General features: G+C 38.1%; 1 protein-coding gene across 1 annotated transcript; it reads right to left on the reverse strand.

Annotated features, from left to right (window-relative positions):
- Positions 1–34,085: 34,085 nt before the first annotated feature.
- Positions 34,086–47,163, reverse strand: rhbg (Rh family B glycoprotein). Its single transcript, XM_030749847.1, has 10 exons — positions 46,772–47,163; positions 43,313–43,499; positions 42,287–42,437; positions 41,941–42,088; positions 41,566–41,732; positions 38,782–38,919; positions 38,246–38,379; positions 36,001–36,128; positions 35,259–35,332; positions 34,086–34,659 (listed from the first exon to the last, which is right to left on the reverse strand). Exons 1-10 carry the CDS (start codon positions 46,983–46,985, stop codon positions 34,564–34,566), a joined length of 1,437 nt encoding a protein of 478 aa, XP_030605707.1. The 5' UTR covers positions 46,986–47,163; the 3' UTR covers positions 34,086–34,563.
- Between the last annotated feature and the right edge of the window lie 15,195 nt (positions 47,164–62,358).

The following is a 62,358-nucleotide window of genomic DNA, read 5'->3' on the forward strand; positions in this document are numbered from 1 at the left end:
TTATGCATTAAAGATTTCTTTGTTCCTCTGAATATGTGAAGTCTCTCATCTTGCCTTAATGAGCTCCAAGCTGGAAAAGACAGAATTTCCTGTGATACTTTTTAAAAGAAAGAGTCAAACTCTGGGGGGATATTTAAAGATACTGGGGGTAAAACATCATTTAAATCACAGCTACTGTGACCGGTTCAGCAGCAGATTCAGAATTACTGCATAACCGAGCACACATATATGCCATTTTCAAAATAACTTCCATTATAGTAGAAGACTTTTACTACATTAAACATGATTACTTGGTTACATAAAGTATTTTGAAGAAAATGTGAGTTACATCTAGTCATTTCTTCTGGCATTTTATACCCAGAATGTGTGAGCACTTAAAATACGATTCTGGCAAATATGCAGAACAATGGTATAATGAGATTTTTAAAGTCAATTATATCGATTATTTCTGCTTCTCTCACATGTCAAAGGCTACATTAGGATGCCAAAACAATTCAGCATGGAAGAAGGAGATGTAATCTGCTACAACCTTGAAATATGTTATTTGTCGCCACGTAATGTTTGAGTTAAGGCAAGTAGGAAAGCACCGGTCTGACTGGTGACACAGAGTGAAAAGGAAACGGCAACATCGTTTCTCAAAGCAAAAAGAAAGATAGAAAAAGGACAAAGATGGTTAGAAAAAGAAAAGATTCGCCGATGCCAACACTCAACACCCTGCGCACCATGTTGTAGATTCAACTGGTGGTTGGCATCTTGTTGGCAGTGATTTGATGACTGACAAGTAAAAACAAAAAAGGTAGAAGGAAAGCACATTGTGCAAATGATTCACATCCTCTTTTCAAACTAATTTATTACAGTTTTAAACTAGCCAACATTTCCTGCTACAGAATAAAGCTTTGTTTCAGGTGCAGACGATCTTAAACAGGTGGTTTTTGTGATCTGGCAGCTCAAAGATCAGGTAAGCTTGAGCCAAAGTTTGAGTTGAGAGAGGGTGGAAGTTCTTGTCAGTATGTTTTAGTCGCCTAAAGGCTGATATAGACAAAACAAGCAAAAACAAAAACATCAACAACAAAAAGTCCCTTCCTCATTTCAGACTAAATTGAAAAAGCGTGGAAATGTTCATTTCAAAAACAGGTAGAGGACTTTGCCTGGGAGGGTGAGGTGAGGTTCATAGTGTTTCTTTCTGTGCTTGAGCTGGTAGTTGTTTGGTTGGAAGAGTTTATAACAGGATGATGGGCTGTCTATTTTCAAATTCAGTTTTTTTTGTCTGTGGGGAAACGGGGTTTTACTTGCCCAAAGCTGTGGTCTGGAAAGGGTGTGACATTACATCAGCTCTGACTAATCTTGACCGCAGTGCAAGTCCAAATCTATTTAATGAACTGGAACCCCACAAGTTGTCCCTTGTGATTTAGAGTCAATTTAAAAAGAGCATATGTTTGTTTTCTATTCTGTGATCAGGCAGAGGTCAGAGGTCAGGCAGACCATCACCAACCCGTAAAACACAGCATCGCCACTGACCTCCTCGTCACCTCTCAAACCTCTGCACAATGGAAGGTCAATGGGGTGGAAATATGTGTCACTGCATGTTTTTGTTACCCTCCAATGGACTAGACAAACCACAACATGTCCACAAGCCGACCTCTGACCAATCAGCCTGATGGCCACGCTCCTCAAGCTCTGTGCAGCGTCTCAGTGACGAGATTAATATCTGAACGTGCAGCTTCGGCCTCTCTGAATCATCAGTGTCAGCCATGGATACTAGCGGGAAACATTTCTCCAATGATTTGTTTGCCCATTTAAAAACACGTTCATAATTGGTCTGTTTTTTCTTAAGTAAATCTTAAGTTCAATTTTTTTTTTTTAATAACCCTTTTGATGAATTTTAGCAGGAGCAAAAGATCATTAGATCTGACTCACTGGTGTTCTCTGGATTACATACATACATTTTTATTCCTGACATTTGAACATAAATATCTCTACTTTCTACTCCTTACATTTTCCAGATGGGCTTGTTAGGTTTGACGCACTTATTATTTTTTTCCTGTCGCCTTCAGACATCAAACCTATTTGAATCTAAATGGAAGGAACAATAACAAAGACAATCTTAGTGGTGTATCCATCATCAGTGCTTACTGCACATAAAGAGATGAAATAAGTAAAAATATGTAATCTATGCATCATTTATAGCATTATATCCAAAGGGTTAAAGTGGACCAGAATGATCTGGGGCAGTGTTTTTCGGTACAGATGTCCATAAGCTGTGGTCGGGTTAGTGCTACAGTAGTGGCAGGTAATTTCAAATTTAAAGCTTCTAACATCTCAACAAATATCAGCAAATAAACAAACTGTTTCAGGATTTCCCAGGGAGAGAAAAGAATGAGATTACTTCACTTAGAGCTGAAGAAAGAACTGCTTTTTACTTTTATACTTCAAGTACATTTAAGACCCTGTATTTTTTCACTTTTTGAGTACAGAAATTGAACCGATATTTCAACTTTTAACAGAGTATTTTTAGGTATCTGTACTTCTACTTCACTGGCAAAAGTGCATTTTTGCCACCTCTGATGACTGGAAGTTTATTTCAGGAAACAGAGCCTGAAGAAAAGGAGCAGAAACTGACATTTCACTGCTAAAAATTGTATATTGATTTGCAGAGGCTAATAAATTCTGTGTGAAAATGCATTTCTTATCATTTGGATTTGGGCTTTATTTATGTAGCTAGAGCATCTATACCCAAGTGCTTTATAATGTGCTTCCCATTAACCTCTGCTGATGAGACAGAGCTGCCATGAAAGGTGCTCCGAAGCAGTTGCAGGTTCAGTCTGTTGCTCAAGGACATTGTTGACGCATGGCTTCAGGGTCACGAGGGTGGAACCGAAAACCTGAAGATAGACAACCTGATTCATCTTCTGAGACTCTCTGATTTGATTCATATGAGGGATCCATACAGCCAATTCAGTGGTCTACAATTTTTGATGTTAGGCTTGAGGATATCATTTATCTATCATCTATCATTTCTGTTGAGGTAAAGCGGCTGTACCTATGTACACTGATGTTCGTAAACAAATAGTAAAATCATTAACATTAAGATCCTCATGGGTGCTTATGATGTTTAAACCAGAGCTAAAGGCAGCATCAGCAAAAATAGGCTTCACTCAGCTTTAAAAAATATTATGTAAAAGCACAATGAACATTTGATACCAATATAGACAAATAGAGGTTTGCTGAGGTTTGAATTTCACCTGGCTTCACCGCTTCATCGTTTCCTCGCCCTTTGCCCTTTGACATCACTGCTGTCACGATTCACTCTCAGGACGCGCTTTAAATTTAATGAGATTTGATGCAACAAATTAAATATCTCAACAGAAGTACACTAAAGGTTTTAGAGTCTTCGAAGCTTTACTGAAATTATCAACATAAACTTGAAAGCATAACTTGCATGTGACAGCCGTAACAATAAAGCCTTTGTTAAATACACTTTTAACTGGTTACTCTATAAGCTTCATGTAAACTCACAAGGGGGAGAAAATGTTTTTCCAGCCATAAAGTGACATCTAATTATTGAATTTAAACAGCGAAGTGTAACTGGAAAGCAGACGATGGTTAATGGACACAGCATCTTTTGTTATTTACTCTTTCAGGCTGTTAATGTCGCCATCCCCCTCCTCCCTTGTCTCATTATGGGTCAACACAGGAATATGCACAAAAACACACATTACTGCATCACCTTCACACACACACACACACACACACACACACACACACACACACACACACACACACACACACACACACACACACACACACACACACAGTGGCAGTTGCTTGTCAGGCTGGTGCCATGCTCCACCTCTCCTCACAGCTTTCATGCTAGCTCCTGGTTGCCTTGGCAACTGGCTGTGTGTGTGTGTGTGTGTGTGTGTGTGTGTGTGTGTGTGTGTGTGTGTGTGTGTGTGTGTGTGTGTGTGTGAATGTTGGCACTGTTTTGAGAACGTGAAGAGAGAAGGAGAGTGTGGAGAGCAGCGAATGCAGCTACATGCGAAAACACACACAAAATGTTTGAGGGAAACACACACACACACACACACAGACACACACATACAAATTAATTTATGGAGATGTGAGAAGTGCAGGATTAGCATTATGCCTGGTGTTACTACACAGCCACTTTAGTGGCCTGATGGCGAAGCAGACCGCAAAACCACATCGCCAAGCCAAGACATGTTGGATACTTCTTTCTCTTTCTCAGAATAAACGAACGTGTTGAAGAAAAAATAAAATAAAAACAGCAAATTCCTGAATGACAGGAAACGTACAATCAGTGGTTATTTAAAGGTGGCAATAGAGTGTAATTGATTGCTGCTTTCTATTAAGTGCTTTCTGTAATTTATGGAGACTGATTCTGTTGTGCTATATGTGGGTATTGTTATGCACATCATACATATGCAAACATTACATGCGCTGAATGCATTCTATCTATACTGCAGGTGTGTGGCTCTAAATGTGTGGATGACTTTAAGTCTGCAACCACAAAAGGTGACAAAATTATTAATCTGCCGTCATTTATGTAGCAGTTTCGTGCATATTTTAAAACCAGAGTGTATGTTGCTGGTGGTGATCTATTTTGCATTCATGCATCCATTTACCTTCTTGTTATTTTTCTGAATTAAGGTAATTAGAAGGATATACTACAAACAAGGTGGCATCACACCTACATGTTAAGTGGGTGTCCAGATAAAACACCCGTGATCCTGTTTAGCATTTTATTTTTAAAGGCATTTCCATTAATGTGTTTCTGTAACAGCTTTAAATTTCCTGGTTTCTGAAAGGTCACAGGTAGGATGACAAATTGTGTTTATTTTATATTACTTTTTATGACATCAGTGGGTCATTAATACTTCTCTAAAGGAAAAATTCCCCATCAGTCTTGCTGATAAGGAATAAGACACATGCAAACCGAGGCATGATGTCACAAGTAGACATTCAGTCATTTTCAGCATACCAAGTAAATAAAAAAGTTTGAAATCATGAGACTCAACATCAGAAACAAATAAAGCAGAAAATGAAATCAATCACATTTGTGACAGCAGTTTTCTGAGGAATATTATTATAGTTTTCTAACCATTTATATATAAAGAACATGTTGTCCTACATTTAATAAAGAGGAGGCATTTGCATTCTGATTGTTCCGTTGCTGTTATTAATGTAAGAACAAAATGCACCTTGTGCGTACAGCCGAGTTTTCTCTAATCTGTCAGCTGTAAATGTCAAGAATGTGACGTCACTCCCTCACAATCAAACAGAAGTTGTTTCAAGAGCCACCCTTTCCTACTGAGGTTCATGCAAACACAATGAAACGTACTGCAAAGAGACATTTCTACACGCACAATCCAAACATCAGAAATTAATGCAATGCAATGCAATAAAGCCACAGCTTGCATTGTTTCAGTCGTGTTAACACTGGAATATGACGTCTATAGAACTGTCCCTTATTGTCTTCATTGTTATTGCTATCAGTGTCATTCTGTCCTCAGACGCCAGGAACTCTGCAGCCACAGTACCGCTGTTTTCTGTCTCACCAGCTAATTGCAGTTAATTGCATTCACCTGCTGGCCCTGGTGTGAACCAGTCCCTAATTAGAGGGTTGGAATGAAAAGCCACAGGACTCTGCAGCGTTACGCCTATGACAGAGGACCGCTGACCTATGTGTTGAGGCCGTTTTCACATTTAGTCCCACAGGGATGATATCATAAATCAACTTGCTTTCCATATATATCTATCTATACAGTACCAGTCAAAAGTGTGGATATGAAATAGGGAAATGCTTCCAACTAACATTTAGCAAGTTGATGGAATGTATCATTAAAATGTTCACTGGTGACACATTAAACTTTTGTCTCTAGATATTAAAGAAATTTTACTCTGCTTTAATATGTTTAAAAGAATTAAATAATACTCTTTTCTTTTCTTTTCTTTTCTTTTCTTTTCTTTTCTTTTCTTACTACAGGATGTAAACCTTGAGCTTTGTTGCCACATCTGCACAATTTAACCTATAAAATGCAGATAATGTTGAGAAAGGATTGCGTTTTATCAAACTATTAAAAAAAACCCAAATTAGTATATAAACATGATTTTGCATAGGTATTGTCTACATCACAGACAATAACAGCTGACTTGAAATGTATTCAAGGAAACTGAAGTACAACATCAAAAAGGACAATCACACAAAAATTTTGTTTTTTATTTAATACGATTTGGGTCTAATAACTAAAATAAACACAAACTGGTAATATACTGTATATTTAAGAGAGCTATTTTTGGAATAGGGTGAAACTACATTAGGAGCAGATTGAGATCCTGTTTCTCAGAGTGACAGTGTCAGTTTATTTGATCCCATAAAGATTGTTGTTGTACACCTTAATCCACATGCACGCCTCCTCCCTCTTTCATTGAGGAGCTCTGATTGGATTACACCACAGCTCAGCCCATGTATGTGTGTGTGTGTGTGTGTGACAGAGAGAGAGAGAGAGAGTGAGTGAGTGAATGGGGAACAGAGAGAGTGTAAAGAAGAGCATATGAGAAGAAAAGAGGGCAAATGATATGTGTTGGTGAGCTGAATTTAGCTCCTATCACAAACACCCTCTGTTTCCACCACTTGTCTCCAGCTATAATGTTTCTAAGCTTAGCAGAAAGAATATATGGATCTGCATCAGTTTTAAGCAAAACCTTCAAATCTGTCATTCTCATATAGTACCATTTCACCAACACTGTGTGGAATCCAAAATTACACTAGATCTCCAGATATCTACAAAATGTTACCATATCTTGAAACATACACACATATACTGTGCTTTATGTTAAAGAAGCATTTTGTAATCATTACAAAAATCCATGCTTGAACATCCACAGCTGCACTGCAGCATACATGTGTGTGTGTGTGTGTGTGTGTGTGTGTGTGTGTGTGTGTGTGTGTGTGTGTGTGTGTGTGTGTGTGTGTGTGTGTGTGTGTGTGCGCCCATTATGTTTTTGGATTCTAATTAAGATTCCTTTGAGTACACAGACAAAAGCTGTCCTATTTCCATACATACTTATTCTAAATAGGTTTGAATGTAGTGAAAATAAAATCAGTATGCATGCTAAAAATGCTTAATTTTCAATTTGGCTGTTGAAGGATGGCGATGTCCCACAATGGAGTTGCTCATATAATAAATAAGTAAATAAATAAAAACACTTTTTGTACAGGAACATGCTGAACCTACACAACATGTCCTTCAAACTACATGTCATGCAGGCTTTGCAAGACAAAAAGACAAATTGATGTATATTGGCATAAATATTGTATCAGTTATTTTTAATATAGAGTGCTAAGTAAACTGACTTGAACACCAACTGAATACTCAGGGTATACCACTGTATCATGAGTAGCACGGTGGAGTAGCAATAAGGTTCCTGGTTTGAACCCTGTGGCCTGTCAATGTGGAGTTTGCAAGTTCTCCTTGTGCCAGCGTGGGTTTCTCCCATGGACATGTTTGTTTAGCCATGGATGTGAGGTAGAGAAAGTGTATAGAATAAAGCGCTGTATGAATCTATGATTAAAACTTTAAAATGATAAAACAATTTGAGACCAGAAAAGTGGTAAATAAATGCCATTCCGTTTTCATAGCAGAAAACTGTACACCGTTTGCACAGAGCATGGAATTAAGACTTGGCTATTATTTTTTGTTTCTGACTTTGGCAATTCCAAAATGACCTCAAAACACATTTTACCTTGAGTGTAAACGGCAGAAATTGCACAAAAAACACAACAGTGAAGCAAAGGTCAGAGGGATTTTTGGTCTGCCAAATTAAAGGGTAGAAAATGCAACTATAATATCAATTGTAATCCTACTACTAAACCCTTTTCTCTGCTTTAGCTTTTACACCAGCACAGAGGGTTATGTATTATTTTACTAGCTAACCATTGCCTCCTCTTAGCAGTGTAAACTATGAGTGTGGACTTTAGATTGAAATGCACAGAAGGCAAGCTGAAATTTGAATAATGGCATTTTAAAATCCTCTTTGAATATGGCAGTGAAACATTTTCTAAAAAGTATTGCTAACTATCAAACAGGTCTATCCTAATGCTGCGCTCTTGTGCACATTATCCTTTTTTTCCCCGTTAAACTATGTCAGCTTTAAACAAAAAGCTTTGGTTTCTGGTTCAACTTTGCAAGACCTTTAAAAACTTATATTAGGGTGGGTGAATGTCAGAAACACACACAAAAAAGATCCAACAGATACTGCGTCCCAAAAGTGTTCACAGACTATACCAGAACATTCAGATAGGAAATAATGGCTGAAAAGAGACATTTTTATGCAATTTAAACTCATCCACTTCTTTAAATGCAGCTCATTGCTGACAGCCGGAGCAGTTTTGTTCTCAGAGTCATGCTGTTTATGCAGTTTGGAAGTGTACACAAAGTAAGCACTCACACAGCTCATTCAGCTGAAATCGTTGCATGTGGTTGCCTAGTGATAAGATAAAACTGAAGAAAAAAGAATGACTGTGAGCCCATAGTGCAGCTTTCCTCTATCAAAACATAAGTGAATAGGATGTCAAATGCATTGTTCTATACAAAGCAATAAAGTACAAAGTGCTCTACAGTCTGTGATTTTCATTTTAATGAAATGGTAGAAGTTTTGGCTGTTTATACAAAACTGCTGCCTCCTGGCATCATGTGAGTTTGATGTGTTAAAAATACATGGCTCTGACCTCTGATCTCCTACAATGTGTCTCTGTGTTATGACGTGCCACTGTATGCATGTTTTATGTAGTTCTGAACTAGCACTGAACTCTTCCTTTTTAAAAAATAATTTCTTTATGTTCTTACATGTTCTTCAGAAATGCACACAAAAGCATTTTTATCTTCCACTACAGCTGCTTGAGGTCTTTTTCACAGGAACCTGAGAAATTATGCCTCCCATAACAAACAACTCAATAAAATTATGGCAATTATGTAAAATCACAGTTTCCTGTGATCTGTAACAGCAGCCACTAGTGGCCATTGTAATTATTAGTAGGAGAAGGAAGTCATATTTTTTAACCCACTAGGTCACATTCACTCATTAACAAAGAAGTTTTTGATTTACATACAGTAAATAATCCTATCACACATAAACTCACACAACAATCATTGCACCAAGAGAAGATTCAGCCCATCAACATCAACAGGGTCTGTACCCTGACTCACCAGGTTATGGCATTTTCACTGTGCACTGTTGTAGAGGAGTGTGTTTCAGCCCAACCCAGTTATCTAAATCAAGCCAAGGTGTTTATAGTCCATAAACCTGACCATATAGTTTTCAGTGCCTAAACCTACGGCATAGTTTATAGTGCTTAAATCTAAACAGTGAGTAAAAGCAGAAGTAAAAAGCAAGTGAAAAAAAAAATTGGGGGGGAGGAGCAAGGGTCAGCAAGTGGGAAAAGAAACACAAAAGAGAGGAAAAACATGAAGCTCATGAGAAATAGACCAATAACATAACATAAAATTAACTGTACTTTAATGGTTAGGAAATGACTGCTGCATTACAGCAGCTGCAATATGAAAAGACAACCTTGATCAAGGAAATAAGTGCAATAACACCAAAACTAGCAAACATTAAAAAAAAAATGAGAAGAAATTGTGAAGAGCTCAATATGTCAAATCTAAGGATAATTTAAGTATAATAGAACAAGTAGCTTAGTAAGTAAAAGCAAGTAGTGCAGAGGTGGGCTATTTATTGTCCACTATAGCCACAATCATTTGGATGAGGTCTGCATCAGCTGATGGAGGAATCCAGATGGTGCACTGATTTGAACTAGATTCAAACTGAATTCAAACAGAAACAGTAATGACATCCATTTTTGTCAATTTCCTTGACAAAAATGGATGTAGTCTACCTAAAACGTTCTGAAGCCAAGCACAGTCACACTATGGTGTGGCTCCATGAATTGCTGTGTTCCCGCGAGTCTTCATCAGCTCACCTTGCTCAGGAATATGTTGGCAGTTTGGGGGGTTTAGTGTCCTGTCCAAAGGCACTTCAGCCTTCAAACTGGGGAAGCTACTGGAATGACCCTCTCTCCTTTATGAACAACATTAATCTCAAATGTATATATGTATGCATTATTGTATCATGACAGCAGTGAGAAATCTTGGCTTTAGCCAAGAAACAAAACCTTGGAATTCAGTTATGTAGTGTCGTCTCGAGCATTGTGAGCTGCTCTGCATGAAGGGATGCGCTAAAAGCTCAAAACACAAGACCATCACCAAAAACATGAGGTCAAGCCTTCAAGGTTACTTGAACTATTTTAAGCCATTACTGTGCTTCTCTCTCTCCTTCATTTGGCACACACATAAAGGTCTTAAGTGACATTTCACTCTGGGAGTCATGGCAACCATTTTACACTAAACCCCACCATTACCACCTGAACATATCAGGGACGAGATACAGAAAAGAAAAGGCACCTCAGAGTGTGTACTGTGTCTATTGTTCTTCCATGACATATCACTAAAATCACAGGAACAGGTCAAGGCTGTCACAAATTTGGCTCCTGTGAATCTAACCCCCACCCCAGATTAGAGCTTTGGGGGCAGGAAGAGGAAAGAAGGAAAGTTGCAGCTCGTCACTTGACCTCTACATGTGTGTCTGACTGTCCCCCTGGGAAAAGAAGACGGCAGAGGACAGAGGCTTTTGATGGCCTCCTACAGCCAGCTCTAGCCTTGCTGAGGACAATGAGCAATCAGGGCTAAGTGTTGATGATTAGGGAGATACTCAGAGCACACCTGGCCTCCAATGAATCTACTGAACTTCCAAACAACAGCAACCCTCAAAGAATTATGTCATCCTGTGCTTGATAAATCTGAAAAGAAAACCCTTTTCTTCTTGTTTTTTAATTCTAGTTGCTTGTTTTAAACCCGTAAAAAGAACTTTGAATGTTTCTTAGGAGTGGATACATCTAAAACTTGTTGTGCTTGCATTATAATGTGTGAGGCAAAGCATTTAGAGAGCAATTACGTAAACTCGATCCAGTGAGTGGATATATTCGCTATCGACCTCAAAGAAAGGATTTTCTTTCTTTATCCTAATTTGTTTTGTCAGAAGGGTCTTCAGCTTTAAAGCAGGGATTTGACAAATATCTTAAAGCAGTAGTGCTGAAATCACTGTTCACTTTGCTTAAAAGCATAACCAATAGGTGAAGAAGAAGCAACAGAATTATTCAATTTAACCAGATGGAATAAACCATTCTATCTAAACTATGTCTGTAGTATTCTTGTGAAATGGTCGCTGTAATACAAATTGAATTTAGAAAAAAGAAAGAAGAAAATTAAATTTATTCATTCAAGTCAAGTTTAACCAGAGATGGGTGCTTCATGGATGGGTGTGTAAAAGAGTCTCACTGGTAAAAGTAAGATTGAACAGATTCTAAAACGCGTACTTATATACTGAAGCTTGTTCAGGACCTCTCGCATGGTGTTCTATAGAACCTGGCGTCCTTTCAACATCACTTTTCAATGTAAAGGGTAGCTTTACCAGATGACCAGAGGGGGCTGTATACAAACCAACAAAATTCCACATTAGTGGGTAAATGGGACTGCAGTGGCATAAACCACAGAATCCCAAAGATAGGAATTTGCATGACATCCAGGACTGATGATTATGGATTTCTATTGAATTCTTTTGCTGACTTTTCATTTCTTGCTACCAAATTTGCTTGATGAGGTTTAGAAAAAGATCATGTTTGTTTGGTTTGTTTTACAAATTTGATTGATTGATTGATTGATTGATTGATTGATTGATTGATTGATTGATTGATTGATTGCAACCATGTACTATAAATTAAATAAAACAAAACACTGACAATTGCTTTGACCGCATATTCAGTGGCAAATGCTTCCCACTGGCAACAAGCTTCTTCATTTTCTTTGTTACCGATATAACACATTCTACAATAGCAACAGCACGAGCAGAGCGCCTCCAAAGGATTAGTGCAATCAAATAGGTTTTTGACCAGGTGTCACTGAATAACAAGCTGAGAATGCAACCTCCATCCTTAAACTGCACTTGACCAGGTAATATTTTGCTTTTAGAGCTTTCTCACTTTTTGAATTTAGGGCTTCACACTCTTCAGTCTGCTGGTGCGAATACATGTTATTGTTTTAAAAGCAATTTAAGATTCAGTTATTAGCTAAGTTTCAGTGTACACGTGTCCGTCAATTCTTAATGGTCAGCCCTCGTGTGAGCTCACTAACTTAAGATATTTGATTGGAATAGTGCTCTTTGATGTAAGTTGGTGGTGACATTTTGGGGCTGAAGTAGCTGATTTATCCTATAAATCTGTTCCTTTCTTTTCTTTCTCTATTTTTTTTAAATAATCAGCATCTTTTTAAAATGTATTCTCACCGGTGTGAAAGACTCTGAAACAACATCGAGACCATTATGGAATATTAACATTTTCCATTGAAATGCAGACTAATGAAATTCTTTCATGGTTAGCAGCTCTTTAAAGCTACATGACCCTATGACACTCATATGTATTCAATAGCTGGGAAATGGATGTCTAGAATAAATTACTGCATTTAAATGAAGAAATAATGTCAAAAGACTGTTGTAAAAGGACAGTTAAGATGTGTTCTAAAATCTGCCATAAAGATGTAGCTTTGACAGTTCAGTGAAGGATGTCTGATTGTGGAGTTAGGATAAGTTAAATAAGTAATATACAATACTAATTGTTGTAGTGTGACAAAAAAAAATAAAAATAAGGAACCTATGCAACATAGGCCGAGCTGAGCTTCTGTGTCCTACAAAAATCCATAGCTGATGAAATATTAGTCTTTACTGCTGTAAAACATACTCACCACTTTGTCTGGATGATAATTAGGTCTTGAATTAAAAAAAGCCATATTTCAGTACTGCGACAAAAATGTTAAAACAACATCATTGCAATCAAAACGGCTTTGGTGTTGAAAGCAGCCGTGGAGATTACCATATGGTAACAGTAGCATGTACAAAGACATTCCTGGGCTTTGATGCTAAAACAGAGGACACCATTGATGCTGCTGTGAATGTGATGCACTCATAATATGCTGCATATGTTTCTCATCCCAGGATAAAGCCTACAAAACTAGACACACACACACACACACACATGCAACAGCCTTGCAACTCAGGGTTTCCCTAATCATGTTCCTGCCATGGGTCCCCCACTCTTCATTAAAACTCAGACAAAAAAAGGGGGTGCAGACAGGAGCAGGGTGGCAAAGAAAGGCTGCTGAGACGGAGTCCTCCAGTCTGTCTGGTTAAGAGTGTGGGAGCGTGTGTGACGGTGTGTTTTTGGAGTGAGGGGGGTGTATGGGAATTGACTTTGGCATTAAACAACTTGATTGAAAGACACCCTCCCACTCTTCGTTCCCGGCGCGAGGACCGGAGGGGCTGTCAAGCACCGAGGGACCCGCCACTACCACGGCAGCAATTTGCTGTCTGGGAGGCACAAAGGCGAGGTCAGAGGTCAAATAAGTGCAGTGAGACGGAGGTGCTTTCTCATGATAATGCACTCACAAACAACTCCGCATCATTCCAGGGCTGTTAGAGAAGAACGACAGTGCACTGGATGGTGGGATTCTCGAATATTATGCTGGCCTGATTATAAATAAGACCTCAGAGGAATCCATGAAACATAACAATGTGACAGTTCTACATCTAATTAATCGAATGGTAAATTCTTATATAACACTTTTCTATTCTACATGAGCTTTACATAGCATCTTATTCACACAGACACATATTCTTATTAGTCAAGTTATTCTCTTAAATTTGGTTTATATTTAATTTGTTCAGGTGAGAAGAACCATACCAGCAGAGTCATATCTAATAATCAGCGCTTTCAAATGAGCCACACAGAATGACCCCAAATAGAAATGCTTTATGGGGTAGATGTAGATTTACTGACATGTTGATTGTATGGTAAAAGAGGAAAAATGTGCATTAATGTGGACCACAATCAAAGTTATAAGGACTGAAAGTCAGCACAACTGGATCTGAGACTGAAGCAGTTTGAACAACTGGAAACTTTTCCTCAAACCTTTGTAGGAATTTTACCTACATTTCCCCTACAGGCTTCTGGTTCAGCTTTCTTCTTCCTATATGTTCCCTCAAGCTTGACTTTGCAGTGGCCATGGAACTACTATTAAATTAAATCTATAATTGTAATCTATTTTTTTCGATTAAGTCTACTCATACAAAAGTCTTAAGTGGTATTAGTGGCTTAATTTTTAATGAGTCTCAAAATTGAGTAGACTGATATTTGTAACCCAAACTGAAAAACAGTGTTTTGAAAACTATGTTTTCACTGAACAGAATGTCATAATAATCAAGGCAGAATATGTTGTCCTTTCATAAATGAAGAACACAACTGGAGACATTCTTTTTCGGATGCTGCCAAGTTAGAGCATGTGAGGTAGAGCACACAACGCCTATTGTACTCGCTTGGTGTTAATTCACTGGACAATTACTATTCTCACGTAATCAGACATCACGCATACGTCATGCTATCTGGAAGTTGCAGGTTAAAGTCTCAGAGTTGTACTGGACTCATACAGTTCTGCAATAAGATGTGTAGAAAAGTTTAGGATGAAAACAACTTATGTCATTTTCCTAACTACATTTAGGTGCTGTGTTTATGAAGAAGCCGAGGGCTCACCTATCATTTCAGAGATAGGATTTACTTCACTCCTGTTTAGCTTAGGTAACAAATACACTTCAGTTGAAATATGAAAGTTTTTGATTAAACGTAAATAAAAATTTATATATTTTTTTTCGTTTATTAGACCCGAGCACAATCTCTCACTAAAACAACCCAAGTGTTCCCAGTGCATTTACATAACCATAAAAAGGTTACATAATGGTCTAATTTAAAGTGCTTTGGCTGAAAAATATGTTTTTACTGATACATTCATCATGAATGTATTCGTAATTTGCCTCATAGGTTAATAATGTTTCCTAATTACAGTGATAGAAAACGTAATCTCATTGCAATTACATTTACTTTAGGACATATTTGCTATTGCAATTTAGTTTTATAGAAACATAAATTGTAGGAAACAAGTTTGAAAAGGGTTAGCAGATCCTTACTGCTCCAGAGACGTCTATCTCGCTTATGTGATGTGTTCTCTTTCCAGCATACATCAAACATTACAGTTGCACAGTAAATACATGAGGAATATCATGATGTCTACAGCATGGAAAGCTTAAATCAAACCATTTCTTATGGCTGCCCCAGTTTGTAAAAGCAGAAATAATGTGCCAAAACTGTTTCCTGAATTTAGCTCCTGGGCCTAAAATACAAAAATGCCTACAAGTGGTCCTAAATAAACACAAAGATGCACCAAAGTCAAGGAGTTGGTTCACCTCACCCCTGCGCTCTTTCACACACAGAGGGAACTCCACCCTTTTGTTGTTGGCTGGCTGCCTCTCAGGAGGTGGCTGTGGGATTGGGCCTGACTACAGCACCTCCTTCCACCTTCTTCTGGGAGACAGGGGGGCCCCTCAACAAGCAATATTTGCAGTGCTGACTGCCTTGTTGTCTGGGTGGAGAGGCTGTTCAGATGGAGGGGAGGAGGGACCTCAGGCCTCATTACAGGGATGTTCATTAAAGCTGTCTGGGATGTCAGCAGAGATTTAAAGTATACTCTCCGTATCCAAATATGTACTGTATGTCCAGGCATGCTTGTTCTAGCAGAGGATGGAAGACATCATGGAAATGAGCCCAAACTTACCGGAAAAATTGCAGTATTGGTTAATTGTTTGATGCGGGTTTAAACAGTGTTTATGTAGGCGACCTCTTGTGGCTGTGTGAATAAGTACCAAACACCGCAAACAAGCGGCTTTGTCATAACTTATTTTCTATCAATCAATCATATTTTGTATGGGATGTAAAAGGTTTTAACATGAGGTCAACATTGTGAAAGGGTCTATTTAAATCCAAACCATCATCTCTTCCTAAGCCTAACTAAGTAGTTTAGTCCCCCCCTCCCAAAAAAAAGAAAGACAAAAAGGCATTTATATTGTTTCTTTCAGTTGTTCAGTGAAAGGTGGTGATGGTGGATGGAGCATACTGAAGATACTGGATTATCTGAAAAGCAGTTTTAACGTAATGTCTAAAGTAATTGAAACTTAAAGCCAAAACTATCACTGAGGTGCCAGGCTGTACAAATTCTAGGACTCAAAGTAAATGATGCACTTGTTTTAAGGTGCAAAGCTGCTTTGGTCCACAAACTGTTAAGCCACCTGGGATAGTGGTGGTGAAAGGACTCCTTGTTTTGGGGTTTTTTTTTTTTTTTGGCTCACATAATCTGATTTGTGTCATGCTAACATGTCAACCATGTCAACCAGGGGAGGATCATTGAAGGAGCCTGCTGGGCACAGGCCCAAGGGCCCGAGGTTAGGGGATCCTGGGCCAGGGCTTTTGCTGACATTTCCTTTTGGAAATTCAATCAAAGAACTATAAAGAGGAACAAGATAACTATAACTGCCTTTTTAACAAAAATTACCACAAAGATTAGCCTGGCATTGCCATACAAATGTGTCAATGCAAATGAACTTGGAACCTTTCCCTTTAGTTTCCATCAAGACCTGTTTTCAACAGATCAAAATGTAACTGGGCACAACTGGCTCAACATACAAACAGTGCAATTCACCATGTGAATGAGTGCTGAATGATGGGAAAATGTAAGCACACTTCAGCCGGCTGAGATGTCAGTGACAGTACAGAAACTGTTCCAAATATACGGTTGAGACTGAAGTGAAACTTAACTTCCTGATTTGTTTCAAGGCTACAAAAAGTACCTCTTTGAATCAGTGGCTGTTAGACTAATGTGGGAGGAGTGACATATCTGTGCCCAACGACCCATTGTCTCATACAATGTGCCAGCTAGGTAAAGAACATAAAGAGTTTATTCTTTTTTGTGTGTTATTAGAGTACAGTAAAACTTCATTCTGCATTGTTAAAATATTGCATATATATTTCTGTCTTCATCTTAATTTCCTGAATTCACCTGTCAGTGTAACAGTGTGGGTGGGACAATGGTTTCATTCATGACTCTTGTGGGTTGTTTTTCTTCATCTGTGCAGCCACAATATCTACAGCAGTGCTGTGCACGCAGTTTTCTTAATGCTGAAACAGTAAAAGTAAGCTTTTTTTCCCCCCAAAGATAATACTGATAAAAACAATAAATGTAAGCACTTCAAGCTAGGTCAAAGCAGCAGTTCAGGGAAAATTAATACTAAGCCTTAATTGAATGAAAAAAAATGCACTATTTACAATACCATCAATCAGTCTATATATATATATGTATATATATACATATATATATATAGACTATTCCACACAGTGTGTTTTCAGCATTACCAAATAATTATTATTATAGAAAAGCATAAAGTTCACTTCTTTTGGTTTTAGCTAATATTTACCTGATTTTAATCACACACTTGAACATTGCCTTCCATTCATATTCATATGGTGCCTGTTTAAGCGGGTGTAGGATTCATATGTTCTGAGTCTCTTGAGCCTTTTGAAAGCGTGAACTAATCCAATAACAACCAGAAACACATTCATTATGCTGATCACGACTCATGAGCGGCACCAAACTGTCACGTCACCCAATCATTAGCTGACAGGACCGAAAGTCGTACCTTTTGTGGAAAGTTCAGCTCATAGTTTCACATGTTGCGTGTTCTACTCATTCATGACTGGGATTGATTTGGTTTTGGTTATGTTTATTCTGTGTTTATCTATTTCAATATCTCCTTGGCTTGTACCTGCTGAAACACTGCAGCCTTGAAGTTTTTAGCAGACGGTTTTATTTTTTTTATGAATTATTTCAAAATAAAGTACCCGTGGTTCTTTATTTTGAAATAAGCTTTTAAACGATGATAAGGATGAGACATGACGAATTTCAGTTTATAGATTAGAATAATAAGGGCGCACTAAAGCCAAACCCCACCCTCCATTTTTATTTCTATTTTAATTCATTTTGACAATAATCAGATTGCTCATGTGCCGACATAATGTTACATTAACGATACTTTAAAAATATATTTAAAATACTATAGGTATTAAGATTTTAACTTCAATAAAGGAGAAGAACCATAAAGTTGATCATAAATCAACAGATGGGACTCTTGAAATTAAAACAAAAAATTCGTTAACTCTGTCCTCTTTTAGGATTGGGCAGACGTTTTAATCCGACATTTTTCTGTTTATAAATGTACTTAAACTGAATTTGCATCACAGATTAATTTCTATACTCGTACAGTCACTGATTTCACCAGTTTTTAAAAATAAAATATTCATTTCCAATAATAAAAAAACCCTAAAAGCAATTAATTTTTTATTTTTTAATTTTTTTTTAATTAATAATCATGACTTAAAGCTCCTACTCTTGGCGACAGAAGATTCAAGCATCTCCATGTGTACTGACAGAGGTGATCTGTATGTCCTGTACAATGAGTCATCACAGAAACGCATTAAAATGTTGAAAAACGCAGAAGCGGGGCTTTATTTGTGAAGTTCCCCCGGACAGGAGCTCTTCTCTCCAGGCCTTTTCTTCCTCCTTGCAGGCCCCACAGTCTCTCTCTCTCTCTCTTGCCCTGTCTGCTGAGGGGTGTCTAATCAGGAAAGACAAGCGGCTGACGGAATGACGATGCTTAATTGGCATGGAGTCGTGGGAACGCGTAAACAAACAGCTGCCATTTTCATTTTGCTTGTTTCCCCCTCGTCCCTCTTCCTCATGAATAAAAGCCGCCGCAGAGAAGAAGTGGAACAGCAACCTGGCAGCTGCAGGGAGGCTGAACTGAAGGAACGAAAAAGAGAAGAAGAGGAGGAGGAGGCCCGGATTGGAGATTAGCTTCACTTTAATCCGCCCTCAACCTCCTCCAGTGATGGGAGCAAAAAAAAAAAAAAAAAAAAAAAAAAAAAAACACCGCACAGATATACCTTCTGAACAACAGAAAATTCTCCTCTTTACATAAAGGGGAAGACATTTCCAAGATAAGTCCTGCATGTGATTATCCCTCTCTTATACAAGCATAGATGTGCTCTGCAAGAAAAAAAAAATCATTAATAATCACAAGTTTGTCTCAAGAGCCTTGAACTGCACAATATAAATATCGTATGTGTGAAGCTCCTATTGTTTGTCCCTTATGACGCTATATTCCTAAACAATCTCCCAGTTATAGTGGGCTTGTGGGACACACAATTTAAGCTCATCCTTTTATACTCCACTTAAAAATTAAAATTGCTCAGACAACCTCAAGAACACAAGAAATTACTGCGATAAATATAAAAAAGAAGAAAAACTAAATGTTTACATTTTCTTCTTGTCAGGTAAGTTTTTTACATTGATTAAATGTAACAGATTTACTTGTGTGCCTGTGACTTGATCAGACACAAGACTCAACAACAACTAAAATTATGCCATAACAAATTAATATGTACACACAAACTGTACAACATAGTGAAATTCTCCAGTATCACATAACTCTTCAAATATTACAAAGCGCTTCATTAAAAATATTATAAAATATCAAGACAAAAAAGATGCAAGCACAGTAAAACACATTTCACCAAACAGATATGATGTAAGCCAAAAAAAAAAAAAAAAAAAAAAAAAGCATCACTAAAGAAAAATAAGGAATTTTCCAAATTATTTAAACACTTCACTTGAATTGAACGTTGTAATGATGACAAAGCATGGCAGCAAATGTGTGGTTTCCTTTTCGCTTTTAGCCAAGCACTGCGGACATCCACAGTGATGAGCCAATGTGAAAGACACTTTATGGACTCAGCAGGATTTGCTGAGTCTGATTATGAAGTGAAATAATAAACTGATAAACTGAATTCTGAACTCCACTGGCAGCCAAAGGATAGAAACTCCATGTGCCTTGCATTTGTTGCCAAGATAAATCTCATTCATTAAAGAGTCGAGTCATCACACAATCCAAATAACCAAAGCAAATCAGTGCAATCAGTTGAATTCAGTGGTGGACTCTTTGACTCTGGTATTTACTGGCATCTTAATAATCTTTAAGGTTATCACTGATATTCTACGTGCTGCATGTCTGTTGTTGGCAGCATGTGTTGGGAACTACTGACACAATTTTCCAGCAATGGAATGATGATGAAGGAACACGCTGACCAGTGCGACAGTGGGCCACACCAAGTTTTTAGTGTTTTATGTTCCAGACAACACATCTCTCTGTGGGACTTACTGGCAACAAGGAAAAACAAAGAACATCACCCACTTAAGTTTTCTTTGCATCAACTCTTGCTTCTGTCCCTGATGTGAACTTTAACCATTAGAGTTTAAACATATTAACATTTACAAATAAATGCATGTTATCCTCCACGATGGATCTGCAAAGAAGTCTGACCTTCTACACACATCTCTTTTCTCCTCTTCAAGATTTAAATCGCTCTGTCACTTAAAGGAGAAACATGCATTATTCATCTGAGCAGAGGTTCACTAACATGTCCTGCTTACTTAAATTTATCAATGTGAAACCAGCTATTGAAGACTTCTTCACATTCATTATCTCCATTAACAATGCCATTAATTCAAATGGAAGCTGCCTGTTTCTTTTCATAATGTGTTTTGATGGAAATCCTGTAATTTCATCAACTTAACTGAACTCTGAATAAAGTCATAAATGCATATTAAAGTTAAAATGTCACATAAAGGATATTTTAACATCTGATCTATTTTTTCTGCAGGTCGCACTGACAACTGCACAGACTTGGCACTAATTTATCTCTGAAACATGTTATTCAACAGTTAGTATAAATCTCCAAATTAGCTCCTCTTCTTCTTTCACTGCATTCTTATTAGCATTTCATTTTCAGCTATTTAATCCTTGCATATGTTCTATCAGAAGTCTATATAGTGCTGAGCAGACATTAAGATTAAGCCTTGATTAAAAAATGAGAATTAATTAATTCTTTTGAAGTTGCATATGTCCTGATTGGCTTTTGTAGAGAAGCAAAACTTCATCCTGAAATGTGAGATCTGCTCTGACAGGTCTCTGCAAGGTAGTACAAACAGGAGAGCAGAGCACTAAAGCAAACGTGATGTGTAGACTGTATTTATGTGGCAAATCAAAGCAAAAAAAGAGAGATATCCATAGCTTTTCCATGCTTAGCAGTTGATGCAGTTTTATACAGCTCGTCTATCTTTGATAGCACCGATTAATTAGCCCACTTAATACACACAAAAAGGGAGCTAATGCAGGAGGATGGTTGAGTTAAAAATTCTCATGACTGTTTCCTTCCTTTATAGAATTGGAGCCTGAATGCGCACCTTCAGGATTTGATTTGATTCTAGCGTCTTAAAAAGCTTAATAGATATCAACCTGATCTTTCACAATTTTTTTTCTGAACTCTTAAACTGCTTCCTACATTTTGTTTGTAGCATGTATGAGGCTTTCACACAATGAAATGTAATGCTTACATCACACTGCATTTTCTTTTACTAGATATGTACTGTATATCACCATTACCACAAAACTACACTTGTCAGGTGGCCACTTATTACAATCTAAAAAGTCTTTGAACACCAAAGGCTACAGCAGTCACTGGGTGATCAGTAGGTGGATGGGGGAGTGATTTGGACACTTTTGGGGCAATGTTAAAAACAAAGCAAAATTACAAGATTTGGTACATTCACAGTGTGAGTGTATGTTTGGGAGAAATGCTGTTTGGTGTGTTTTGTAGTGTACTGATCATCTTTGAAGAGGCTTATTGGTGGACATGAAAAATGCTTTTGAAATGGAGTCCAATCAGTGAGCAAACTCCCACCGCTTGAAGCCAATGATGAACAGGGAGGGACTGCGAGCAGAGCTCTTCTTAGCTGTAAAGATTTAAGAGTTTGAGGCACCTTTGATTTGTTTCTTTAAATAAAGGGGTGTATTTTCCTTTTTTTGCTTCCCAGAGTGGTATAATTGAGTACGGCAGCATAAAGGGGACACCTCTGCAAAGCCACAAATTACATCATTTGCAAAGCTGTGCTGTGTTTTCTGCTCATAGGAATATGTGGTAGTGTTGGGGGTGCAATAAGAGAAGAAAAGCAACATGACCACAATTGGGCCAATGAAGCATATCACCCGCATTCACTTTGCATTTGCCACTTCCTTCGAGACTTTTCTTTCTTTGATTTCTTTGATGCACTGCGGCACTCCTCACATGCTAATAATAGACTTGTCCATCAACTGTCCCCACCCTTGGAGCTAATTGGCATTGTGCAAAGGGAGCCAGTGTTGCTCTGAAGTCGGGCCATCATTAGATCAGTGGATGCTGACCATCCCCTGCTCACATACATCCCTCTGATCTGCACACGCTCCCCATCTCTTTTTCACCACCCCACCTGCTCTCGCAGCACACCCCCCACCCCTGCAGAGCTGACCTTCACTTTTGCCATCCTGTGGTGTCTTCTGAGAAGGTCTTGAGAAGGCCAACCTACCTCCTTTCACATCTTGGTCTCAAAAGCTTCTGATCTGATCTCACGTTAAGTAGCTAGCTCTCTTGCTCACCAAAAAAACAAGCTAGAAGAGGGTACTCATTCTGCAACAGCAACTCGATTTTGCCCTCATAAAATTGTCCACTCTCTGTTCAAATGCCATCCCATATCATCTCCATTCAAAGTCTTATTAGATCTTTTTTTCTCGTATTTTGTTCTCCTTCTTATCTTGAATAAAATCCTCTGAGAGTGTGTTGAAATGACATTTCAACTTGTTTCAGCAATTTTCTGCTTTATGCTGGCATAGCAAGCTATCTTACTTACCTATCTTATTCTCTTTAAAATAAAATGCATTCTTCTCTAACACAAAGAAAAATAAAATAAACTCAGACAAAATATTGGAATTACTTTACTGCAGTCAATGATGGTTTTATTTGTTTAAAAACAAGTAGCCAGAAAAGAATAGTATTAGAAAATAAGTGTGCATGTGTATGCCTGAAAAGCAACAATTGCAAAAGTAGCCACGGCACAAGTGTGTGTGTGTGTGTGTGTGTGTGTGTGTGTGTGTGTGTGTGTGTGTGTGTGTGTGTGTGTGTGTGCGATTAAAGCAGTTTCAGGATGTAAATAGTGCCAATTAATAAATAAATAAAGAAGAAAAACCCGAAAGAAAAAAAAATTCTTTCACATTCTGTTATTTATTTTGCCTTCAGTACATCTCAGTGGTGTTTTTTATTTTTTTATTTGTCAGCCAGTTCGATGAAAAGAAAGCGATTGAATCCATTCCAATAACAAGTATTTTGTTCGTATTCAAGTCCTAAAATATCTTGTTTCTCTGTAACACTGAGCGCCATTGTTGTCCGAAAACACATTAAAAACACATCAGTGAACCACGCTGTTGCATTGGGTGACATGATCCTTCATTACCATGAATGCATACAAATCTTCTTTCTATCCCACATACGCTGCCTTGCACAAATCACATTGTAGATCACTAAATGTTGATTAATCCAAGAAATGCACATCTGAGAAATATCTGACAAACACTGCAAGAAAATAATTCAGTTGTTCCTTTACGAGAATGTGTAGATCGCTTGAAAAGATGTTAATCTTTAGTCAGTGACTATTACTAAATATTAACATGTTGTTAATGCCTGGATTTTTCATTTGAATATTATTTGGCAATAGGACAATAGGACAAAGCCAGTCTTATATTTTTAATACGTGTGAATCTGTAGGCTTGTATTTGGCTAGGCAAAGTATTGGAAAAGTTCCATGACCAATGTGTTATATTTTTCAACTTATGCAGAATGCAGAATTTAAAAAACATTTTGGTTAACAAAAAAAAAAAAAAACTCTAAAAGTTAGTGCTTAATATATTGGCACAGGCCTTCAAAAGCCTGCAGTAGCTGAACCCTGCTATGTACATGTGAGCATCAATTTGTGCGTGCGAGAGAATAAATGTGTCCTTTTGGGGGTTTGTGTATGTATATGCACAGCAATGAGTTTAGAACACAAAACACTGCCTCATGCCCTCTTTGTCCCATCCTACCCTGCTCTGGCAGCTCTCCCAAGATGCCCCTGCCCCCGGCTTCCTGCCTCTAATGGCCGTCTCTGTGTGCCATCTCGGGAAGCCTGACATCCCCTCCAGAGGCCGAGGGCCTGGCGTTAATGAAAGCCATTGATGGGCGAAGAAAGCCTCCTTTGTGGTGCCGGGGGCAGGCGTGGGCACCCGTTTGCTCAAACACAGCTTCCCCTCCACACACACTGGGCCCACCGCTCAGAACTGAGTGCCAAGAGCGGAGATCGAAAGACAGGAGAAGCAAAGTGCCCCCTTACCAGGGAAATGGCAGAGAGCGATGGGTAGAGCTGAGGGAGGGAGGAAGGGAGGGGGGAGTGCTGGTGAGAATGAGAAAGGGAGGGTGAAAATGACAGGGGGTGCATTGGCAAAGAAGGGGAAAGCAAAGAGGAAAGGATAGGTGGGGATAGGCCCGAGTGAGAAGAAAGGCCGAGAAAGAGCATTAGAGATTAGCCCAAGAAGACAAATTCAATTGGCGCATAGGAGGAACAAATAAAAAAGGGGATGTGTAGGAAATGGGGTACAAACCTCGCAACCAAACATAGAACACCAGAGAAAAGAAACCTGGAGAAAAGGGGAAACTGAGCAGCAAAAACAAAGAAACGGAGGCTGGGATTGCCCATGTAAATGGAGCTGGGTGGCCCTGTAGGATAAAAAACAGTGGCAGGGTGCTGGAGGTCTCCCTCTGCCACTGTACAGCCTGTCAGCCTCTCGCTGGCTCACACCCCTTTTGGTGATTTATAACACCTGAATTGTTTTCCTTTAACAGAGTTGTGAATGGGCGAGAAAGAGGAGAGCTGCCAGCATGCCAAACAGTCCCTCCATTATTGATAATCAAACAGATGTGTCCAGTTTGGATTTAACATCTGACGCTAAATCTGGGCTAACGGTTTTTGTTGTCAGGGAAATACTGTACACTGGCAGCCAGGCGCTCAATAGAGATGCAGAGTTATTGTGTGTAATTTTGCTTTCATTCAGTTCAAATAGAATGTGTGTTTGCTTGAACAGCGCTGTCCAGGTGAGGTATCGTCCTCTCTTCATTGTCGGCTTTAAAAAGCCTTCGGCAGAAATCCAAAACACACCTTTTTGATTACATTTATTTAACAACACCCCAGGCTTGAAAGCACAGTTTGAATTTTTTTTTTAAAGAGGCACTTTTGTGCAGTTTTAGGCTTGTTTGACTCAACATCGCCACCTATTGGTTTGATGCTCACCCCTTCAGCCACCCTCTTGTCTCCCTGCTGTGTAGCACACAGCCTACTGTATTGTTCAGGCCACTAATTCATCCCAGCAGCTCCTGCTGCTAATTTCCAACCACTGGCAGCATGCCATTGGCGGAAGTGGCAGCGTGCACTGCCTGTATCCATGCGCCACCGTGGGAGAGCAGCAAGAAAGTAGTGCCATATTTGTCCCAGTATGTCATCTGTTTAACACGCCTGATTGGCTTTCACACCATAGCCTCCTAATTAATATGCAGTGGCCCCTCGCCCCACCTTTCCTTGCCATGCCCTAAGACAAAAGCGTATTGTGTGTCCACCTCCTGTTTTAATTACGCTCAAAAGGGAGCTGTGTGAGGGTTTTCAGTATGTGTCTGCTTGTGTGTTTGTGCTGCATTTATGAATGCATGAGCAGTACTTGTCTGCTTGTGTGTATATGTGTGTGTACACACTGTATGAAAAAGTACAGTATGTGCACCGAGGGAATCATAAAACAAGCACATTCATCGTCATGTCATCCTGCACGTATGCTCCTGCTTGTGCGTGTGTGTGTGTGAAAGCATACTAAAACGAGAAGAATTGCAATTCCATTGCTAGGGGAGGAGCTGCTGCTGTCCTCTCCCACAGGAGAGAAAAAAGTGTTGTTGCTTGTTGCCTTTATGCAAATAGGCATCCGATAAAGGTTTTTTGGGAAAGCCACAAAGAGGGTTTGTGATCGGAGCACTGAGGAGAATGGGAGAGGTTAGGAGGGGTTATGGGGAAAAGACAGGGACAAAATTCCCATCGGCATACCCACACCCATCATGTTGTATCTCTTCTCTGACTTTCTTTCTCATTTTCCTTCTTTTCATCCTTCTTTTCCTCACATCCACGACCCGGTTATTAATTTGGTTGAGATTAGTCACTCGTTAATTAACACATGCCCCTCCATCTTTTCGTCTTCCATTCTTTTTCTCTTTTGATTGTATCAGATTCTGGGTATTTTCTTCCTCTGTCTTTTATCACAAGCCTTCTTTTTTGTCTTTTTCGCTGATGAGAATGAGGTAATGTGCAGAGGGTAAGGGAAGAGGATGGTGTGGGTCTCTCCTCGATCCATCCTCCATCAGGGACCTTTTCCAACACAGATAGTGGAGACTTAAGAATAGGATGGTGTGAACCACTGAATTACAAGATTTTGATTCAGCACTTAAAACTCCAAACAACCTCAGACTGATTTCAGTGCAGTTAAGTTCTTATAGGGACAATTCAAATTCTGGAGATTTTTTACAGAAAACATGTTTCTATTACCAGCTCTGAACACGTCTGCTTGTCTTTGTTCTTCCACAGCTCTATGGTTTAGTGAAATGGAGCTGAGAGGGACTTAATATGAAGATGTATGCTGTAAAGTTGAATAAATTGAGTCTGCTGAGTGAACAGTTAAATGATAAATAGCATGGTCTGTTTTAAGATTCAGCTTGGAAAATTTGACATTAATACTCAGAAAAACTGTTTTCAGTGAAGAATCAATCAGGGATTGTGAGTGGTTTGGCAATAATTTCTGACATGTCCTGATTCTTTTCCGTATGGCTTTCTGTTAAACTGTTGTCTCCATGTCTTCTTCATTTCTCATGAATCAGAATGATGTTTAACATGCAGATTATGTGTCTTTGTGTTTCCTCTTGGTTTAAACATAGAGATGATCAGTGTTTCAGGAACACTGCTATCAGTAAAGCTAAAAAACGTCTAAAAGTTGCAATCAGAGTTTTTTTTTCTTCTGAAACTGATACAAAAAGTTAATATTTCACTAGGGAAACAATGGTTATGTGTTGTATGTATATTTTACCTACAGTCATGAAAGTGTGTTGCTCTCTCTTTGGTGGGATTGCTTAGGTAAACTTTTTTCCCCAGTCATCTGCTGTGTATGGTTTATGCACCAGTATTCAGCTGACTGCTTTTCTTCCAGCTGTTTCAAGCCCTTAATATTCAAGTATTCAGTGGTTTCTTAACATGTGGCTAATTTTGTGGATTAAATGCTGAATGCTGCATATCATGACAACCATATCTCAGAGCAAGACCCAGGGTCAGTTGTATCATCCACTTGTATTATCTTGTTATTTTTTCATCAGAAGTCAGCTGCAATGAAATCAAGTTATTATCCCACAAGGTGACATTATTGCCGAGGTCGCCCTCTTAGAACTTTTATAAATATATTGCTCAACAAAAACATCCATATAAAGGAATTTCATTTGGAAAGGGCGGGACTGTGTAAAAAGTGCAATCAGCTCAAAACCTGCACATGTATTTAACCACGTTTTATAGTTGGAGTCTCCAAAGCACAAACATAAGATTAGGCTCAATTCTGTAAAAACACTGAAAACCACTTCAGAGACCTGAGAGGTGGTGTGATGGGTTCCAGTTTTCATTTATACTGTTATCGCTCTCTCTCTCTCTCTGCGCTTGTCCTGCTCTATCAGCAAAAGTAGTGTGACTTCATAGCTGCTTCTCAGCCCCCTGTGAGGCCCTGCTGAGCCACATGCTCCCTCAGTGGCTCACTCAATTAAAAGGCCACAAAGCCCCCACCATGTCCTGACCTCTGCTGACCCCCTCGTGTCACGCACCTCTACAATGCTGCAGGCATTGTGGAGGTGCGTGTGATGGAAGTGGCTGATTTGGAGAAGAGAGCATATGAGGGGGTTGGAGGGGGGAATCAGGGTAGTGGTGGAGTTGGTCAGTGCTCTTTTGTTCCGGTGGTGTCCAGCTTGCCCCCCTTCACCCCTGGTGTCTTTCATAAGGAGTGTGTAATAACTGCCTTTGTTGGTTTTTCCCCTTGTAATGGGTCCAGTGGGAGGCCTTGTTAGTGCGCGGGGTGCTAAGCCAGGGGACCTCGCAGGAACTCTGGGATTAGAGGCTGCCCCATTCTGCCCTAAATGTGATCCTTCTCTGTCACAATGGTCATTCAGCCAGTGGATGAATATGATTCTTTAGATCTTCCTAATTGCAAAAGCTTTTTTGTTCTACCTAAGGGTCTTACCTTTTGGTTTACTTAGTCATCTAAGGAAGAATAAAAGGCCCAGTATGCAGCTTGAGGCAGAATAAAGAGAAGCAGGATTTATAGAGTGGCACATCAATGATATAATGACCTCAAAGAATTAAAGTAATAGAGACCTCTGAAATGAGGTCATAAGAAAGCTGCTTATTAATGAAGAAAGTGGCAGAAATTGACTTGCTGTTTCTGTGGATTTCTGATAAGACTTTGGTGCATTTTTGTCTTTATGTTAAGGGTGCAATTCCAGCACATGGGTCTTAGTTTTAAAACAACAAGAACATTTTTTTGACCAATTTTATGCCCCTTTGAAAACATTTTTTCTTTTGTTTCTTTCGTCTAAGGTACCGCTTTAAAATTACTTGAATGAGGAGGGCACATGCATCCCCCTTGCTTTAATTACATTTTAAATGGTTAGCAACATTCTCAGCTCTAATATCTCATATAAATAAGATTGTGTTGAATTGCTACGGTTCATTTAATCTTAAAAAACCTGAAGAGCATAATGATATTAAAATTGTGCAAAAACAGTGCATCCCTAACATTTTGCAGTCCCTCAGCAGCTAATAACTATAAGTTGAGTCCAGTGCCTGTGACATGGTGAATATAACACAGACATCAAGTCTTTTCCAGCTAATGACAGCTAAAATGTTAATCTGGGGTGAGAAAATTTTAAAAGACACTTTCCTTCATTTCCAAAACTTTCAAAGTGCTCAAGTATAGGGTGGGACTACGTAAAAAGAGGCACATGTGCCCTAAAGCACAACAAATTCTGTGTGAATTTTTAATCCATTGTTGTATGTAATTTGGGGCACTACGAGTTCAACAAATTCTGAATTTTGTTCAAAAGAGAATATCTTTACAAATCAGTATCTGCTCATGTTGGATTTGAGGGGAGGTCCAGGTGTGGCGTGATGGGTTGCACTCTGCTTTCACACGGAGGATTTGTCAACCACAGGCAAGTTATAAAAGAGGCCCATATTTGAGGGGCACGAAATGAACACTGTCTCTACTTTTGTTGATTTGGCATTCACACAGCTAGCCATTTTTCAGGGAGGAAATTCAAGTGAAGCACTCCCATATACTTGTGAAGCACTGAAGGCAATTTCCCCTCAGTCAAGTGGCTAAAACCCACTCCAACTGAACAACTTCCTGCATGTAGTCAACACCCAGCCCCCACCCCTGCCTCCCTCACCACCACCACCAACACTACTGCTCCATCATCACCCTGCTTAGCTGGCATCAGTCACAACCTCTTACTGGGTCTCTGCTCTTTCTAGAATAGTGACAAGTAGGCTACAACAGCAGTCTTGTTTGGGGACATAATCTGGACCTAAACCACAATCACAGATGAAAACACCAAATGTGCCTTTAAGTTTAATGTTTGCATTACATCTCATGATTTGTTTTCCCCTGCAAAGCTTTACCCAGTGCTGTTCCAACAAAAAAATATTCAGTGGTGATTATATACAGCTGACAAGTGCTGATTGGAGAGCTGATATGGCTTTTGGGATGACTTCAAAATTATAAGTGTGTGTTAAATTAGCACTGATGAGTGTGCACTTCTAAATGCACCTACAAAGTGTTGATATTTATACTGTGAGTGCAACTGACAGCAAGAAGTTTGCTGTGAAGGATAAACCATAAGGACATGGAATAATTATGCAATCAAAAGATTATCAAAAGCAATCAAAAGGATTGAACTTAAAAAGTAAGGTACCCCAAGTTCATTATGTTTTGTACTTCTACATTTTATTTCATCACAGCACAGCATATCACTTTGTGCTTGTCATGTTAGACCTCAGTGCAGCATTTGATACTGTATTAAAGCATTTTAATACACAGAGTAAAATATGGTATTGTATTAAAGGAAATGCACTGCACTGGTTTGCATTGTATCTCTATAGACTCCAATTTGTTCATGGAAATGAACAAATGGGGAGTCTTCTTCACACACAAAAAACTAGTCATGAAGTTCCACAGGGTTCTGTGCTGGGACCAGTATTTTTAAAAATATCATTATAAAACATTATTAAATTACAGGCTTGTCTTAAAGAGAAAAAAATTCCAGCTGTCCCATCATTTTCATCTCCTAATTTAAGACAAAACTGAAGTTATTGTACTAGGCTGTAAAACTCAGACACATGGTGTCTAACCAGAAACTTACTCTGGATGATATTACTTTGGTTTTCAGCAGCACTGTGATAAATTGGAGTCATTTATGAGTGCTATATATGTGTGTACATTTAATAAATATGTAGGACTGCTTTCTTTCACCTGTGCAATAATCTAAACTGACAGGGATGAGTTAGAGAGAGCATATTTCTCCCAAATAAGCTTCTCTTCTTTGGCTCCCTATTAAATTCAGATTGAAATTTAAAATCCTTCTTCTCACATACAAGGTCTCGAATAATCAGGCCCCATCTTATCTCATAGTACCATATCACCCCAATAGAGCACTCTCAGAGTGCTGACTTACTTGTGGTTTCTGGGGTATTTAAAAGTAGAATGGGAGTCAGAGCCTTCAGCTTTCAGGCCCCTCTTCTGTGGAGCCAGCTCCCAGTTTGGATTCAGGTGACAGATACCCTCTCTATTTTTAAAATTAGACTCAAAACTTTCCTTTTTATAAAGCTTATAGTGCGTGGCTGTAGCTCAGGAGGTAGAGCAGGTCACCTGATAGTTAGAAGGTTGGCGGTTCAATTCCTAGCTGCTCAGGGCTGCATGTCAAAGCAAGATACTGAACTCAAAGTTGCTTTTGACACAAGCGTTGGAGTATGAATGTATGTGAATGTTAGACAGTAAAAGTTACTGTCAACATTCGCACAAGTTACTTAGCTTAGTTACATATGGAAGTGCTGGTGTGAATGGGTGAATGTAAAGTGTTGTATAAGCACTTTGAGTGCTCAGATAGAGTAGAAAAGTGCTATATATGGACTAGTTCATTTATAGTTAAATGGCTGCCCCACCCTGAGCCTGGTTCTATCATACAAACCATGATGGCCCTACTTGTTTCCAAAAAATACTTTAAATTTCATGAATGTGTTAGTTGTGGTCTGAGGTACATTTTGTTAAATGTTTTGAGTAAAGAAATGCCCCTGCTTCAGTCTATACAAATTACAATTATCCTTTCATATAAAATTAAATAATCCATTTTTGTATAAATCTTATCTGGGTCTGATATCTTTGTCAGCAAATCAGCTCAACATAGTGATGTAAGCCTCACCCTATTATGGCCTTCACAGGACTGCAAGCGGACTAAGGGCTCCCACAGGGGACCAGGAGATCCTGAGGGAGCCTATTAATCCATTATGTACACCTCCAGAGCAGTGTTAAGGATAACAATCACATACGAGCCGGAGGCAGGACCACGGGAGGCTACAGCTGCTTAGGATGACTGCGTAGCCTAGGGGGCTGATCAGTGTCATTCCCATGCTGTGCCTTACTCGATGACCACATGTAGGGAAGTACAGTTAAAAGGTCAAGAGTGTATTATTCTTTTAGATGTTTGCATGTGACGTTATACTGAAGAAAAGTGAGAAATCCTATATTTTTCAAGTCATATGTTACCACCTTACCAGGAAAAGTTGTCGTCAGATTGTAAAAATGTAGAGGTCATTTTCAGCTTTGTTTTGAAAAGTTAGTTTGTTTTACAACACAAAACAGTTGCATCAACATAATAATAAAAAAAATGATATGACACAATGAAGGCAAAGACTAAATTCTGAAATAATTTAGTCTTATCGCTGAATATCAATAGCCTTTGGTAACAAGTTACGAAAGCATTCAAGTATTGCAAAATGAATAACCCTTTTTATCCACCATTTATTTATAGTTAATAGTTTATTATACCAGCTTGATAAAGGATACATTTTAAGCAATGAATATTTAGTATAATAATTTTTTTCTAATATAATGATAGGTTTGCACAGGCTTGACAACCACAAAAGATTTTTTTTTGACATTGTCTTCAACATATTGCAGGTATGATGCCAAAGAAGCACATCTCCAGAAGACATATTAGACAATAAAATAATTACCATAATCATGATTATTTTTGCTTGCATTTTAATTAGCCTTATGAAGCTCAATTAAGCTCTTCAGTATAAGCGCCTATTCAGTAAACAGCTGTCCACCTGTCTTCTAGTTCCTGGGAAAAGGCTGCAGTGCCTGTTCACGCCAAGGAAACCATCAACAAACTGGGTGGGGGGTAAAACAAGGCCCCTGCAGCCTGCAAGGGGCCCTCTATATGAAGAGCAATTAATGCAATACAGTGGAAGGAAAACAGGAGGGAGATATATATATATATATATCTATATATATATATATATCTATATCTATCTATCTATCTATATCTATATCTATATATATATATATATATATATATATATATATATATATATATATATATATATATATATATATATATATATATATATATATATATATATATATATATATATATATATATATATATATATATTAGTTTGTAGGGTTCTAACTCTTTCCATTATACCTGTGTATGGTTACCATCAATCCTTGTGTGATGCAAATGTAAGGTTGCTGTTTTGGAACATATGCATCATGAAAAGATGCAACATTAGGTGCAGTAGATCCTGATTGCACTGAAGAAAAGGAAACAAAGAAGTATGCAAGAATATTTTAGGCACCGTAGAAAAAGTTTGACTTTGACAGTTACAAGGCAAGATTTAAAAAACAAATGAAAAAATCATAAAAAAAGAAAAAATATGACTTAACATGATCATATTTATGGATAATTATCTCAATGGGCACTGGACAAAAACTGTATCACCAGTTTTAACTGATTCTACTGATTTCATCGGGGGTTAAAATAAGGGAATAAGTTTTTACAGTGTTTCCTTTTTTAAAAATAGTTCTTCATCATGATGCAGATGCTCACAATGAATCCTGCCAAGTCTTTGTAGCTGCCAACATAAAACAAAGCGTGCACACACGTTTTGTATAGCTTCTGTACTGCTTTAATGGCATTAATCACCTCTCATACACAGGCGTTGAGAAGACCATTTCTTGCAAAGACACCTGCTTTCTTTAGTTGTTTCACCCTTAAAAGACAAACTGTGTAAATTACTTGGTGAGAGACAAACCCCATCTGGATTGAAAGCATTAACCCTTCTGTCATGATTGCTACACAGTCATTAAGTCTTCAAGAAAAATAACTAATTATGACTGGCCTTCATCATAATAAGCACACATGATTGCATAGCTACTTGCCTCCCTACCATATTCTATAAAATTACTCAATCTGATAATAGGCTAGGGGGAATTAGACTTTTCTGTGTTATTCTGATGGCCTTTTTTTTTTTTTAATTATTCTGATCAATAGCTGGATGTTATTTGTTTCTATTCTTATTGTATTTGACACTCGAATCACAATAAAGTTCAGCCACCTAGGATAAATATTAAATGAGAAAAAATAAACATTTGGAATATTAATTTCGCCAAAAATATTTAAATATTGCATTCCAAAATGATTTCACTCAACATATAATTGTTCCAAACAATAAATTGAGCTATTTAGCAGATGAGATGTAAATAGCAGATGTAAATTTTACTTAAAGGTCTGTCATATTAGCAATATAAATCTACACAACAAAATCAACAGTGGCATTTCTATTGTAAACAATCATATACAGTGTAATATGAAAAATAAACCTGTAAATAAACCCCAAACCTAAAGTATGACATACATTAAAAAAAACAAGCATTTATTCATTTTTGCATGAAAATCTTTATTTGAAAAACAAAATTTCTTTGTTTTCTTCGGTTCAAATTCAGTTTTTTTTTTTAAACTGATTGCAGGTTTCTAGCATTAATAGTTTGTCTTTGGTTTGAACTGGCTGCAAAAATGTCACTCTGTAACCATGTCTTGGCCTGCTCAGGGAACAATTACAAAGCATCTTTCAACAAATGGACACATCATTTGCGAATGCAGCTTTTTCACAGGTCTGTGAGATAATTCTAGATTGACATCTAGTGGTTGAAACTGTATATATCAACTGGACTTTTTTTTATTTTGAAAAGTAAAAAAGTGAGTAAAAACAAGTAAAAGGCTTCTAAAACCACACAGTTTGGCACTTCACATTAGTACAATGTGGGTAACTTTAAATTTTTTAGCAGGTCTGACATGCTAGGATGCTATAACCTCACTGTGGATATTTTGCTCTGGCTTTCTGTGTCTTTTTGTGTCTAACTGTTGAGCTTCTCGGTTGCCTCTGGCATTGCGATCTCCTCTGTCCTCACATTGGTCAAGTGGCCCTCGTGACTTTCCTCATCCCCAGGCACCTGAGAGAGAGCAGGAGATAACTGAGTTTCTAGACTTCCATGACCTCAGCTGGTCTCAAAAATCCTTCCATTATCCACTCTAAATGCAGTTTAACTGTCACATTTTAAGGCACACATTAATAGCTGCTTATTGGTTTTATGGCAATAATTGTCTCCTGGTACTATGTATCTGTATGTCACTGTACTCCAGATATTTTCAAGAACTACATGCACTTGTCTTTTGTTCTTTTTCAAAAATATTTAGATTGAAGTTAGGTGAGGAATACAGGAATTCAAATGAATTGTCTGGTGTCATTTAGGTAAGCAGAAGGTTGGGAATTTCTAATGCTGGGATATGTAAAGTCAGATTGTAAAAAAAAAAAAAATGGGTAAATGTACTTTTTAAAAGGTGCTGAATTTGCGCCACCTGGTGGTTGAACAGCTGTACGACCTATCACATCTAATTCTTGGTGCAACACTACCATCTTCTGGCAAAATTAGGTGCTGCACTGTTTTACAGGGGTGGAGGTCTGAACCTCTGTGTAGCCTACACTACTGTTACAGTGTTCCTGCCTATGGACATATGAGATAAGAGTCTCTAAAAGATTCATCAAACTTACTTCCCAGTAGATGTTGTCCTCAAAGCACAAGTTGTCAGGAGGTGTTCCAAAGATGGGCAGCTTCAAAATGAAACCTAAGTGAAGGATTATTTGTAATGAGACTTTTTAAAATATATTTTTTGATAATTTACATCATATTTGAACAATTATGCTGGATTCTGTCACATCTGAAAAATAATATTATCCTCAAAACTACACATTCAGGTACACATACAGGTACAGCTGCTATTATGTATGAAAATGCTATGTGTTTGGATCGCTCTTTTTGTGGAATAAATGATGCTTCAGTGGGTTTTGCAGTCTGTAGAAATCTTTTTTTTTTTAAATGTTCAGAGGTACTCAACATTATGTCAGATAAATGCATGCCATTAGTTCAGAGAAAAAAAATTATAAAATATTTGTGCTCTGTAATGGATGGGTGTTAGCACATTAGTTTAATGTAAATACACCGAGTTTGCTTTTCTAAATACATCTAAATGAATGAGTTAAAACGTTTTATTTGACAATGAAAGTTTTTTAGTTTCTTGATTTACAAATTTATGTTTGTTGGATCTGACCTGCTGCACATTAAATCATAAATGTTGAGATTTCATTTAAATGGTAACATTTTTTCTTTCTTCTGATCTTGTGACTTACAGGTGAAAAAAAGTCCAGTAAGTTAAACTCTGTTAAACTCTCATTAACTCTAAAAGTGCATTAAATCAAAGGATTTAGCAAACTCAAAGAAGGGTATGAAACTTACCAACAATAAGCCCCCCCACCAGGGCAATGCCCAAAGTGACAGCAAGGGAGATGGCCTGAATCCCGCCCTGATAAGCTGCCGTTCTTTTTACCTTTTCATCGTACACCAGAGGGAACACATCCTCCATACTGAAGTATGCACAGAAGGAAAAAAATCAATAAGCTCGCATTTAATTTAAATTCATTTCATTTATCATGTGTGTGATTTCCAATGTATTAACCCATATGTCAGCAGAATAATTAAAGTTTGTCATTACACGTATACAGTATAAAACATTTATTCTTTTCTGGGCTAACACACTTTGCCTTGATTGAGACAAAAAAAAATTGTCACGTATGTAACTTTTATATGATTTCCATGTTATTTTTCATCACTCACAGCGCCCAAGAATTTTACTTATTTACTCCAGCAATGGCAATTTCCCTTGTATTCAGTCTACCAATATGTCATTTTTGTCTATTTGTATTTTATTTCTAAACTTTGTCTTATACATATTCAGTGACTTCTTGTTTTGATTGAAATTTTAACATTGCTTTTTCAACCAATTATATTAATGTTTTCAAATTTTACCCAGAACAATAACAGCTTTATTAACAGTTTATTGACACTGCACATGTACCTCAGTGTACAAAGTAAATAACAAATTAAATACAGGGCCCAAAACCAAACCCTGTGAAAATACCACATTTTATTGTCGAACATGACTTATGATCTGCAAGTTGTATATATTGCTGTGTATTCTCTAAAAAAAAAAAAATAAAAATCACATATCCAATTCACTGCTAAGGCTCTAATGACATATTTATATGTCTTTTTTTGTTTAAATCAGTGAATGCTCCAATTGTATAGCTGTTTTTTTTCCCACTGCCTTTGTGATTTCCTCTAAAATACAGTGGTACGCAACAGTTTGGGCACCCCTGATCATTTTCATGATTTTCCTTTATAAATCATTGGTTGTTTGGATCAGCAATTTCAGTTAAATATATCATATAGCAGGTGAACACAGTGATATTTGAGAAGTGAAATGAAGTTTATAGGATTTACAGAAAGTGTGCAACAATTATTTAAACAAAATTAGGCATGTGCATAAGTTTGGGCACCCTTGTTGTTTTATTGATTTCAATACTTTTAGCACTAATTGTTGGAACACAAAATTTGTTTTGTAAGCTCATTGACCCTTGACCTACATACACAGGTGAATCCAATTATGAGAAAGGGTTAAGGTGGCCAATTGCAAGTGTTTCTCCCCTTTGCATCTTCTCTGAAGAGTGGCAACATGGGAGCCTCAAAACAACTCTCAAATGAGCTGAAAACAAAGATTGTTCATGGTTTAGGGGAAGGATCCAAAAAGCTCTCTCAGAGATTTCAGATGTCAGCTTCCACTGTGAGGAACATAGTGAGGAAATGGAAGACCACAGGCACAGTTCTAGTTAAGGCCCAAAGTGGCAGGCCAAGAAAAATCTCACATAGGCAGAGGCAAGTTTAAGTATCTTTGGATCTTGTTCACGAGTAAGGAGAAAGGAAAGTAGGAGATTGACAGATTGACTGGGGCTGTGGCTGCAATGATGTGGACTCTGCACTGGTCTGTCATGGTGAAAAGAGAGCTGAGCGTAAAAGCAAACCTGTCGATCTATGTCCTTACCCTCACCTATTGTCATCCGTTCTGGGTAGTGACCAAAAGAATGAGATCACAGATATAGATTTGGAGCTTTCCACAAAGGGTGTCAGCATGGGCACCCTGACTGATCTGCGGCTATGCAGCCCCCATACACAACAATCTGTGATGTACTGTGTATTCTGGGATCTTTCTATCATCTATCATTTTTTTTTTTTTAGCAATTTGAGCTACAGTAGCTTGTCTGTTGAATCAGACCACATGGGCCAGACTTCGTTTGCCACGTGCATCAGTGAGCCTTGGCCACCCGTGACCCTGTTACTGGTTCACCACTGTTGCTTCCTTGGACTACTTTAGATAGATGCTGACCACTGCAGACCAGGCACACCACACAAGAGCTGCGATTTTGGAGATGCTCTGTCACAGTCATCTAGCCTTCACAATTTGGCCCCTGTCAAACTCACTCAAATCCTTATGCCTGCCCATTTTCCCTACTTTTCCCTACTTCTAGCACTTTGAGGACAAAATGTTCCCTGTCTGCCACAATGAAGAGATAATCAGTGTTATTCACACCACCTGATTATTTCCCCTTTCCTTGTTTTTCAAACAAATAAAAAGAGAAATGTTTACCCTTCTCCATAAATATCTTTGGTGGCCAAAGAAGCAGTGACTGCTCCTACAATAGCACCAAAGACACCTGGCATGCCGTGTAGGTTGTGAACCCCACAGGTGTCTTGGATCTTCAGCTTGCTCTCCAGGATGGGCTGATGGAGAGAAAACAAAGTTCGATGATTATGTCGCCGTGTTACTTTTGGGGATGAAACTCACCTGATGACATCATCTGATAATATTTCTATCCAAAGCCTTTTGAGAAAAAGTGAAATCCTTGTGGTGCTGTTTAATTCTAGCTTTTACACCTCAGTCTAAAAAGGCTGATGGGGTATTGTCATTTCAAAAATACAGTACTGACCCAGTCAAAAATATATGACCAGTCAAAAGTTTGGACACCGTCCAAACTGTTGATTGGTACTGTATTTTTGAAATATTAGCAGAAAATGTATGTTTTAGTTTCCTGTTTTTGTCCCTTTCCCCATAGTTCTTCCTCCCACGAGTACAAATTCTTCACTGATTGATGTATTAAACATGAAAAACATAATCATCCTTACCGAGAGGTACTTGAAGCCCAAAACAGAAATGATGCCGGCCAAAAAACCAACAATCATGGAGCCGAAAGGAGTCAGCATCATTTCACCAGCTGTTCCCGCTGCAACTCCACCAGCCAGGGCAGCGTTTTGGATGTGGACCTAACATGGTGACAGAAGGATTTATGCTAATGAATAATAATGCATCTGTACAATCCTGCACTCACTCCATTACATTTATACAAGATATCTGTAAGTCTGTAAAGAAAAGGTCGCTGCTGGGCTGTAACTGTTGCTGCAGACCGTCCTATTTCTTTGATCATTCTGGGGAGAGGCTAGTCAAGTTTGTCTAGTTATGGGCTCATAAAGTGTCAGCTTTTAAATTTTGGTCCTGGTTGTGCAAAAAAACAAAAAAAAAAGACCAAAATAAAAGTATTGCCACCAAAACTTTAATACCTAAGAAGAAGCTGAATGAGTAAACAGAGAATACATAAATAAAAATAGCAAAAAAATGTGTAGACTCTTTTGGTCTCAGCAGGATCAAATAAGGACCCACGAGACACTATATTGCCAAAAGTATTCACTCACCCACCCAAATAATTTAATTAATGTGTTCCAATCGCTTCCATGGCCACGAGTGTATAAAATCAAGCACATAGGCATGCAGACTGCTTCTACCTGCATTTGTGAAAGAATGAGTCGCTCTCAGGAGCTCAGTGAATTCCAGTTTGGTACCGTGATAGGATGTCACCTGTGCAGGTGGTCCAGCTGTAAAATTTTCCCACTACTAAATATTGCACACTCAACTATTAGTGAGCGGGCTCAGCGGATGCTGAGGTGCATCGTGCACAGAGGTCACAAACTTTCTGCAGTGTCAATCGCTACAGACCTCCAAACTTCACGTGGCCTTCAGATTAGCTCAAGAACAGTGGGTATAGAGCTTCAAAGAATGGGTTTCCATGGCCGAGCAGCTGCATCCAAGCCTTACATCACCAAGCACAATGCAAAGTGTCAGATGCAGTGGTGCAAAGCACACTGACACTGGACTCTAGAGCAGTGGAGATGTGTTCTCTGGAGTGACAAATGACACTTCTCCATGTCGCAATCCGATGCACAAGTCTGGATTTGGCAGGTATTTGACTGCATTATGCCAAGTGTAAAATTTGGTGGAGGAGGGATTACATTGCAGGGTGTTTTTCTCAACCTCTTAGTTCAAATGAAAGGAACTCTTAATACTTCTAAATACTAAACAATTTTCAACAATTTCACCCTCCCAACTTTCTGGAAACAGTTTGGGGATGGCCCCTTCCTGTTCCAACATGCCTGCCCAGTGCACAAAGCAAGGTCATAAAGGCATTGGTTAGAGAGTTTGGTGTGGAAGAACTTGACTGGCTTGCACCTCAACCTGACAGAAAACTTTTGGGATGAATTAGAGTGGAGACTGTGAGCCAGGCCTCCTCATCCAAGATCAGTGTCTGACCTCACAAATGCTCTTCTGGAAGAATGGCCAAGAAATCCCATAAACACACTCTTACACCTTGTGGAAAGCCTTCCCAGAAGAGTTGAAGCTCTTAAAGCTATATAGGGCGGCTCAACATCATATTAAACCCTATGGATTAGGAATGGAATGTCATTTGAGTTCATATGCATGTAAAGGTAGAGGAGTTAATACTTTTGTTAATATAGTGTAGCAGCAAAATCCTGGTAGTGGCTGAGTCAGTTAACTTAGTAATACCCGGGTAATAAAGAGAGCACACAACATCATCAAGGACCGTACCCACCCACAGCACACACTGTTCACACTCCTGCCGTCTGGCAGAGGTTACAGGAGTGTAAAATCAAGAACAACCAGACTAAAAAACAGTTTCTATCCACAGGCCATCAGGCTACTGAACCACTGACTGATTATCAAACTGTGATTACCTGCCTTTTTTTTCATCTGTATATATTATATATATATCTGTATATATTGCTCTTGCTTTATTATTTATTTATTTTCACTTTTTACTTTTACTTTTTCTATATACTTGTTCTTAAATTTTATTTGAACTTAGTTACTTATTTCAATTGTGTGTAAGGCAGTCGCAAGTAAGAATTTCATTGCTCAGCATAACCACAGTGTTTTGCAGTGTACATGACAATAAACTTCTTGAATCTTGAATTTTGAAAAAAACACATGCTCTTTTGACCATTGAGGTTCTGCAGAATGGATAGATTTGCCCATCTATAGAAAGTGCTTAAAAAAATCTAACAGATGATGAGATGAGACCTTCAGTTCTGAGCAGCCGGAACTGTACGACAATGAATCTGTCTCTCACATGTTGATGCACTACAGACAAAATGATTCCTCACTTTGATTAGTTTGTCTTTACTATTGGCAGGTTACGTGGCATACCTCTGTCAGTTTTACGAGATGTTTATATTTCCCTCGTTGGTTTGATTAGAATCAGTGCAGGAATGTACCTTCTTGACTTTTTACTGTTAACAGATAGGCTTAACAGCAAGTACATGTGACTGAGTGTTAGCGTACATTTTTTTTGGGCGAGTGTACCATCAGCTGATACATTTGTCAGTTTTAATCTTGAGTAACCCTGTCATGACCCTGATCAGCTGACATTACTAACAGGAAGCAAAAACCTTCTACCCTTTCATTCCTTTGTCATGACCCCGCCCTCACCTTTACATTGATTGCGAACTCATTATGACTTCTACAGCAGTGAATCATTTTTTAAAATATATTTTATTCTTAAAGTTAATTAATTTTGGAAGTCACAGTTCAAATCAGAAATGATTATTTTGTGTCCTCACCATGTCCAATTTGCCATCATGAGCCGTGAGGGCAGACATGCCATAAGTGGCCAGAGTGCAGGCTGCCAGGGAGTAGTAGGTGTTCAGTGCTGTGCGATGCTGATCGTCTCCATGAGCTGTGATGGCAGAGTTGAAGCTGGGCCAGAACATCCACAGGTAGAGAGTACCTATGTGGAACCAGAACAGAAAAGACAACATTTTCTATACATATATAATTTTTTGCGCGTTCAACAGACTGTTCATGCTAACTTAGCATGTAGCAAGCACCCGGTGGAGCACGTCAGTGAAGAGTTACTGTTAAATGAGAAAACTATTAATATAATAATAAAAAATTAAATGTATGTATTTCAGAAAGGTAGTTCCAGCTGTGTTTACCGATCATAGCGAACAAATCAGAATGATAGACTGAGCTGTTCCTGTGTTTGCTCTTGTCCAGGTTGGGTCTGTACAAGATTCGAGTCACCATCAGGCCAAAGTAGGCTCCAAATGTGTGAATGGTCATGGAGCCTCCAGCATCCTTGGTCTGAAACAGGACAGGAGAAGGAATGGTGAAAATACAGGTAAACAGTGTGCACATGAATTTTAGATTGTACAAAGTCATCAGACTGAGTATTTTTCAGTTGTTGTGGTCCTATTCTACCCTAATTTTCTTTCACAAATGAGATATATAATTAAATATTTTCACAACATGAATGTAGAATATCTTTTTACAGTAACTTACTCCAAGAAGGGACAGCAGGATAAACTCATTGACTGCAAACAGTGTGACCTCAAACACCGCCATAATAAGCAACTGGACTGGGCTTGTTTTACCCAGAACAGCTCCAAATGAGATCAGCACAGAGCCGGTGCAGAAATCAGCATTGATCATACTGAAGGAAACAGAAATAAAAAAAAAAAGACATTTTACAAAAGTAAATTGCACAGAGAAAGAAAACAAAACATCTTTTATCCTTACTAATGCACTTATTTTGTCATTTGCCGTAAGTGACGCATTCTGTAGCATCCCAGTCACTGGCTGAAGGTGTATCACTTTATACTTTACACCTTCAGCATTTACAAATATTTTCAGTGTTTATACTTTTTGAGCAAAAACGCTCATAACTGCCGCTGACTACCAGGAGTGAATATTCACCCTTTTTTGCATTTATCGAATGGTGATAGTATTATCAGGTTTTACTGCCCCCAGGTGGTCAAAAAAATGTATTCAGGCAGCTTTAAAGTCAGGAAATGCACCTAAGCAACGGGCATTCAGTCAAGTCAAATAATATTTGTATGAATTGCTTAACCATGATGCACAAATACTGCAAAAGTAATCACCAGCGCCTATACTTTACATAAAGCACTGTGTGTTCCCCTTTTTATAACAAGAAAACACTAAAACAACACTGTGATTGCCATTTATAAGTATGCAAGGGGCCAGATTCACAGGCAGGAGTCAATACTAGCTCTAGAATAAGAGCAAGATGTTTATAAATCTTGTGAAATCCATTAAAACGCTTTTCTTTTTTATTAAATTATTTGCCTATGCTCATTGAGCTGCTATTATATTTTACACATTGGATAATGAATTAAACTGAAACAAAATTTTGTGTATGTGCTTGGATGAATTCGATGTGTCCTGTTTTGAAGTGTAATTAAGAGGATTAAGTGTCAAGAAAAAACAGAGATATAATATGTATTTTGCATATTCTGTATATGCATGACTGTTTGTGTGTGCATTCCTATATGCGTGGTTTTCACATACCTTTCCACTCCAATTTCAATCTTGCCGTGATGCATACCATGGAAGAAACCCTGCATAAGCGTGGCCCACTGTAAGGCTAAAGCTGCAATCAGGAAAGTGAAACCCACACTACCGAAGCCATAACGCTGCAGGAAGGTCATGAGGAAGCCGAAACCAATGAAGATCATCACATGTACATCCTGGAAACCTGCAGAATGTAGAGAATATGGATGATATGAGTTAAAAACAAAAAAAAAATGAATGGCTTGAGACACCTCAGATGAAGTGTATGATAACATATAAAAGATAATATTCTATATCACAATTGAAAATTTGCATGAACAAAAATGGGGAAATTCATGGTAATTTGCAATATTTAATAATAAGATATTTTTTAAAATAAATTACTAAAGATTGTAAAAATCAACCAGTTAATTGAAGAACTAATCAATTTCTCTCAAAGTGTCTCGAGGGCTTTGACACTGAAAACAGACTCTTCAAATGACTGCTTACATGAGTTTGGTTAACGTTAACATCAGGTTCCTGTCAAATATGAACTCTGTTCATATGCTGATTTTTTTTCACACAGTTTTGGGACAGTATTGTCTAACTTTTTTATATATCTCATATAGTTAAACACTAAATATTACACTGTGGTTTGCCTGCTGTCACCATTGGCAGGACCAATTGCCTGTGTCCACATTGCTATTTTGACCCATATGCTGCTGCCAGTAGCTGGGATCAGGCTCTATTGTGTTGAGTTGGAGCCTAACCGCCATCTGATTTCTAGTGAAGCTCTAGTAATAACTAATAGTGTCTTTACCTTTTTCCACAGTGAGCTTATTTCAAGAGATATTTTCTCTCATTTATTTTGTTCTTCTTTGGGGAAAAAACCTGTAAGCACATACTATTATAGTAAAGTTGTAAAAAATAAAGTAAAAAACTGAAACCTCTAAACCATCTTTAAATGAATCTGCACAGTACATTTATACAATAAGGGATGCTTATCTGCACTATAAGGTATCAACTTGTAGCCACATGAACTTTCATCATCTTTCTTCATTTAATGGCCTTGTTCACCTTCAGGTAATCCATTGCACAAGAAGGGTTCAGACAGCAAAAGAAACAGAAAAAAAAGAAAAGCAGTTGCTCAATGACACAGTCCTCAATTACAGTTTTTTGGTTACACAATCATGTTCTAGTTTGAAACTGGCCATACAAGTTCCTGGAAAGATCTATTTTATTTCACTGGATTTCAAAATGGCATACATTAGGACTTCATTTAACTACAGTACAAGTTGTGATAATGGCTTAAAAATGTAACCTTTGTGTTACTTTTCTGAAGGACAGTAATAAAATACATACAGGCTCTGTACCGTGTAAACCACTCTGTTTACTGTACATTTTTTCTCAAGCATGAAATGAGGGTACATGACATTGGTTTTGTGTACACACCCCTGTCTGAAAAAAAAAAAGAAAGAAAAGGTGAACTGTTTCATCTCCTGTGACAGTGAAGGTGCCCCGTTCAAGAATGTCATTCACACTATGAACCTTTTATTTCAGTACTTATTTTAGAAATTTACTGTTTGAGGCAGGGGGTAGTTTTACCTTAACTGATGTGTCAAAATGCAGTGACTATGCTGACCAACTGATACAATCGAGTTGTTAGTTTAGCTTTCAGTGCAAAGTACAGCTGTTGCTGATTGGAATATGATGAGTCTGCAGGTATTTTTTGTTACATTTAAAAATTAGAGGACCATTCATATAACAACCATGTAACAAATGTTGCTGACTTTTGTTTAGATTGTGGCTTTATTGTTTCCTGTATTTTGGTGTTAAAATAAAGGAATATGTTATTTCATTCACATATATGTTGCTGCATAGTTATAGTTATAGAACAGTGGTAAGATGTGCTTTGATTTAGAGCAAATTGGGATTATCAAACTTGCAAAGATGTTGGAAGCGCTGATATTGTTGATGAGCTTTCAAATGCTTTTTCAACTCAAGACTATTTGAGTCAGAGAATAAACAATGAAAATACTGAAATAAAACCTGAAAAAATACTTAGTCTGCTTTCAGCTCAACAGTTAAAGCACGTATGTGTGCACTTGCAACACCCTGTATGTTAATTCGGCTGCAGAGCAGTTTCGCAGAACTGAGTTGTTTGGGCAGGGCGGGATGAACACCCACGTTAGCTTCCTGCAGGAGGAGGGTGGCATGTAAAGAAGAGGGAATTCACCTCCCCAGATTAATTTGTTGAGAGACAAAGAGACAAAGAGAGATGCTTACACACAGACTGCTAACAGGATCTGACTTCTGTCCAGCTTAATTCAAGGATCCATCTTAACAGTCACGTTATGTATTAAGGTGGAGTTTTGTGATTATATGTTATAAATATGTTATAAATAAAATGTGTCCAATATTATTCTTTTCATGTTGATGAAAAAAATAATAAGAGTGAAATTACAATTATTTTAAGTTATTGCATAAAGCTGACCACTAGTCTATATTTTTGCTTATGCAATGAGTAAATGGATAGAACATGGCTTTTATGAATGCACTAAGAAGCATAGCAATTTAATTTTTTTTTAACACTGTCAGTCTGCATTGGTCAGCAAGTTACCAAACAGAGGGACCAATGTATTTGCCTCTATGTGCCAGCAGTGGACTGGAAGACATTTCCATGAAATGTTCACTCATAATGAATAGGATTCATCCAATTAGGGAAAAGAGAGTTAGTGAAATGCAACTCAGCAGTTTTTTCTCCTTTAATACAGAAGAGAACATTTTTGCAACAAAACAATCAGTGAATTATTTAACCGTCCTAAAGTCAGTGCACATTTTAGTGAGGCTATGATGCAAAACAAAAGGCAATAAATATAAAAGAACCACTTTAAGATTTTGCAGACTTTGAAACTTCCTCAGCATTTTGGTGCCAGAATTCAAACTTAATTTTTTTTTGTTCAAACATAACTTACAGTCACATTAGGTTTTTTTTCCCCCAGTAGTTTAATTATTTGAGCATTACTGTCTGCTTTTAGGAGTATCTTGGCTGTTGGGTGTGGTTTATTAAAGACTTTTACTGTCAAATAAAATCTCCTTTAATAAGGATGTCAAATTGTTTTTGCACACTTTCTGTTTGCAGTTGTTCTTCTAAAATTGTGACATCCTAAAGAACAAGATAGTGGTAAATAGCATATATAGGGACTACAGTTAAAAATATAACAAAATACAGAATTAACTGATAGATTAATTGTGAATAATTAAATGATGGGAATAATTCAAATCCATGGAGGATTTTACACTAATCTGTAACAGGTTATGTGCACAAAAAATCGTGACATTATAAGGAGCATTGTACAAATTTGTCTCTGAAGTCCTTCTAGATCATTCAGTTAAGTGGTTACTTCAAATCAAAGGAGTGTCAAAGAAGATCATCACTCCTGACCCTGAACCATCACACATGTGTAGGATACTCACTTGGGTAGCGGTAGTAGAAGTCATTCTCATAGTCCTTGTGTTCCACGTCCTTTTGATGGTCACTGTGGTTCCCATGGGTCATACCGTGCCACTTCTTTGCATCCGTCTCATTGTCATACTGCACCAGCACCCCAAAGAGGATGATGAGGATGATCTCCAGGATGAAGCAGGTGATCGGCAGCTTCAGCCGCATGTTGGTTGCTGTGTTTGCCATATTTACTTCACAGTGAGATGGGGAGGAGAAGTTTAATAAGGCTTGTTGTTGACGAAATAGATAAAAGATCTAGCACAGAAAGCTGGATGCACTGTCTCTCTCACACACTTAGGGGTGCAGAAACAGGAGGCTGTTGTGTGTGAGAGTGGAAGAACTAGCTCACAGACACAAGAGCTGGACTTTCATGTGTTTTTCATCTCATGAGACACACCTACCAGACCTAAAAGGGCATAGTCACTGTTAGTCCCGCCTCCTTCTACTGTACTTTTAAGGTGGACTGAAGTGCTTTCCATTGTGGCTTATTATATAATAAGTTTATAATAAGCAACAATCCAATTTTTTTTTTTTTGGAGACAGTTTCATAATGTATGCTTCATCAGCACCAAGTCACTTAGGTAAAATTTTAGCCAGTCATCAGATTTAAGTGCCATGTTAATCTTCAGTTTGCAACTGCTGTTATGGAATATTGCAGTTTGGTCAGTCAGCATTATTGCAGTTGGAGACATTCTCTATTCTGCTCCATTTATTAACTACAGTAAGATAATGTAATGTTAAAGGATAATGTTACTCTTACTCATTACACACTGTTTCATGCTAAACACAAACGCAGTGACAAGGAAAGTAAAATAATTCAACTACACAGTCAGAATGGCTGTTTGTTCCTATAGTGTTTGACATGATGCATGAAAGAGTTCCTACTAAATGATGCATGAAAGTCCGTTTCTACTATGAAGATGAGTCAACACACCCACTGTGTTTGGCCACCAAAACTACTTAGCTGTTGTTACTAAAATATCGTCCTCTGCGTTAGCCAAAAACAAAACAAAAACGAAGACAAACAAACAAACAAAAAGCCACTGCAGGTCCCCATAGACTTATATGTTACGATGCTTCAGTTTACAGCAGGAATACAAAAACAAAAATCTTGAAAATTGTATGAGGTGGCTAAAAGCTCAGAAAATTTTGATTTAACAAAACTGAGAGAGTAGAGCCATCCTAGTGTCTCGGGGAGGCTCCACTCGAGCATAGGTGGCTGAGTGAAGCTAGCATGCACATGCAACTGTGATGAACCTGAAATTGACTGACAAGCCATTTATTTCAGAGCTTAGATTTATTGAGTAACCCATTGAGTATTGATGTCTTCAAATGGTGATTTTTTTTTTTTTTTTTTAATTTCCATAATTTCTAGTTATCTTACTTTTATATTTTACCATGCAGTTTACACAGAAACATGATTCAGGCTTGCTGTGACAGACTCTAAACATAACAGCAAAATATCTATGAAAGGACCGGACAAGCTGGAGGCTGGGTTAAGCTGAGGGATGCTTTCATGTGCCTTCTCCTACTCTTTTGCTGGCTATAATGTTTCATAACTTATGTCACTCACACCTGTATCTTTATCTTCCATCAGCAAAGAGTGCCTTTTCTTCAGAGCTGCCAAGAATGCTGTTTTGATTTTTGAAGAATTTGAATTATTACCACTAGATACCACACGCTTCACTGATTGGTGCGTTGTTGCGATTCAATCTGTCACATGATGTCATGTGACAAACTCTAAACATTATATTAAGGGATAAGCTACATAGCCATGAAAAGCCCTGATCCAACTGTGAATGACTATTCTGTGCCATAATATATATTATTCCTCTGTACCACAAAAACACGTCAATGCAACATTTAATACCATGAACACAAACTCTGGAGTCTATGCAGCGTAGTACTAAATAAAATACACCAGCCCATATCTGTGTGTATTTTGGGACTTGTTTTTCTATTCAAATGTAAAAGAAAGCAAATTCAAATCAGAGAATATGTAATTACAGTTTGTTTTCTTGATTCAACTGCATTAAGACTAACTGCAGTTGTTTAGGATTGACTGTGCTTCTTTAAACTTCTTTTCCCAACTGTTGGTCAGTTTGACGATTACTTACTTTCAATGTAAAGAAACTTGCCACATCCTGAAATAGCCTTATTGCAGGTGGGTTTCATATCTAAATGTGACAATCTAACAGAAAACTGAAAAAAGCTATTTATTCAACAGCATTTAAGAACAAGTTTTCATTCATGCAGGTACAGTCTTGTTTACAGGAGAAAAAAAAAAAAACATCAGCTCATGTCATGTTTTTTGATTTATAACTTAAACTTCAAGAAACATGAAACTTCAGTGATAATGAACTACATGTAGACATGTCTCATCTCGTCTTTGCTCTTGAACTGCTCCCATTTCTCATCCCGTCATCTTAGAGGTAAGCTTGCATCTAAAATAGACAAGGGTTTCAGCCAACTTCAGCTTCACAGAGAAGAAACTTTAACTGTGGTCAAAGTCCACATGTTTAAGTTCAACCAACCACTGCTGCTTGTGGGAAAATGAAAAGATAGAAACCTCTCAGCTTATCTTATGTGAATGTGATGATTCATGTGCCCTCTGAAACAGATACTGAAATGAGAAAGACAGAGGGACGAGAGGGAAAAAAAATTGTTCTAAACTATTATAGAGAATTAATTCTTTTCTCTCGTGAGCATCCATTACTTTAGAGAAGAACAAGTAATCAATATTTTTCTACATGACATCACAAGATTTGCACGTAAAAAGAGCACTACTTCAAGCACATTTCATGTCATGTGCATTTTACATTTTTTGCGTGCACTTTATGGTGTAAAAAGACGTGAAAAGGTTCGGGTCAGTGTCAGAGTTAGGGCACGGTACATGTTGCACTGAAAAATTAATTGCAAATGACTTGGGATGAGAGTGACAGACTATTTCATGACACCAGCCTGCATTTTTATGCAAACACTACACAATTATTCTGTGATGTCACAAACTGCTCTCATTCCAGAGGCCAGTTGAAGAAACTCGTGGCAGACATTACTGTCATGTGAGAGTCTTGTGCTAGTGTCCCTGTCATCATGATATTCATCTTAGATTATCATCATTTCCTAAAATACTTTAAATTCTATATTAATATTGCAACACTTCAGTAACCTTGCCATGTAGTAACTTATAGTTATGCTTAAAGATACAATGTATTTGTGGATCATTGTTACAATGTTACTTTTATTTTTGATCATATTTTGATCTTTTATTTGCTCATAAATTTTTTAACTTACCTGACTTTGGATTTTGTTCACAAACTACTAATTCCAATCAAAAAGCACTGAGGAGCAAATTTTAAAGATACTTTGTTTTTATTTGTAGTTGACATAATGTGACATAAAGCAGGAAAACCAAAGCTGAAATATATCCACATATCGCTGTTGACAATCAAAACAACTGGATTATCCTAAGGCTTACAACTTTCAGTGTTTATTTAAATGGGATTAAGCAGCAAGTGGAAAGTCAGTGTTATTGACACAATGTCCACTATAGCAGGTGGATTTGGTGGAAAAAAAAGACAGCTTTGGGAAAAAGCCAAATGTAATGTGATAATCCAGTAATATATTAAACATAAATCCAGTATTTGTAATCAACTCAAATATCAAAAACACAGTTGCTACCTTACTGCTAACAAATAAATACTTTTCTGGCTGGACTAAGAATAATAACAAATACTAACTTCAGGTTTTTCTTAAGCTAAATGCTAACTTTGGTGTGACAATATGCTCACAAATAGAAGGGCACTGCAGTCCAGAAGTCATGGCCAAGGCCAATGCTCTATCTTGCAGTTTTTAGTGAAGTGATCCAGATCTGTACTAAAATGTACTGGGTCCTCATGTAGCTCTTCCGTCACCACAGTTTGAGGTGAAAATTGGGCCAAGTAGTTTTCTTTAATCTTGCTGATGTCAAAACAGACAAACCAACAGACAGACAAAGGGGCACCAAATTTAAAAGATTCCTCAGCCAAGCTCCTCCAAAGATAAGCCTGACATGCAGCGTTTCCAGATCTTACAAGACAGAGGTGCATGTGAGAACTACATTATATGGTCCTTAACCTGCAAGCTACATACTGTAGTATGAAGTCCAGGCACTATGGAGTACCAATGTGGGTGAATGTGTCCAAACCTTTGCCTGATACTGTACAAGTCCATAAAAATTCATTAGGATTCATCATGTTAGGAAAATAGCCCTGCAATAGATTGGCGACCTGGATAACACACTCCCACCTCCTGCCAAAAAAAAAAACTGAAGTGGATATGCAGAAGAGGATGGATGGATGGATGGATGGATGGATGGATGGATGGATGGAAAATGTATTTGTAAACTTTCATGGTACCCGATTAAATAGTTATAGAAATATTTCAGTCTGGATCAAAGTGTTCACTAAATGTACCTTGCAGAAGACGATGTAATGTACTTACAGCTTAAACTGCCCACCAGTATGTAAGACAGCGCCACCTCCTCCACCTCCACCAGCAAAAACATTGATGGTCTCACTGACTAAATAAATAACCTAGGTTTGTCCTTTCACCGTGAGGACTAGTTGGTGTGTCAAATGACTGATCATGAACTGGCTCCAGGGCTTCAAGCATGCATGCCACAGATTTTTTAGTAGATTTAATGTTACTTATTGTCACTTCATCAGGGCAGCTCCTGGATCCTCTGTTTCACTGATAACACAATCTACCCATCACAGGTAATATAGTAACAGCATGCAGGAAGAAGCCAGGCACAACATGAACAGAGATAAATGCAAGACTAAGCATGCCTGTTATGTAAGTCTGAGATAACTGGGTGGTGTACTGATGCTTCACACTTAACTTGCTAATGTGCAGTAGAGCTTTTATACTGTACCTTGCAGGGGCCTATGTGGTCCTTTCAGAGTGCAATGCAAAAAGCCTTTATCTATTTTACTATGAATTGAAATAAATGTTTTACAGGAAACCTTTCTGATATAACCACTGCTAGTAGTAGCCAGTAGAGAGATGCCATAAACCTGCATTTGTTTCAGTGGCCAGCATAGGCGACTCCTGTATAGAAGTCTATGAAATAAATGACCCTTTGTTCTACCTATGAAAACTTTTTCCAAATGATCTCATGGTCTCAATGCTGGTTACACACATCTTGTTGAATACAACATGACATTCAGTTTGAAAAAGAATAAATTCCATTAAAAATACAAAAGACGTATATGAAGCAGGCCATGCTTTAGAGTGGAGCTATTTTGTGATGGACATGCTGGCACCATATGAGTGTGCAGTCTGCCTTGGTTTCTCAGTCAGATCCACCTCTCACCTGTCACATGCAGTTTTCAAAATGTTATGATGGCAATGACCAGAATACTCAACTTGAAGCAACAGGACAGGACCTTAGTAATTACTAATTATCTTAATAATTATTTATAATTCCATCACTTGATCTGAACATCACATTTTTCAAAATCTTTGAATGCGTTCAAGTTAAAATGTTTTGTCAATATAATAAGATAAAGTATATCACTAAAATAAAATGTCGCTTTATGAAGTAAAATTACAAAAAAAAAAAAAAAATGTTATAGCAATAGCCCAATGTCATTGTAGGAAACTTCATGCAGGAAATACAGATATATTTTAAATATAAGTTATGGCATAAATTATTAACTACTTAAGCAGCCAGATCAGTATCTACTGTATGTATACTGGTTATTACATGGTTGTTACTCAAAAAGCTTTCCCTACATACAAAAACACGGTGTTTCTGCATTGTGTTGTTTTGTGGCTTTCCGTTGTGAAAGGAAACGCTCTGGTGGGAGCTCCATGCTAAAAAGAGTAAACAGGTATGGGAATGTTAAACTATTTCTCTCCTGTCTGAGCTGTCAGATCCATATCTACCTGTGTGACTGTCATCTGTGTGTTGCACAACCAACTCAGCTCATGACTGGTTGAGAGCCTCAGGCACATCAGTCACTTTATGTAAATGACAATAACTCAAATGGTTGGTGCCTAGTTTTATTCTGCAGATTTAGTTTTATGTAACACTGTATCAAAAGCTTGAAAAACTTCTTCACATGAATAAATATGTAGCAATATTTATTAGAAGCATTTTGTCCAGAAAAATGTAACAATGTTAAAGTACCATAGGCTCTTTCAATCATTTATTTCATAGCATCTAAAGGAGAGTATCTGAGCAGCCAATCGGTTTAGAACCTGCATTACTGTTGTGAGACTGGTGAGAGTCACATGTCTCACAATGGCATAATCAGCATACTGTGAAAATCTGATTTGTAGAAAATCATGGAGAGATATTGATAACTTGACAACAATCAGTGCACTACGGGTGTTAGACATTGCAGAAATGTTTAAATCAGCGAGATACTGAACAATGAGTATAAAATGTTAAAATGAAAAAATAATTGTCAGCACACTGTTAGAATATGACCCCATCCCAACCCTGATTTCAAACAAAACCTTACTCAGAAATGTGTGCTGATGCTGATGTATAATCAATGGTCATTTAAAAGGAAATGAATGAAAGATGCAATTAGTGGGACTGACTGTGGCCACAGAGAACAAATATGCTCAAATATATTCAAAATCAGTGTAATTTTTTTAAATTTTCATAAGTTATAATTTACACAGTGCAAACAAAAATATATATTTTTATGTTGCAGGATACAGACAATAAGCTGCTACTTTAAATTATGTTAATTGGCAATATTTGGCTCAACTAACTACAGGAAATGTGAAGGCAAGTATACAAAGGTAAGCGAAGGACTCTTATGATTGGTGTTTCCATCCTGCAGCCTGCATGGTTTAAAAATGCGGTATGTGTAATATGAAAACAGAACTGATGAGCACATTTACAATTACATCCTGACTTGGTGGTGTACCTCAGTTCTACATCTTTCAGCTTATTTTTGTTTTAAATGCCAACAACTTCAGTTTAGATTTAATGTAACGGCCAGTTAGCTATTTCCTCAGAACTGTTTTCTACGAAGCAATGACAAGTTTATGGTTACAAGGGCAGTAACAGTTGGCAGGAATCTGTAAAACAAACAGGAAAGAAACTACATTAATCCTCATGAGAGGTGGCTTTAAAAAGAAATGATAAAAAAGAACTATGTCATTGTTTGATTCACAACTTTTAGCTGTAGTCTCATGCACATTGTTTGATGTAAAATGAAATTATAGTGCAGTATGTATGTAATGTAATTATGTAATTACATACAGTATGTATGTAAGAATGTAAAACAGCTTTCAGTGTCATGTTTCTTATAAAAGTTTCTTATACAGTACCAGTTCAAAGTATGTGACAAAGGATCAAAAGTTCAAATTCTGTTTTATTTTGGACTCCCCAAACTTATATGAAGTGTGCGAAGACAACAACGGAATGTGCACTTACCTGTATTAATGGGGTTGGGGGTGGGAAACTTAATTAGACAAGGAAGCCCCTCGGGCCAAACTGTGAGGAAGCTGCAACTCTCAAAACCTGTTACTGTGCATGGGTTTCAAAAGAGGGGGATTTGTAAGTATGTTAAAAGTTGTCCTGGCGTGTCTTTTTCTTTAAGAGAGTTAGAAGTGTTGCCAGAAAATACATACTTTTGCCATGAGACACTCTCATGACCCCAGCACTTTTTCCACAGGTTTTGTCAACAGAGTCACGCACCAATACAACATGAGGGCTGCAGGCAGGTCAACCAGCTCTCATATCAGCCACACTCATCTATTGTAGATGAAGTAGAAAATCATTTGGCCATTTATTACTTGTGAAAAAGACTCCAAGATTTCTAACACTGCCAAACATGACCATTACCAGACTGCCGCTTTTCCACTAGTACCTACTCAGCTCAGCTAGATTCAGCTTGGCTCAGTTTTTAGGGTATTCCATTAGGTGCAGGTACCTTGTTCTTGTGGTTTTAATGGGGGTGGGCAAACCAGCTTATTACCGCATTATCGCCACCCACTGGACTGGAGTGTGGACCAGGAGTTGCTGCCACATACTTTTTTTAGTACCTACTTAGCTGCGGTTCCAGGTGCACCAAGTTGATCAAAAATGTAGAATATGTGGCATCAACAGACTGCATGCCACTGATTGGCCAGGCAGTGACGTCACTAGATGAGTCATGCAAGCGACTCCTTCGCAAGAATCAAACCTGCCATTTTTGAAACCCACCAGCATGCTGATGTTTTTGTGCTCGGTGCCTGATGACAGGCACTGAGCTCTGTACAGTATTGAGTAGTAAACTGCCTTTCAGATCGATTACTCACTAACTGAAGGTGCTCTGTTCCATTTTAACCCTGATTGTACCGCCAGTAAAAATTAGCCTTACAATTCTCTTTAACTACAACATGTCAGCGAATGCACCTAAATTAACGGTTCATTTCGATTAAGTTTGCCATGAGGAACACAACATTTCAATGTCTTAAACAACTTCCCCCCAAATTTCAGCTGAACATTTCCTTAGCTGATATTGGTTAAAGTTAACTCTGGTTTTGCATCCACAATGCTGGCTCAGGTCTTCACTGCTGCTAATAGTATCAATACTGTTAAGGTAACATACTTTACCTTGGTGAAATAACTAGTTGTTGCAAGGTTGACACAAAACTGGAGTAAACACAGGGGCAGGTTGATGTACCATCGTGTAGTAATGTCGTTTATCCCACAGAGAGGGCAGAACCTCTGAGTGAAACTGCTCAGTCATGGCTCAGTCTGAAGCTGCTGATTGGATACTGTCTGTGTGACGCATGTGCGTATCTCTCTTAGTCTCATTTTATATTAGCAGGCTACTCTGTAGTAAGCTGAATTTTTGGGACCACTCACAAGGTGCATGAAAAGAAAATCTGTATGATGAAATCTAAATCCAGTTTTTGTCAGGTTTCAGGCTGTGGCCAACGAGGCAGAGGACCCCAATGCAGGACTTGAAGCGAGGAGCTTGATTTAACTCTTGGCTTTTAATAGCAACTTAGATTGAGCTTGACATAACATAAACTTGGTAACATAGACTTGGAGCGTAGACATAACTTGAACCATAAACATGAAGCATAAACTTAAAGGCACACAGCAGGAAAAAACAGACGATTAACTGACGACGCGACAAGGAACTAAATAACACAGAGACCTTAAATACACTGAGACATAAGGAGGGAAAAGGGAAACAGGTGACAACACAGGTGAATGAAATACACTAACGAGACAAGGGGAAGTAAACCTAAACACAACTCACAATGAACACAAGATCATCAAAATAATACAGGAAGTGACTAAACATGACATGTATGTAAACTTAAGAGGGAACCTAAATACCAAGCACAAGGACACAACAGAAGGGCCAAGAAAGACACACAGGAGCACAGGGAAACCCAGAACATGAAAAACCAAACAGAAATCAAAGAAACTAAAATTCCAAAAATCCTGAACCAGAAAACAGAACTTCACAAAACTCAAAACACTGGGCCACCGGCCCAGGATCATGACAGTTTTTCAGTTTACAGTTCAGACCCTGTTGATACACCCCGAATAAAAAAACAATACAATGTTTTGTATTTCCTTTTCTGAAAAAACAAACAAACAAAAAACAAACTATTATTTGAAATTGTCCCTGATTAAACTTCAGACAACCTGGGAAATACATTTAAATGTACAATTCAGCAATATGTATAATTCAGACAGAAATTATTTTTATGGTATGATTGTGACATTTTTACAGAAATTTTACAGAAAAGAAAGATTTTCACAGTCAAAATGTGTGATTTCAACATATTTTGACAGTTAAAATTAAAGTTATAGCTTGGTTCTTGATTTATGGTGATTAAATGGTTCTGCTACAGAGATAAACCATTATGGCTTTCATGGTCTATTACTGTTGCCATGTCACAGTTTTCCATTGTCATTTTTACAGACTTTTTTTGCAGTTCAGGAAAAAGATTTTCACAGTGAAAATGTGTGATTCCAACATATCAAAGTGAACATTACAGTAATGTATTGTTTTTTGATTTACGGTAATCACGTTTCTGCCACAGAGATACACCCTTTTCAATTTCACGGTCTATTACTGTTGCCATTTGGCAGTTCTCCACCGTATTTTTTTACAAACTTTTTTTTACAGTACTTTTCCAACTTTTTTTTAACAGTTCCCATTCACTGGGATGTAATCAGTGGCGGCTCCAGAAATATTTTTCTGCAGGTGCTAAGTGGGGGGGCTAAGCATTTTGGTGAGGGTGCTATGAAGGATCACTTATTCTATCAGTTCCCAACACACACAGACACAAGCAATTTTCTTGGGGTGCTATGGGGGTGCTATGACTTTTCCAGGGGGAGCTATAGCACCCCCTAAGCCCCCACCCCCACCCCCCGGTGCTGCCACTGGGGGTAATGATGCAGTGGGTGGCGACTTGTGGTGTTTTTGACACTTATCACATGACTGTACATCCCTTTGAATGCTCTCATCTATCCCTGGCTGCCATATGTATAACTTTGCCAGGCCTTTTATTTTTGACATGCCTATATGACTCTGGTGCAGAACTTTCAGTTTTTTGTCTCTGCTTTTGATGAGGATTTTTACTCAGGTTCCGCAGAGGATGCATCCATCCCTCACACTCAGTTCTTTGTTGATATGGCTTGAAGTGAGCATCTCCCTATGCAGGCCTGTCTTCTACAGTGTACATGAAAGGTAAACTTGGGATAATCATCAGTGTTTAATTTCTGTGGTATCAATAAGCGTGCCATCCAATACGTTAATCATTAAGACTTGTTGCTGCATTTCTATGGTGTTTTCCTGGTTTGCACTAGGGATGTGCCGATCCGATATCTGCCATGGTTGCTGGGAAGGAATAAAAAATGCAATCCGATCCATTAAATAGACCCTTTTACTGTTTGTAAACAATGACGTAGATTTTTGATCAAGCTTATCATTAGGGCTGGATCAGGTAACCCTGAACCAGCCCTTAGTTATGCTGCTATAGGCCAAGGCTGCTGAGGGGCTCCTGTAATGCAGGGGTTTCAAACTCGAGGGCCGCATCCAGGCCCGCTCCTGGTCTGCGCTTTGATGTCAATATTATAAGACAATTTGAATCCTTCATGTTACTTTTTTGACATTTTGCTAACTCCTCTTAATTGGAGGGGAAAGCGAAATGTCAAAAAAGTAACTTAAAGGGCCAAATTGTCTTATATTTTTGAGTCCCCTACTTCGCGGACCGGAAGTAGGGGATGGGGTGGGGCTGGATGCGGCCCGCGGCCTGCAAGTTTGAGACCCCTGCTGTAATGCACTCTTTCTTTTCATTCACCTTATTTACTTTGTTTATACTCCACTCTGCATTTGATCATTAATTGTTATTAATCTCTGGCTCTCTTCCACAGCATGTCTTTTCTCTCCCCTCAACCCACCCGGTCGTGGCAGTTGACTGCCCCTCCCTGAGCCTGGTTCTGCTGGAGCTTTCTTCCTGTTAAAAGGGAGTTTTTCCTTCCTACTGTTGCCAAGTGCTGCTCATAGAGGGTCATTTTGACTGTTGGGTTTTCTCTGTATTATTGTAGGGTCTTTTCCCACAATACAAAGCACCTTGAGGAGACTGTTTGTTGTGATTTGGCTCTATATAAATAAAATTGAATTGAATTGAAAATAACAGACTCAGCATACATATGCCCACAGTTCGAGTGCATGCTCATTCCATACCTGAAAAGTGGGGAATAAATCAATGAAGATGCTCAGACACGATGCTTCGCCTTCAGAAGCTTCATTGAGAGTGAGGCATCGCGACCAAAGAGCCCCCTCCCAGCAGTCGAAGGCATAACCAATCACATCACATCTATAAAAAAAAGTCCCAATAAGTCGATCACAGACTGAATCATGATATGTATTCTTATGAATTCCACTGAGGCTTTTACATCATTTATGAACTTACACTTTTTCAAATGAATCATTTAACTTTTGACCATGGCTATTTTTGCTGACCGAACATTGATTAATATTCAATATAATGATAAAATCAATATATCACACACTTTGTTACCTACTATCCAACCAGAGAGACGTGCTATGCTTTTGCTTTTGGTGTTAGTGGCCTTCAATCAATTTTTATGTACTCTTATAGCTAAGGCACCCACCAAACAGTAAATCATACATTGGTTGAGGGGAGAACAACAGATGTGTGTATGACAGACAAACTTGGGAAGTGGCTGAGAGTCCCAGACCTCTAAAAATAGTAGGGGCACGCCATCCTTTGCTTTATTTCAGGTTGACCACAATAAGGCCTGGGGCGAAGGTGAAAAAAAAAAAAACACTCCTGAATGAGAGCATTGACATAGAGTTAGGTGTGGTTCACTGACTGATCATTTGATACCACACTCTAGTAAAATAAATATATATTGCTAAATTTACCCTTCTTTTCTCCCCCCTTTTCAAAGATTACCACCAAAAATTACACTCAAGTGAGTCCATTCATGGTGTTACATGCTTTTAAATATTAGGTTCTTTTACCATTAAAGAACTTATAGTTAGCCCAACTTAGTCAGTGCCATTAATACCTGTTGTAGAGGGTTTAATTTTAGACAGTGCTGCTTAAGTTAATCTTAAAGAGTGCACCCTTTTAAGATAAGGACTGAGAAATTTTCATCCCCGGGCTGTGGTCAGCATGAATTTCACAGGAGTGAATTTCTGGGATGTGCAGTTTCTGTAGAAAAAATAATAAGTGCTTAGGTCACATAAAGCAGTACAATGCTTTGAATTTACTAAGAAATGTCCTTAAAGTTTTCATTTACATTTGAATGTATGACATGACGATTCAACATTCTTATGTATACTCGCAGCACTAAAGTCCATTTTCCCATCATAACTTTTGGGTTGGCACAGCAGGATACTTATGAAAGAATACGAGATTATGACATGTTCTTTTAAAGCCTGTCTGCTGTGTTCTACATAAAGGTACAGTCTGTCATGTTATGGAAAACTGCATCAGGACTTACAGGTGTGAAATATAGTGAAGGTTTCCATGAGGCTGTACTGTCTCTGACCCGATCGTGCTGAGCTCTTTACTCCTTTTGGTCACAGTTGCAGGAGTAGGGAGGAAATCAAACTGCAGCTGGAATATCTGCATGACAAACACGGTGGCAAAACACAATTTTCCCCAAGAAAGACCTGGAAGAGATTTGTAACAGATGATTAAAGATTGAGTCAATAAATAAAAAAAATAAGGCTTTGAGCCATCAACAGCTCCAGAGAGTTGGATGAGAAAATAAGCCAAAGAAAAAAAAAAAAAGAAAAGAAAATAAGCCACAGAGTCACAGTGAGAAGAAGGAAGACATTTTTGCAAAAAATTTTGGCTCTTTCCTATATTTAAATTGAGGAGCTGAAGTAACTTAAGCAAACTGTGTTATGTATTTCAATAAATATTTTGTGTTAAAACTACCACATGATGGCACTATAGTTATTTTTTGTTATTTTTTTAAATCTTTTTGTCAGTTGATCTTTTATCAGTTGATCTGCAGAGGGCAATGTTTCTGCTCCGTAGTCACAAAACTATTACTAATGAGAAGGAGAGATCAAAGTGCACGGAAGGGATGAGAAGTATACATAGAATACATAAAAAAAATGAAGGCATGCAGGAAGCTCTGAAAGTTCCATAAATGAAGCCTATATAACATAAATTCACACAAGCATAAAGCCCTGATGATGTTCAGCTGCCCTTTACAATGCAGCCACACTTTGTAGAGCAAACATCCTGATGGTGTTGATGTTTTTATTTATTTTAATAATTTCACCATTTTCTCCGGTAGAGTTGTCATAGGGGTTAGGAATTTTATTCATGCTTCCATTTTTTTTCTTCTTTTTTTACAAGTTTTAAATTGCAGTAGATTGAGATTTGACACATACCCCCTTTCATTGATACTGATTACAGCTCATAGATTCAACATGTGCTCTTCTGTCACTTTGAAAACTGTATAATACTGAGGGCACTCTTACTGGTTCCATATGAATTAAGAGAGCAAATTGCAACTAGTTTCTGCAAATCAAATGCACTTGATCATTAACAAATGTGACCATTTCTATATAAGCAGAAATTTGGGCAGTTTGCTGGTCTGGAGCATTCAGGTACTGTATGTGTGAACACGATCAAAAATCTTCACAGGAGTGGACATCCCATCAATCACCATGGTGAAAAAAACAATTTGCATGCCTCAATCAGCATGCTAAATATTAAACACAGTTATAAAAGAGTGAACATGTTGGCTTGTTTGGAAGTGTTACTAAAAGAAAGCCTCTTCTCTCTAAAAATTGCATGGCAGCATGGCTCAGGTTTGCAAAGTTGTACCTGAACAAATCAAAAGACTTCTGGAACAATGTCCTTTGGACAGACCAACCAAAGTGAAAACATTTGACCATAATGCACAGCGCCACATTTGGCTAATGACAAAGAGCAATAAGGATCATTAGGATTCATAAGCTGTGGATCCTGAATGTATGTACAAAATTTCATATCGAAGACATGATTGCACATGGATTGAAGAGATGGACACACTGATACTGTATATGGACAGAGTGCTGGTTGTTGTCACCTAGAGGTGTTTGTGCGAATACTAATTGGAGGACATGAAAGAGTCCCATTGATGACAGAGCACAATGGGGAAGCAACACAAGCAAAAACAGAAGAATCCCATCATTTAATCTTTTTTTCCACATTGGACCGTGTTTGTGTGTCTCCTGCCTGCTGTCACTGCGTGGAGACTGTGGCCCTCACAATGCCGCCCTTGTGCCTGAGGGCCATGGTGGAATAGGAAATTAGATCAGACACAGCTTCCTCTCCCCACTGCCCCCAAAACCATGTGGGCAATAACAAAGATGGCTGAATGCACACTATAGTGCTCTTTGGCAATGACCTTCTGGGAAAGATTAGAATACACAGGCAAGCTTGTTGTCTGCAGGGTTCAGAGATAGCTAATCACTGTACGCACTTTATCGGTCAGTATGGTGTTTGACAGCAGAAGAGAAGATAACAAGAACATGCAGATTTGATCAAAATTACTGCTTTTAGTCTTTGTTTTAATGTGCAATATTAAAATCATTCTTCTTTAGTCTGCTTAAACATACTTTGTTTTGTTAATAAATTTCATCTTTTTATTAATTAGCTTTAACATGAAATATTTCTCCAAAATCCTAATAGGATAATTATTACAATTTCTTTCCCTGACTTTTGAGAAGCCAGTGGCAGAATGCAGGAGATACTTGAAACAGTAACAGAAGCGTATACTTTACACAATAAAAACTGATTTGGGGATTATTTTTTCAAAATATTTAGTTACATTTCTAAAATATTTGTGTGACAAAATTTATCATTTGAATTCAGCCACTGCTTCAACTATCAGTGCTATGACTGCTATGAAATGATATTGAAAGCATGTGTGAGGAAATGATCGTGATTATGGTTTACAGATGCTTTGGTATCTGGTACTTGATAAATTGGTGAAAGATCTGCTTATTCAGTTCTTAGGGTAAACTGTACTTCTTTGCCATCCTCCTCACTGACTGGT

Source organism: Archocentrus centrarchus, chromosome 16 (genome assembly GCF_007364275.1).
Source record: "Archocentrus centrarchus isolate MPI-CPG fArcCen1 chromosome 16, fArcCen1, whole genome shotgun sequence".
NCBI classification, from domain to species: domain Eukaryota; kingdom Metazoa; phylum Chordata; class Actinopteri; order Cichliformes; family Cichlidae; genus Archocentrus; species Archocentrus centrarchus.

What these genes read in the sequence shown, in the direction of transcription:
- rhbg (XM_030749847.1), bottom strand. Translation starts at nt 46,985, where the DNA reads ATGGCAAACACAGCAACCAACATGCGGCTGAAGCTGCCGATCACCTGC. An exon ending in CTTCTACTACCGCTACCCAA is followed by an intron (nt 43,500 to 46,771) that starts GTGAGTATCCTA and finishes TACATTCTGCAG; the next exon opens with GTTTCCAGGATGTACATGTG. An exon ending in AAAGATATTTATGGAGAAGG is followed by an intron (nt 36,129 to 38,245) that starts GTAAACATTTCT and finishes TGCATACTTCAG; the next exon opens with TATGGAGGATGTGTTCCCTC.